Source organism: Bufo gargarizans, chromosome 6 (assembly GCF_014858855.1).
Source record: "Bufo gargarizans isolate SCDJY-AF-19 chromosome 6, ASM1485885v1, whole genome shotgun sequence".
NCBI lineage: Eukaryota > Metazoa > Chordata > Amphibia > Anura > Bufonidae > Bufo > Bufo gargarizans.
Window position 1 is genome coordinate 246627771 of NC_058085.1, and position 72089 is coordinate 246699859.

Here is a 72089-nt window from a genome sequence, read left to right on the forward strand (position 1 = left end):
GGGGGGGATCTGTGGACGGCGCTGTTATGGGGGGGATCTGTGGACGGCGCTGTTATGGGGGGGATCTGTGGACGGCGCTGTTATGGGGGGGGGATCTGTGGACGGCGCTGTTATGGGGGGGGGGATCTGTGGACGGCGCTGTTATGGGGGGGGATCTGTGGATGGCGCTGTTATGGGGGGGGATCTGTGGATGGCGCTGTTATGGGGGGGATCTGTGGGTGGCGCTGTTATGGAGGGGATCTGTGGGTGGCACTGTTATGGGCATAACAGTGCACAGATCCCCCTCCCCATACCAGCCCCGGCCCCGCTGCTCACAGCAGACTAATCCGGCAGTAACTTTTAGTCAGCGTCAGCGCATCTTTATTACCTTACAATGAAGCTCAGGTAACGGGCATAGCGGGCGCCGGCGTAACGTAACTCACTCGCGTGACGCACCTGCTCTGTCCACTTTATGAATGGAGGAGGCACGTCACATGAGTAAGTGACGTTACGCCGCCGTCCGCTCTGACTGTTACTGGAGCTTCATTGTAAGGTAAAATAAAGATGCCGTGATTTATGCCCGCCCGCATAGCAACAGATTGGCGATTATTCGATAACTGGATTCGTCGACAACGAATCCCGTTATCGAATATTATCTATTAAAGTCGATTAATTGTTGCAGCCCTAGTATGGAGAGAAGCCAAGGAGGTATGCATGCTGGGAGTTGTAGTTTCACCACAGCTGCAGTGCCGAAAGTAGCTGATCCCTGATCTAGAGTATGGAATTGCCGTCCCTTTTCTAGCCTGGGTTTCCCCAGGATGATGGTAGAATAATCTCTTGATGCCTGTGAAAATCTGAAACTCCCTTTGGGAGAAATGTTGGATTTAAGGCTGGGTTCAGACCTGAGCGTTTGGGATGGAGCGCGATTGTATGCGCGTTTACAATCGCGGCTCCGGAACAAGCGAACGCCCATTGTCGCGCTTTCCCGCTGAAGTCTATGTACGGGAACGCGCGACAAGACGCCCCAAAGAAGCTCCTGTTCTTGCCTGTTGAGCGTTTTACAGCGCGTAGGAACGCGTTATAAAACGCTCAGGTCTGAACCCAGCCTTAGGCCTCAATCACACAATTGTACTTTGTATCTATGTCCGATCTGCATTTTCTTGCAGTTAAACACATTCGTTTCTATGGGTCCGCCTAAAAAATAAATAAATACAGCACATGGATGTAATCCTTGGCTGTCTGCTTCTGTTATATTGAGATATGATTATTTGATGGAGAGTGCTTGGATCTCCCTCAAGCAAAGCTGAAGTGATTGAAGTAAGAAAGGCTGTTCTCGCACGGCACACAGTGAGTACATATATTGATAATTGCTGTGAAGACTATATGAACATATACAAGCAACATGGGTAAGAAGCTGTATATGCAGCTGGTTTCACACAAGCGCATGTCTCACTCCGGACTCGCAGCGCAGCACCCGTCCTGAACTCCCAGCGCTGCCAGGGTCACATAGCATTAAATTGATTGATGATGCTATGTAACCCTTAGAGGTCCAGAATGTATTGGATAACACTGACAGCATTATGACAGTGTTATCCAATACATTCTGGACCTCTAAGGGTTATATAAATGAATATAATGCTATCTGACCCTGGCAGCGCTGGGAGTTCAGGACGGGTGCTGCGCTGCGAGTCCGGAGCGTGACCCGCGCTTGTGTGAAACCAGCCTAAGGGGAAGAAATGTGCAGATACATGTTCTTTGTACCACTCTTGTAAAAGTAACTCCTGTTTTTGACACCTCCATTATGACATGAGAAACCCCATGAGACACATTTATCAAAACCCCTGTGCTAGAATAGTGCTGCCAAAAATTAGCAAATTTTTGTGCAAGCCCTCGTTGGTGCAAGTTTGTAAGCCACATTTGGAAAAAGAGTGGCTTATCGTCACAACATGTTTATTATAATTTATGCCAAACAACTGGATTCAATTATACAGAGCTTAAAGGGGTTATCAAATTTCTCAAACAGACCCCCCCCCCATGCTCCAGGCCCCTCACAGGTAATATACTTACCCCGCTCCCTGCCCTGCTTCTCCCTGTACATGGATGAAAACATCTGGTGTCGGGAGGGGGGCTGAGCAGATTGGATGCTAACCAAGCCCCCCACCACCCCGGATGTTTTCATCTGTGTACAGGGAGATGCTGCAGTGGTGGTGCAGGGACCAGGGGCCTGACACATGGGGGGCTGTTTGAGAAACTGGATAACCCCTTTAACAGACAGCTTGCTATGGCAGGCCTGGGAGCCTTGATTTCTTTGTGGGGGACTCTGACAGATGGAGACCCCTTCCTGTCTAAACCCTCAGATGCCACAGTTGCTACTCACTGTGGTATGTGAGGGGTTAAAAGACTAGGATTGACGTTATCCCCACTCCCAGTCATTACAGCTGGGTGTCAGCTTAATATGCAGCCATATGGAGCAGGCTCACCTCATGAGTCCTCTCCATACTTCACCTGCATGTATGTGCCATACATGTATGGCATTATGCGTTATGGTGTTAATCCTTCAAAAAAATGATAAAAGCTGTTAAACCCCTTTCCGACATGCACAGTACATGTACTGCACAGCAGGAAGAGAGTTCCTGACCCACACCGTACGTGTATGACGCACTGATCAAGTGGGAACAGAAGCTATGCTCCTTCGATCAGGGTAGGGGCTTGGCTGTTAGACAGCCAGGCCCCTGCTCTAACTGCTGGAAGTGGCGATCCTGATGCCAGTGGTTTAGCCCCTAAGATGAGGTAGCTAATGTTGAGTTTTGCATCTGAGGGGTTTGCAGATCTCAGCCCATCAGCTGACTGCGATGCAATCACTGGATTCTGATGGTTGCCATGGCCTTACAAAGGTTTCCAGGTCTGCCAGCTACGGAAGCCTATGAGGCCTAGCCACAAGCTGGGTCTCGTAGGGAACTGTCAGTGTGAGGCCTCATGCACACGACCGTTGTGTGCATCCGTGGCCGTTGTGCCGTTTTCCGTTTTTTTTCACGGACCCATTGACTTTCAATGGGTCCGTGGAAAAATCGGAAAATGCACCGTTTGGCAGCCGCATCCGTGAGCTGTGTTTCCTGGCCGTGAAAAAAATATGACCTGTCCTATTTTTTTCACGGCCAACGGTTCACGGACCCATTCAAGTCAATGGGTCCGTGAAAGAACACGGATGCACACAAGATTGGCATCCGTGTCCGTGATCCGTGGCCGTAGGTTAGTTTCATACAGACGGATCCGAAGATCCGTCTGCATAAAAGCTTTTTCAGAGCTGAGTTTTCACTTCGTGAAAACTCAGATCCGACAGTATATTCTAACACAGAGGCGTTCCCATGGTGATGGGACGCTTCTAGTTAGAATACACTACAAACTGTGTACAAGACTGCCCCCTGCTGCCTGGCAGCACCCGATCTCTTACAGGGGGATATGATAGTACAATTAACCCCATCATATCCCCCTGTAAGAGATCAGGGCTGCCAGGCAGCAGGGGGCAGACCCCCCCCCCTCCCCAGTTTGAATATCATTGTGCGGCCCCCCCCTCCCCTGTTGTTAACTGTTGGTGGCACAGTGCGCGCACCCCCCTCCCTCCCTCCCTCTATTGTTTTAATACATTGGGGCCAGTGTGCGCGCGCCCCCCAACCCCCCCTCCCTCCCTCTATTGTTTTAATACATTGGGGCCAGTGTGCGCGCGCCCCCCCAACCCCCCCTCCCTCCCTCTATTGTTTTAATACATTGGGGCCAGTGTGCGCACCCCCCCAACCCCCCCCCCTCCCTCCCTCTATTGTAATCATCATCGGTGGCAGCGGAGTAGAAGATTTTCATACTTACCTGGCTGCTGGCTGCTGCGATGTCTGCGTCCGGCCGGGAGCTCCTCCTACTGGTAAGTGACAGGTCTGTGCGGCGCATTGCTGTCACTTACCAGTAGGAGGAGCTCCCGGCCGGACGCAGACATCGCAGCAGCCAGCAGCCAGGTAAGTATGAAAATCTTCTACTCCGCTGCCACCGATGATGATTACAATGGGGGGAGGGAGGGGGGTGGGGGGGTGCGCACACTGGCCCCAATGTATTAAAACAATAGAGGGAGGGAGGGGGGGTTGGGGGGGCGCGCGCACACTGGCCCCAATGTATTAAAACAATAGAGGGAGGGAGGGAGGGGGGTTGGGGGGGCGCGCGCACACTGGCCCCAATGTATTAAAACAAGAGAGGGAGGGAGGGGGGGTTGGGGGGAGCGCGCACACTGGCCCCAATGTATTAAAACAATAGAGGGAGGGAGGGAGGGGGGTGCGCACACTGGCCACCAACGAGTTAACAACAGGGGAGGGGGGGCCCACTGGCCACCAATGAGTTAAAAACAGGGGGGGGGGTCTGCCCCCTGCTGCCTGGCAGCACCTGCCAGGCAGCAGGGGACAGTCATGTACACAGTTTTTTTGTATATTCTAACCTGAAGCGTCTCCATCACCATGGGAACGCCTCTGTGTTAGAATATACTGTCGGAAATGAGTTTCACGATGTAGCTCATATCCGACAGTATATTCTAACATAGAGGCGTTCCCATGGTGATGGGGACGCTACAAGTTAAAATATACCATCGGATTGGAGAAAACTCCAATCCGATGGTATAACAGAACTCCAGACTTTACATTGAAAGTCAATGGGGACGGATCCGTTTGAAATGGCACCATATTGTGTCAACATCAAACGGATCCGTCCCCATTGACTTGCATTGTAATTCAGGACGGATCCGTTTGGCTCCGCACGGCCAGGCGGACACCAAAATGACTTTTTTTTCATGTCCGTGGATCCTCCAAAAATCAAGGAAGACCCACGGACGGAAAAACGGTCACGGATCACGGACCAACGGAACCCCGTTTTGCGGACCGTGAAAAAAAAACGTCCGTGTGCATGAGGCCTGAAACTGACAGTGCTGATTTAGACGACGGTATGAATGGGTCGGCAATTTGGCTGCAAAAGATGTGGATGTCTGTGTTCTCTTGCAGCCTGTGCTATGATGGTAGAATTGACAACTTCTTTCACAATGTGACACTACACCATTTTGCACACCATTCATGATGTTGTGGGCCTACTCAAGGGCATCCACACTCAATACAGCAGGCAGCTGAGCTCATTGCACTCACTAGGGCATGTATTCTACATACTGATAGTAGGTACACACATCGGGTAGTGTGAGACCATGGTATGATTTGGCAGAGGAGAGGATTCATGGCAGCAGATGGTAAGGCTCATGTCTCACAGGGCAATGCGCTGGCAGATGAGGTGGCCAAGTGCAACCTCACAGGTTTGTCTAACTATTGGGAGATGCCATGTCTGGCACCTCCAACCCCTGAGATGTTGCAAATGCTTACTGATCTTCAGTGGTATTCCACTGAACAGGAACAGTAAGACTGGTGTTATCCAGTATTGCAGAAAAATCCTAAGACAGGATTATTCTGCAAAGCGGGGAAGCTATGCATTCCCCAACACAGTGCTTCCATCTTAATAGCACATTTCCACGGACTAGGACATAAATAGCATTGAGATACTCATGGGTAGGCCTTTCCCCACACCATGGGCAAGACGCCCCCTGGTAGTGCAGGAAGGGGACTTGGACCTGATCAGAGAGGGGTATGTTGCTAATCTGATCAAGGTCCTCAGTAACACTGAAGAAAAAGTTGCTTGCAAGTCTCCTTCTCTTTCACAGGAACCAACCCATCCATTCCGGGTAGGCGACCAGGTGATGATCAAGATCTTAAAGAAGGGAAAGGAACCAGGAAGCTTCACCTACGGACCACCCACCGAGGTAGTCGCGATCACCAGAACAGCAGTCCTCACTGAACAGTTGCCCACGTGGATCCACGCCACAAGGATTAAGTTGGTGAAGAAAAGAGAGGTACTAACAGGGGCAGACAGCCCTGACCTCCAACAAGGCCCAGAGGTACTAATGGAGGCAGACAGCCTTGACCTCGAAGAAGATACAGAAGGGGTTCTAACGGAGGCAGACAGCCTTGACCCCCAACGGGATGACGCAGTCAGGACATTCCTCGAGATGGCTGAGATACAGTGCCTTAATTCTTGCAATTTTGTATCTCCTACTTACTGTCCCACGACTGTGGAACAGACAGACATACTTGAAAACGGAATGCAGAGGGGAAGACAATCTGTGGAAGACAAAGGAGAACTTATAGCTGTACCTGGCCAAAACTCTGAACTTCTATTAACCTACACAAAGGCTGTTCTGTCAACTAGACAGCTACAATTTCTATTTGTACAACATCCAGAATAGACCAAAACAAACAAGTGGAAGTAATGTATCAAAATGTCATTTATTAATAAAAATACAACATATGGGGAGACGACAGGATGGTATACGGAGAAGCACAGGGCCAATAGCACCAAAGAACTACCAGGATATCTGTGCAATGTAAAGCACAGCTAAGTACAGCCAATAAATCAAGGTGTGAGGCTCAAGGATAACCAGGACAGTGTGACACAAAGAGGTCGCCCTCATAAGGCTATGTACACGAAATACAAAAAGACCATGCCTGGTAACCCGTGAGCAATCACCCACATACCAAAATGCCTAGGCGCCTGGACTAACAGATATAATAAACAATCCCAGGTAAAAATCTGTATCTAAATCACAAAGATAACATGCGCCTAGATCAGAGGGACCCACTATAGATATATAGGGGTGCCCTATAAGGAATGTGGGGCTGTACTAATAGCAGAACATACCTGAAGACATGGTAGTAAAGTGGATGTCAGACCCTGAGCGCGAGACCTCGACGCGCGTTTCACCTCAACGGCTTCGTCAGGAGGTCAACTCTGAACTTAACTGATTTCTGTCTCCGAACCACTTTATATGCATCTAACATTTTGGAGACATGTCTGGTAGCAGTCCCCACCCCAGTAGATGTATGGACTGGGCTCCTACGTTCCCAATGGAATGACACAGACTTGGAGGGTCACGATGTTAGGATATATAAATCCTTATCATGCTTGCTATAACTGTCATACATATGAGACTCTGCAAAGTAATATGATAGAAATAATTACAGGTCTTGTTATAGTGGCAGAAATATGTTATAATTTCACCTGTGATGAGACATTATTGCCTCCCTGCATACAAGCAAAAATGCAGAACAAGAGTAAGCCAACTATTTGTGATGGAGATCTAGGTAGTTGTAAAAAGATAGTAACAGGAAAAAATATGCAATGTAATATTACCAAAACAGTACCATCCCTAGATAAACATGTACCTCTACCAACAGGATGGGTATTGGCCTGTGGAAATTCTAGTTACACATACATACCGGCCAATATTACAGAGGGACCCTGTACAATAGCTAGGTTGACATTAGCAATGATATCACTATTCCCAGCAATGCAGACATGACACACGTGAGACACTTCCCTACAACTACCGGAAAATTGTGAATCTCCTCTCTAGAGCAGAATATATGGGTACCAGGGTTGGCCATATATAACCACAGGACAATATCAAAACTTGCCTGTTTTATGGTAAAACAAATAAATGTCACTAGTGCAATTCTGCAAGATATGCTGTTGGATATACAATCATATAAAAAAGCTATCTTGCAGAATAGGGCAACTAGTGACTATTTATTGCTTCAACATGGTATAGGATACTCAGCATTCGCAGGGATGTGTTGTTTCAATTTATCAGATCACTCCAGTGGAATAAAAGATGGAATAGGCCAATTAGAAGAGATGATAAAACATATAAAACAAAATGTTGATCAAGGTTGGTTGGAATGGCTTTTTGGCTGGATACCTGACTTTGGTCAAATAAGGTATGTTTTAGGAGTGGTACTCGCTGTGATTGCTGCAATAGTGTGTCTCTGCTGTTGTCTACAATGTGTGCCCTCCCTTTTTGCCGTATGTAAAAATGTGGCCGAAAGAGGGGTACACTCAACATTCCTCTATTCTCCAGTAGAAGTAGAAGAGGTAAACACAACCTCAACAAAGCCTGAGGATTATACTCCTGAAGGGTATATCGAATACCTAAAGGCTTATAAGTAAACCAAGGGAGAACAGAGAAAGAACCATATAGTATAAGATATATAAGGTTCTAAAGAGGGGATTGATGGGATATAGGTAACTCCATTTTGTCTTTCTAAGTAAACGTGTATTATGGATTACATCTGACCAGTATATCTGTTTCAAGATCTCCCTTCCCCCTTTGGAATGTGAGAAACTTCCTGAGCGGTTTCAAGATACCCAAACATTCCTAAAGTTTGAACAGTTTCACCTTATAGGGTCATCATGGTTTTAAATGCATGGTAGCCTGTGTGTCCATACCTGATTGGTCAAATGCTGTTACTATGAGTCATCTATTATGTTAATGCAGAGCTCATGTGTATACATACTATAGGTTGAAATAAATGCTAACATATGATTGTATGTAAAGAAAGTTCAACCCCTCCTATATCAACTGTTGCCCCCCCCCCTGCAATTAAACTAGAGTGAATTGGAACAAGGCACATGTCTGGTCTTCATTCTTATTCACCCTCCTGGTACCATTACAAGACTTAATCCAAGCTTACTACCGAGATCATTTACAGAGACACAATAAGGTAAAGGGGTCCGTATATTGCCCTACAAGAACCATTTGGCCCATCTAGTCTGCCCAATATAATGTTATTGTAACAATTAATATATTTAGACAGAATACACATCACACAGAAGTAAAGGCTTCACTATCTTTGTTATCTGAATATAAATTCCACAGTGTGAGAATTGTCTAGATCAGGCATGCTCAACCTGCGGCCCTCCAGCTGTTTTGCAACAGCTGTAGGGCCATAGGTTGAGCATGCCTGGTCGAGATGTTCCTCAAAATATGTATTCATGTATTAAAGTTTGTCTCTTAGCTCTGAGAGAAGGACTCCATGGATGCAGCAAGTGATAATTACATCTACAGTTTGGTATTTGCTAATGAGCAGAAAGTCTGTGATATCTATGGACACTTATAATCAACCTTAGTTTTGTATAAGAAAATCAATAAGATATATGTATTGGGTTATATTGTTACGTCTTTTTAAGGACATTTATATATCTGTTATCATATATGTTTTAGGGATGTATATATTCCTATAATATATTCAAAACAGCTTAAGCATGGGCTTTGTTAATAAGTATCTGTGAAGGTGTGTTACTGTTGGTGTAGCAGAGGAGGCACGGATATTTCTGTGAGAAAACAACAAAGTTTATTCATATTATTATCAGTCTTATAAGTCAACAATGTGTGAAACATTCAAAAGGCGTCTACGAGTCTGTCTCTAATTGGTAAGAAGTGTCCAAATTAATCAGTTAGCTTTGATTTAAGCTTCCAAATACCTGGTGTGTGTAGTGAAGATGAAGTCAGATTTACATAGTTAACTCTTTAGGGCATGATGCGTGTGACTTATACAACAGTGCCACCTAGGTAGGTAACACTACACCAGTAGCAGAAGTGCATTCTGGGTAGTGTTACGATGTCACACCCCTTATTAATGTACACACCTAACGGACATTGATTGGAAAGTACCAAACTAGGAAGGTGTGTTCATCTGATAAGTTTTTGGTTAGGAAACCACATGCAGGAAAAAAAATAAGGAAAAATAACAAAGAAAGAAAGGGAGATCCCAGGAAAAGATCTGGATTATCGGGTAAACTCTTCAGAGCAGACTTCCCTGAGACTCTGCACATCACTTGACCCTTGGGTAATGTATATTTTGCTTCATGTAGTATTGGTATAGATTAATTGGCTTGATACTTAGTCAAACCCCGCTTATTGTGGACGGATAGTGTTAGTACCACATCAATATCAGCGGCTTTAGTGAAAATGCATATAGCTGAATACAAAATCTGATATTGATAACAAGAGGGCTTCTGTGTTGGGAATATTTATATTTCCTAGTTTTATATCAAGCTGATAATTTATAAGTTTCATTGCAATACTAATGCAACCTGAGATTAGTCATCGTTTTGGGCAGAGCAAGGGCTTGTATCTCTCATTTTCATTAGTGAGTTTCTGTGCATAATCAATTGAGATATACAGTCATGTGAAAAAATTAGGACACCCTTTGAAAGCATGTGGTTTTTTGTAACATTTTTAATAAAAGGTTATTTCATCTCCGTTTCAACAATACAGAGAGATTAAAGTAATCCAACTAAACAAAGAAAACTGAAGAAAAGTCTTTTCAAGATCTTCTGTAAATGTCATTCTACAAAAATGCCTATTCTAACTGAGGAAAAAGATAGGACACCCTTGCCCCTAATAGCGAGTGTTACCTCCTTTGGCTGAAATAACTGCAGTGAGACGGTTTTTGTAGCCATCTACCAGTCTTCGACATCGGTCTGAGGAAATTTTACCCCACTCCTCAATGCAGAACTTTTTCAGCTGTGAGATGTTTGAGGGGTTTCTTGCACGTACAGCCCTTTTCAAGTCACCCCACAGCATCTCAATGGGATTCAAATCTGGACTTTGACTTGGCCATTCCAGGACTCTCCATTTCTTCTTTTTCAGCCAATCTTTGGTTGATTTACTAGTATGTTTTGGGTCATTGTCATGTTGCATGGTCCAGTTCCGCTTCAGCTTTAATTTTCTAACTGATGGTCTCACATGTTCTTCAAGCACCTTCTGATACACAGTAGAATTCATCGTGGATTCTATGATGGTGAGCTGACCAGGTCCTGCTGCAGCAAAGCAGCCCCAAACCATGACACTTCCACCTCCATGCTTCACAGTTGGTATGAGGTTCTTTTCTTGGAATGCTGTGTTTGGTTTACGCCAAACATGTCCTCTGCTGTTGTGTCCAAATAATTCAATTTTGGACTCATCTGTCCAAAGAACATTATTCCAGAAGTCCTGGTCTTTGTCAACTTTATCTCTGGCAAATGTCAGTCTGGCCTCGATGTTTCTCTTGGAAAGCAAAGGTTTCCTCCTTGCACACCTCCCATGCAAGTTAAACTTGTACAGTCTCATTCTGATTGTAGAGGCATGTACTTCTACATCAACAGTAGCCAGAGCCTGCTGTAGTTCTCGAGATGACACTTTAGGGTTTTTGGAGACCTCTTTTAGCATCTTGCGGTCTGCTCTTGGGGTGAACTTGCTGGGGCGACCAGTCCTGGGCATGTTGGCAGTTGTTTTGAAAGCCCTCCACTTGTAGACTATCTTCCGGACAGTGGAATGGCTGATTTCAAAATCTTTTGAGATCTTTTTAAATCCCTTCCCAGACTCATAGGCTGCTACAATCTTTTTTCTGAAGTCCTCTGACAGCTCTTTTGCTCTCACCATGGTGCTCACTCTCACTTCAACAGTCAGGAGCACACCAAACTAAATGTCTGAGGTTTAAATAGGGCAAGCCTCATTCAACATGCAGAGTAACGATCTACTAATTATGTGCACCTGGTGTGATATACCTGTGTGAGATCTGAGCCAATTTAAGAGGGAATACATGTGAGGGTGTCCTATCTTTTTCCTCAGTTAGAATAGGCATTTTTGTAGAATGACATTTACAGAAGATCTTGAAAAGACTTTTCTTCAGTTTTCTTTGTTTAGTTGGATTACTTTAATCTCTCTGTATTGTTGAAACGGAGATGAAATAACCTTTTATTAAAAATGTTACAAAAAACCACATGCTTTCAAAGGGTGTCCTAATTTTTTCACATGACTGTATATATATCAGTACAGACCAAAAGTTTGGATACACCTTCTCATTCAAAGAGTTTTCTTTATTTTCATGACTATGAAAATTGTAGATTCACACTGAAGGCATCAAAACTATGAATTAACACATGTGGAATTATATGCGTAACAAAAAAGTGTGAAACAACTGAAAATATGTCATATTCTAGGTTCTTCAAAGTAGCCACCCTTTGCTTTGATTACTGCTTTGCACGCTCTTGGCATTCTCTTGATGAGCTTCAAGAGGTAGTCACCTGAAATGGTCTTCCAACAGTCTTGAAGGAGTTCCCAGAGATGCTTAGCACTTCTTGGCCCTTTTGCCTTCACTCTGCGGCCCAGCTCACCCCAAACCATCTCGATTGGGTTCAGGTCCGGTGACTGTGGAGGCCAGGTCATCTGGCGCAGCACCCCATCACTCTCCTTCATGGTCAAATAGCCCTTACACAGCCTGAAGGTGTGTTTGGGGTCATTGTCCTGTTGAAAAATAAATGATGGTCCAACAAAACGCAAACCGGATGGAATAGCATGCCGCTGCAAGATGCTGTGGTAGCTATGCTGGTTCAGTATGCCTTCAATTTTGAATAAATCCCCAACAGTGTCACCATCACACCTCCTCCTCCATGCTTCACGGTGGGAACCAGGCATGTAGAGTCCATCCGTTCACCTTTTCTGCGTTGCACAAAGACACAGTGGTTGGAACCAAAGATCTCAAATTTGGACTCGTCAGACCAAAGCACAAATTTCCACTGGTCTAATGTCCATTCCTTGTGTTCTTTAGCCCAAACAAGTCTCTTCTGCTTGTTGCCTGTCCTTTAGCATTGATTTCCTAGCAGATATTCTACCATGAAGGCCTGATTCACACAGTCTCCTCTTAACAGTTGTTCTAGAGATGTGTCTGCTGCTAGAATTCTGTGTGGCATTGACCTGGTCTCTAATCTGAGCTGCTGTTAACCTGCGATTTCTGAGGCTTGTGACTCGGATGAACTTATCCTCAGCAGCAGAGGTGACTCTTGGTCTTCCTTTCCTGAGGCGGTCCGCATGTGAGCCAGTTTCTTTGTAGCGCTTGATGGTTTTTGTGACTGCACTTGGGGACACTTTCAAAGTTTTCCCAATTTTTCGGACTGACTGACCTTCATTTCTTAAAGTAATGAAGGCCACTAGTTTTTCTTTACTTAGCTGCTTTTTCTTGCCATAATACAAATTCTAACAGTCTACTCAGTAGGACTATCAGCTGTGTATCCACCTGACTTCTCCCCAACACAACTGATGGTCCCAACCCCATTTATAAGGCAAGAAATCCTACTTATTAAACCTGACAGGGCACACCTATGAAGTGAAAACCATTTCAGTTGACTACCTCTTGAAGCTCATCAAGAGAATGCCAAGAGTGTGCAAAGCTGTAATCAAAGCAAAAGGTGGCTACTTTAAAGAACCTAGAATGACATATTTTCAGTTGTTTCACACTTTTTTGTTATGTTTATAATTCCATGTGTTAATTCATAGTTTTGATGCCTTCAGTGTCCAAACTTTTGGTCTGTACTGTGTATGTGTGTGTGTGTGTGTGTGTGTGTGTGTATATATATACAGGTCCTTCTCAAATAATTAGCATAGTGTGATAAAAATTTATTATTTTCTGTAATGTACTGATAAACATTAGACTTTCATATATTTTAGATTCATTACACACCAACTGAAGTAGTTCAAGCCTTTTATTGTTTTAATATTGATGATTTTGGCATACAGCTCATGAAAACCCAAATTTCCTATCTCAAAAAATTAGCATATTTCATCCGACCAATAAAAGAAAAGTGTTTTTAATACAAAAAAAGTCAACCTTCAAATAATTATGTTCAGTTCTGCACTCAATACTTGGTCCGGAATCCTTTTGCAGAAATGACTGCTTCAATGCGGCGTGGCGGCATGGAGGCAATCAGCCTGTGGCACTGCTGAGGTATTATGGAGGCCCAGAATGCTTTGATAGCGGCCTTAAGCTCATCCAGAGTGTTGGGTTTTGCGTCTCTCAACTTTCTCTTCCCAATATCCCACAGATTCTCTATGGGGTTAGGTCAGGAGAGTTGGCAGGCCAATAGAGCACAGTGATACCATGGTCAGTAAACCATTTACCAGTGGTTTTGGCACTGTGAGCAGGTGCCAGGTCGTGCTGAAAAATGAAATCTTCATCTCCATAAAGCTTTTCAGCAGATGGAAGCATGAAGTGCTCCAAAATCTCCTGATAGCTAGTTGCATTGACCCTGCCCTTGATAAAACACAGTGGACCAACACCAGCAGCTGACATGGCACCCCAGACCATCACTGTCTGTGGGTACTTGACACTGGACTTCAGGCATTTTGGCATTTCCCTCTCCCCAGTCTTCCTCCAGACTCTGGCACCCTGATTTCCGAATGACATGCAAAATTTGCTTTCATCCGAAAAAAGTACTTTGGACCACTGAGCAACAGTCCAGTGCTGCTTCTCTGTAGCCCAGGTCAGGCGCTTCTGCCGCGGTTTCTGGTTCAAAAGTGGCTTGACCTGGGGAATGCGGCACCTGTAGCCCATTTCCTGCACACGCCTGTGGATGTTTCTACTCCAGACTCAGTCCACTGCTTCCGCAGGTCCCCCAAGGTCTGGAATCGGTCCTTCTCCACAATCTTCCTCAGGGTCCGTTCACCTCTTCTCGTTGTGCAGCGTTTTCTGCCACACTTTTTCCTTCCCACAGACTTCCCACTGAGGTGCCTTGATACAGCACTCTGGGAACAGCCTATTCGTTCAGAAATTTCTTTCTGTGTCTTACCCTCTTGCTTGAGGGTGTCAATGATGGCCTTCTGGACAGCAGTCAGGTCGGCAGTCTTACCCATGATTGCGGTTTTGAGTAATGAACCAGGCTGGGAGTTTTTAAAAGCCTCAGGAATCTTTTGCAGGTGTTTAGAGTTAATTAGTTGATTCAGATGATTAGGTTAATAGCTCGTTTAGAGAACCTTTTCATGATATGCTAATTTTTTGAGATAGGAATTTTGGGTTTTCATGAGCTGTATGCCAAAATCATCAATATTAAAACAATAAAAGGCTTGAACTACTTCAGTTGGTGTGTAATGAATCTAAAATATATGAAAGTCTAATGTTTATCAGTACATTACAGAAAATAATGAACTTTATCACAATATGCTATTTTTTTTAGAAGGACCTGTATATATATATATATATATATATATAATCTCATAATTTTAAGCAGCATTGCATTCTTGTACTGGTTGAATAATAGACTGTGTGACTCTGGTCTTGGTGTTAAATTTGTGTTCTAGTGGTAGATTTTGGGTACTACAGTTTCTATCATTGGTTTTATACTCGTTGTTATGGATTGTATTTTAAATTATTGTATAATAAACCATTTCTATTTTTGTATAGACACTTGTACTCTGTTTTACTGATTGCACAAAATAATTAGGTTCTCGATTGAATTCTTGGAGGTGTATATATGTCCACCTTGCAGATCAATATTATTTGCATAATTTTTATTTGATCTGTAATATATATATATATATATATATATATATATATATATATATATATATATATATAGAATAAATGAAATCCGCAGCACATCCAAGTAGTGAAGAAGTAAAAGAAGCTTTAATCACCAAGCATGCGACGTTTCAATCCTCTCAATGGGATTTTTCTCAAGCAGTGACATAGTGGGCAGTGCATAGTACATATTTAAACACATTGACATAATCAAACAATCAATGAGTAAATTACAATATTCCTTGGTCTATATATATATATATATATATATATATAGCATTTGCTTTATATACCCGATGCTATTCCGCATGGTCCCAGGTTATAAGTGGTGTACCCCAAGGTTCAGTGCTGGGCCCTTTATTATTTTATTTATTCATGATATTGAGGACTGGATTAATAGCACCACATCTAATTTTGCAGATGACACTAAGCTGTGTAGAACTGTACAGTCTATGGAAGATGTCCACACACTACAAGCTGACTTGAACACTCTGAGTGATTGGGCATCAACTTGGCAAATGAGGTTCAATGTGGACAAATGTAAAGTTATGCATCTTGGTAGTAATAATCTCTGTGCTTCATATTTCCTAGGTGATGTAGCACTGGTAGAGTCACTTATAGAGAAGGATTTGGGTGTCCTTGTGGCTGGTAGATTAAATTACAGCATACAATGTCAATCAGCTGCTTCTAAGACCACCAGGATATTGTCATGCATTAAACGAGGCATGGACTCGCGGGGCAGGGATGTAATATTACCACTTTACAAAGCATTGGTGCGGCCTCATCTGGAATATGCAGTCCAGTTCTGGGCACCAGTACATAGAAAGGATGCCCTGGAACTGGAAAAAGTACAGAGGAGAGTGACTAAAATGATAAGGGGCATGGAGGGTATTAGTTATGAAGAAAGATTAAAAGAATTTAATTTATTTAGTCTTGAGAAAAGACGTCTAAGGGGGGGGGGGGGGGGGTGGGGGACATTATTAACCTATACAAGTATATAAATAGGCCATACAAAAAAATATGGCGAAAAACTGTTCCATGTAAAATGTGCTCAAAAGACAAGGGGGAACTGCCTCCGACTGGAGAGGAAAAACTTCAGTCTCAAGAAGCGTCAAGGCTTCTTTACTGTGAATCTGTGGAATAGACTTCCTCAGGACGTGGTCACAGCAGGAACAGTGGACAGTTTCAAAAAGGGTTTAGATTAATTCTTAAAAGTAAAAAACCTTAAAGGGGTATTTCCATCTTAATGATCACTGTTAAATCTGTTAATGATTTGACAGTAATCATTTTTCAACTGTCTCTTCTCCCGGCTGGCCGCGTGCAGTCCTGAAAGCGCACGCCGAGCCCACGCATGCGCTATGGTGATTTCTTCCTGGCCAGTATAGTATACTTGCCAGGAAGAAGTCACCAGGGCGCATGCACGGTGGCGTGCGCGTTTAGTCCAGCGTGCGGCCCGGCCGGGAGAAGACTTCAATCAAGATGGAGCCCGCCCCCTGCTGAAACCAGGAAGTGGACAGTGCGCCGGGAGCAGGTAAGTATGAAACTGCGTGGTGAGAATACCCCTTTAATACTTATAACGTGTAGAAATCTGGGATTCGCGTCCCCACCTATCCCTTGGTTGAACTTGATGGATGTATGTCTTTTTTTCAACCGCATTATCTATGTAACTATGATTAACACACCGCTGGACTCAGTTCCTCTGCCACTACTTTATGCTGTCCTCTGTGAGTCAAGCATAAAATTAATAACTGGGTCCCTTTAAGACGTATACCATACTTGATCAACATAAAGGTGTTTTTACTACAGATTTTGATAGTGTTTTTTTTAATAGTGGAGTTAGGCTACTTTCACACTAGTGGCAGCCTTCTCTGGCGGGTGAACGGCCTGCCGGATCCGTGCTGCTGCTAGTACATGCATGAATATTATTAAATATTATGGGGGCGGGCCGGAGTTCTGGTGGCAGCACGGCAAACATGCCAAGAGGCGGAGGGAATAAAACTAAGACATATTTAAAAAAAACTCCCGCTGCACTGTCTACCATTCTAGTCCCCTGCCACTCTAGCCCCCGCATGAATGGCACATAACTGTTGGGGACAGCGACTGGCCGCAGCGTCACGTGAACAATGAACGGAACATGACCACCGCAGGCCCAGTAGAGACCAGACCACACCGGCAGGGTATGTAAAAGATGAATAAGGTTTTTTTTACTTTATTTTACACCTTAGCCTCCTCTCTGCCAATTAAAAAAATATATATAAATCTCAAAAAACCCTGAGTGTGGTAAATGCATGTCATCAAAACCAGCCCTCAAGGTCCATCAGTGGATCCACAAGAGCAAGAAGTACATTATGTGTTGAGATTGTGGACAGAGTTCCTCTTCAAGCTTCATCTTTTCAGGATGCATATACAACAGACCAGAGAGAAGCCATTTTCATGCAGTCATGCATCAGAGACGTCATAAAGGAAATGCTTTGTTTTTGTCTTCCGAGTGTTGAAAATGTATTGTCCAGAAGGAGCACCTACAGCAGGACCTGAACATTCATAAAGAAGAGAACCTGCCCAGAGGTTGATGTTTGCATCTGATCAGGGTTATGTAAGGGGACTATTGCACTTTTTGCTACATTTCTTTTGCTTTATTACAAAAAAGTGTCAGCGAGTGGTTACTTTAAAGCGGTTGTCCCCCTCCCCAAGTCATTGGACCTGTGGAGGGAAATATCCTTATCTGTCCCCTTCTGCTGGGTTCTGGCTCCTTCACTCACCTGCTGCTACTGCCACACTTTGGTCTCTGCTTGTAAATCTCCTGTTTGATAGAGGTCACATGACCAGCCACTGTCCTCATACAGTGAAGGAGATTGCTGCATGTAAATGTAGCGGTCTCCTTCACTGAGCGAGCAGATAACTGTTGGGAAGGAGTAATTCCTTCTCGACAATCGGCTGCAGGATTGTCCCATCTAAATCCAGCTTTATAGTTTGGCAGAATGTACAACTTTAGATGTTCTGCTTTGTACAGTGAAAGCAACATAAAGTTGTGGGCCACCATGCATGTCCAATACTGTATATGTACTTTAATCTTCTCCACTTCTTCATAAGTTGATGTTCCATGGCCATCTACTCATAACCAGGATATTATACAGCAAAAACATGCAATAGGAATAGAATAACAAAAGAAATAAATAAAAAATTAAGTCAAGAAACAGTTGTGTAGGACAAATCAGTGAAGAAGTGGATATTTTTATATTCGAGTCTTATTAAGATACTATTTAATATAGGCTGGATAGTGTGTGACATTGATGCATGGATGTCAGTCTGATGACCACCTTTAATGCAACAATTTATATTTACCTACTTATACATAAAAAATATAAAATGGAATAATAAACTAGTGTTTGGTGGCATCACTTGAACACAGGAATATTATCTGCTAAATTGTACTCCGCTATCTCTGGCAGTCCCATAGAGACGCTTCACCTGCTACTCCATTCATTTCAGGGAGCCCCGCAGGGTACAGTGTCCTCGTTCTAGTGATTAGTGGGGGGATCTCAGTGGTTGAACCCCTACCAATCTAATAGTTATCCTCTATCCTGTGGATAGGGGATAGCTTGTCACAACTGAAATACCCCTTTAAATGGAATTTCAAAGATTTATTATTATCTATTCAGAGGAGACCCCACAACTAGGACCCCTACCAATTCCAAGAATGGGAGATCTTGTGACCTTTGTTCCTCATCATTTCAATGGACCAGCAGTTGAGCATGTGTGCTGCCACTCCATTTGAACTCTATAATGTTATACTGACAGGGAACAGGAGACATGGGACCCCCATACTCATAATGGGGGGGGGGGGGGACGGGGACCCAGCACTTGGGCTCCCCAGTGATCAGACATGTATAGGCGCAGATGTCCATTCTGGGAAAAGCCCATCAAAAGCGGCATTGAGGCACATGATAAAAATATAGGGGTGTATTTACCAAATATTGTGTGCCAAAAACTAGTGCATCTGCACATTAATTAGGTTTTAGACCCTCTTAGCACCTTGCTAGACACTTCTTAACAGTGTGCCTGAAACGGACCAGATTAATGGTGGATTCCAGTTCACTGGACAAAATGCTGGTGTGATGAAGTTTCTAACCTCTGGCAAGATGCACCAAATCTATTATACCACTCTACTAAATGTGGCCTATCTTCAGACTGCCTTGTCTCAGTTTACATGGTTTAAATATTAGACTGCATTAGTAAATCTGCCTTAAAATTTCTACTACTTCAAAAGTAACTAGTAACAAGGCACATGAAATATTGGCAGATTTATGAACTATACAAAAGAAGTGCTGTCTCCATTGCTCTTGAGAACCAATCACAGCACACCTTTCATTTTTCAAGTGCAGTATAGGAAATAAAAGCTGTAGTGTGATTGATTGCTATGGGCAACAGACACAAGTTTTTATTTATTTATTTTTTAGATAATTTCATAAAGGTTCTCCACTGTGTACAGTTTTGTTAGTAGAACTTGAACGAGCTTCAAGGTGGGAAACCAAAGTAGTAAATAGAAGGAGCTAGATCAGTAATGCACAACCTTTTTGGCCCCAGGGCCAGACTGAACCAATCCCAATGGCTACAGTAATCCTTATGAGCATCTAAAAGTATACGCCATGTGCTGGTCCTCCTTCAGGACTCCCACCTAATCAGGACAATGGAGGTCTCCTTCTCCTATGTTTCCACTTCAGAAAGTGACTCTCTCCATTTAAGTTTAGGTGAGTTGCTGAAATAGTGTTTCATTATTCCCAAAAACGACACTGAATGGCCACCGCTCCACTTCAGCTACTCTTTACTGGAGTGGTATACAGGGATTAGAAGATCTCCATTCTGCTAATATATGCGGGTCTCAGAAACGGCCACACAGTGCATCATTAGTACCTGCCCTAAGGGCCACTCCTCTGATTCTCAGAGAGACTGCACATTTGCAGCCACTAAACAGAGACATGCATGTGTGAAACCAGGTGGTTAGCAGGACGCATGTGGCTCCCAGGCCACAGGGTGCACACCCCTGAACTAGATGGACTGTTTTTTTTCCCATCCTGTGATAAAGGAGCATAATAACCAGGGATGAATTATAGAAGACTGTCCATTACAAACTTGGGTTTATTGTTCCATTCTTCATTTTCCAGATCTATTAACAAGTTATCCAGTCGCCACCATATTTAAGTGTACCTGTAGTTATGTTTTCTTCATGGCAGCAGTACATGTGAATATAAACCAGAGTGGCATCTTCCTTACCTTCCAGCAGCCCGTGGTTCCCTTCCCTGTCCACAGGTTCAGGAACATCTTCAGTCAGTAAAACGTTGGTCTTCCATAACTGAAGGAAAGGGTGGGTAGAGGAGGAATGTGCTGCAGTTTTTCTGCTTTAGCCTATGTGTGATTCATTCTGTGAGAAGGGATGGGGACACCATGGAGGGAGGTTGCTGATTGGTCAGAGAACACAGGAGGACAGCTCTCCAGCGCCACACCAGTTATAAAATGACCACTCGGCCAATCACTGACTAAGGTGGATGACTGCTGTGGTCAAAGATTGGCTGAGCAGGCATTTCTAGCATATCAAGAGGACACCAGGAAACGGAGACCACCAGAAGACCAAGTAAAGAACAGAATGGCAGTAGTAGGGATCAGTGAGGTAAGTACTGTTTATTGTTTTTCAACCCGTTCTTTCCCTTTTCTTAGAATTATTTATCCTCCAGGACCACCCCCTTTTAATCATTATCATAGCGCTAGCTGACTAATTACTATTAAAACAGGAGACCATAATTTGATTGGGGTGGGGCTTTGACAACCTCATTTTCACCTGTAACACTTGAGTTAAATGACAACATTCTTGATGTAATGACATTGACCAAATCAAATCCTGTCACGTTTTCATCTGGTTTATTTACATTTGTCCCTTTAACGTCAATGTTTGTAAATAAGGTTTACATTTTATTGCTTTTTATTTATTTTTTACATTCCTCAAATGAACATATAAAGACGGCATAAAAAACAATAATACTAAAAAGTTAATAAAACTACTTAACTTTCAGCCAGAGTCTATAAAACATTTTTTTTTTTCATCCACGGCATTGATAGTTTTATAACTTCATTAGAAATTGATTAAAAACATATTTTATTTAAATAATTTAATATAAACTAGCTAATGTACCAAATGTTAAAATAATGTGCCACTCAGACTCACCTCACATGGTCCCAACACAAGAAAGCTGGTACTTTCGAAGGCTTAAAAACGACTTGTTTCTTTTTTGTGGATTTTTACATGTCTATTAAAATGGCTCTTACTTCCAAAGCATTTCCCACATTTGGTGCAAGAATAAGGCCTTTCTCCTGTGTGAATGCGGTTGTGGGTCGTCAAGTTAGATTTTTTAGTAAAACACTTCCCACAATGGAAGCAAACGTAGGGACGTTCTCCTGTATGTATCCGCTGATGAGTGACCAGAGTTGAATTATGTGCAAACCGCTTTCCACAGACAGAACATGCATACGGTCTCTCTCCTGTGTGGATTCTCTGGTGGGTCATGAGATGTGTGTAATACACAAAACTCTTCCCACAGTATGAACAGTTAAAAGGTACTTCTGAATTACTAATCCGATGATGGGTGAAAAGAGTTGAAGGTTCTGAAAAACATTTTCCGTACTTGTACAATGTGTACTGGTCTGCTGGGATTTTTTCAGACTTAACAAGCTTAGAATTGAAAAATAACTGGTTGCTGTAGTCACCATAATCATGTGTCTTTCCGTGTATGCTTATGTATTCAATAAATTCTGTACCATTAATATCCTGAGGAGAGGTATAATCAAATTGTGCATTGCTAGAGGGTATTGTAAGACTTTCTTCTCCCCAGAAGACTGGTTCCTCCTTAATACGAATGAATGGATGATGTTGTGTATTATCTATGGCTGTATAAATGTTGGGGTCTGTGAGGTCTCCACCGTCACATGAAACTGGTTCCTCCTTTATATGAGGAGCTGGATATTGTTGTTTAGGATCTGGGGGAGTATAAATGGTTGCGAGGTTTCCTCTATCAGAGGTGTCTGGTTCCTCCTCAATAAGAATAGAAGGGTAGTGATGACTATGATCTGTGGATGTATAAATGTCTGTATCTGTGATGTTGTCATCACATGAAATTGGTTCCTCCTCAATATGAATAGAAGAATATAGTTGTGTATGATCTGTAGGTGTAATGAACTCAAGGTCTGTGATACTTCCACAAGAGGCTGTTTCCTCCCTAACACGAGGAGATGGGTACTGTTGTCTAAGATCTGTCTGTGTATAAATCTTAGCATCTGTGGTATCACCTTCATCACAGGAGACCGGTTCCTCTTTAATATGAGTCAGTGGATAGTTTGTATAATCTGTGGGTTTATAGGTTTTGTAGTCTGTGAGAATTGCTCCATCACATGAGTTTGTCTTCTCCTCAATATCAGGAGAAGGACATTGTGGATATGACAAGTGACGTGTGCAAGTAGATGTACATTTTGTATTTCTGGAAATGTCTGTGTCAGATACAGTCTTCCCTTCATTCCCTGGTTCTTCATGGTGACTAGTTCTCTTCTTGCTTTTTTTAACCGGCCATAAGTGTCCCGCTTCCAGTTCATTGTCAGTTTTACTTTTAGGATCATTTCTACTATCCAGTGAGCTAGGAGTAACACAAGATATTCTTGGTGTTTCCCTGTTGACAGATTTATCTGATGGACAAAGTACAATTTGATTAGATCACCTACTGAGGCCCTCAAACATGGGCGTTTTAATTTTTATTAACTGTATTCCAATTGTAAGCTACGAGGAGGCTAAAGACCAAACTATGAATCAGTATGTACAAGTTTCTGAATATTTAACAGGCTATCACTGTTTTAAACAGCTACAATAAAAACTTTCAATCATAGTAGATAAAATCAAAACTAGCCTTGACACCATTGCCAATGGCAAGAAAAGGAAATATATGAAATCAATTAAGAAGGGTGTAGAATAAATTATGACAGATAGCCTTTGGAGGGGGTCACCCCAAATCAGCTATGCCTGTGTTGAATGCCACAAAGGCCTGTTTTCCCTTGTAACTGAGGTTCCTTTGGTAAAAATACAAATAAAATAAAGAAATAGAAAAACATAAATGCCCACATCAACGGAAACTACTGCCATAGTTGCCCTGTACACATGAAACAACACATACACAACTAACACAAAAAATAAGCCATTTCAATCATTTATTTTGGTGTCCATTTGAATATTTTAAAAAATAAGGGATTATAGTTTAAAAAAAAAAAATATCTAAAAACATTAATAAAAAGCCATACAAATTAGGACCATTAAACTACATCTGCTAAATTACAAAAAAAGTGTCTGGTCATTAAAATGGTTTTGCAAGATTTAAATAGGTCACCAGTACCTGATCGGTGGAGGTCTGATACCCGGGACCCCCACTGATCAGCTGTTTGAGAAGGCACCGGCGCTCCTGTGCTCACCAAACACAGTGATGTACATTGTATAACTGATGATGAACGTGTCGTAACTTGGCCCTAGCAAAACGGTGGCGGCAACGAGGTTTACTCATGTGACCACTTACTTTCCAGCCCATGGTTATATCCTTTTCTGCACAGACAGAAGCTGAACCGATTTAGCGCCTGCACACAAAATGATGCTGCCATTGATGACAAAGTGGTCATGTGAATATACCATGTCACCGCTACCTAAATCTATACAAATGTGGTATCGCTGTAATCGTACTGACCTATACAATGAAGGGAACAGATCAGTTACCACATAGGGAATGTAAAATGAAAGCCATAAAACTGGCAGAATATTGCCATTAGAAAGTACAACCTGTCCTACAAAAACAAGCCCTCATATGGCAACGTGAATGGAACATAAAACAAGCTATGGCTCTGGGAAGGGTGGAAGTAAATAACAGAAACACAAAAACGGAAAAAGGCCAGCTCCTGAAAGGGTTAATTATGTGATCACTTGTATAATACACTGCAATACTTCTGTCGCTACTGATCACTGCATCAAGGGGTTATAGAGCCTGAGGTCGGATGCTATCAAGCACCTGCATATCTTAGGATGCACTGCCAGTGGCGTACTGCCAATATAGGCAGACCACGCCGTTGCTATGGGGCCCGCGGCACAGGGGGGCCCGGACCGCATGAAAGGCCCCGCCCCTACGTAGTTAATAGAGGCGGCCCATGGCCCACCCACTTGTGTTCTTCCTTCGGCCCGCACCCAGCGTATCCTTTCCGCTCACGTGCTGCCCGCAAGGGAGATAAGGAAGTCGCTGGCCTGGGTCTGCACTGAGCCAGGAGATCAGAAGTGGAGGACAGGAGGAGGAGTCCTGCCACCAATGAAAGCGCAGCTTTATTTCCCACGTGGTAAGACACGTCAGACTGGTCCAGATGCTAAATCTGTCCACTGGACTGCACTGGTCTAGTCTAGCATGACTGTGACAGGTGAGTGAGGTGTGTGCGTCATCCCAGAGGTGTGTGGGAACGTTTAGGCTACTAGGGACACTAAAGTGGATCATTTCAATTACTGGGGGCACAATACAGGGCATTTAAGCTACTGGGGACCCTATAAGGGGCCTTATAATTAGGGGCGGCACTCTCAGAGAATAATTTGTATTAATTATAATTTGGAGACCACTGTTACTATAGGGGGCTGTCTATAATGCACTATTTCTACAGTATAGTATTTGGAGGCATTGGGCAGCACAACAGCCACTGTATTGACTGCCTCCAATGTCTCTGGATGTTTTCATCTGCGTGACGGGATGGAGGCAGTGGCGGCTGTGCAGGCATCAGGAGCAATGCAGGTGACTGGGAATGAGGTAAGTAAGGTGCCTGGGCATTTTTGGGGGTATTATAGGGGTTAGATAACCCCTTTAACTCCTTGATGCTGATGCATTCCCTCTGCTTTTGCCCCCCTCCCCACACTGCACTCCTGAGTCCTCTATGAGCCTACAGGGATCCCCCCAGCACATCAGTCACCTTGGGGGGTGGGGGTGAATGCATCAGCAGCAAGGAGTTAAAGGGGCTATCTAACCCCTATAATACCTCCCAAAATGCCAAGGCACCTTACTTACCTCATTACCCGGGACCCGCGTTGCTCCTGATGCCCGCATGGCCGCCCCTGCCTCCCTCCTGTCACACAGAGGAAGACATCCAGAGACATGGGGAGCAGTCAATAGCTGACTACGATGGGAATCAGCCTCTCTAGCATCGTGGGTGACACTAGGGAGGCTCATTTCCGACGCGGCCTGCTATTGGTTGAACCCCCCCCACTGGGCATAAGTATTATCTGCATGTGGTGCCTGGGCATTTTGGGGGCATAATAGGGGTTAGATAGCCCCTTTAACCCTTAGGATACCAGAGTTTTCTTTTTTCTTCTCTATCTTCCTTGAGCCATAACTTTTTTATTTTTCCATTTACATAGTTGTATGAGGGCTAATATGGCATACAATGTAGTGTGAAGCTGGCAAAAAAAATTCCAATTTCTCCACCGTTTTATGTTTTATTTTTTCCTACGGCATTCCCTTTGCGGCAAAACTGACCTGTGCCCTACCGTATGTATACATTTCTTTATTGGCAAATGGGGGAGGGGCCAGGACAGGAGGATGGGCCAGGGATGGGTAGTGGGTGGGGTTAGGGGGCTCAATTCAGATTCACTGCCATTAGGTTTTGTTAACCACTTCCAATTCTGGAATAGAAAACAGCCTCGTCATATAGCCCCAGAGATATATATGACATGTAATGCCCCCACCCAATTTCCTTCTCCGCTGTCCAGAGAGATATAGTTATATATTTCTGTGAATTTAGAAGTAGAGATGAATAAATGGAAGGTATCTGGGCTGCTTCATGCTTCAGTAAGTGATCACTACACCAGCACTAAGCATGGCAGTCCACCACTGAATTCAGGAGAAAATGGACAAGAAGGATAAACAGCAGGGGGCTCTACTAGAGAGGAAAATGTAATGCACATATAAAAAAAAAAAAAACTGAACAATATTTTTATTGCATGTATATTGCAATACTTCATTTAAAATGGTCTTTTCATTGCATAGAAACCCCTTTAATTGTACAAGACCTGCTCTGTATTACCCATAGATATGCACATCTTTCTTATGATCAGGGATGATCTGGTAATACAACTGGCAACCTCAATTGCCAATGCTCAATAAATGGTCACTAACTTTTCACACATCAATAGTGCAATCAGCCATAAGAAACTTTGTAATATATCTTATCAGAGTGAAATATCTAGTTTTCATATTATCAGCTGTTTATCTCTCGTCTCCCTTCCTAAATGCTTTTTAGTTTAGTTTGCTCATATGAAGTTTATATCTCAGTCCAAGTGCTTTGTTCATATCACTACAGGTCAGTACTTCTCTGTAATGTCCTCCATGATCCTGGAGCTGCTTCTGAGTGAATAAGAGAATATTAGGAAGCGGGGTCTTCTCTACTTTCTGTGTGCAGTGGATGGCAGATAGCCACCAGATCTGGGAAAACTGTAAACTAGACATTCAGCGTGCACAAACTGCTAAAATATGCCAGATACAAGTGTTATTTCTCATGTACCTCAAAGTTTGTTGAAAGGTAAGGTACGCTTTAATCATCACTTACCAGGTGATAATGTGGGGTGTTGGTCATTCTTTATGATATCTTTGTAGAGATCCTTGTGTCCGTCTAAATACTCCCATTCCTCCATGGACAAGTAGACAGTGACATCTTCGCATCTTACAGGAACCTGACACACAATGATACAGCATTCATCTGGATACATTAAATTGTCTAATTTATTAAAACTAACAGTAAGGATGGCTTTGTTGCCCATAGTAACCAATCAGTGCTCAGCTTATATTTTTCCAGAGCAGTTTAAGAAATGAAGGTTGAGCTCTGATTGGTTGCTACAGACAGTCTTACGGTTTGTCAGTTCTGATGACCTAAATGCACTATCCCTTGTGCTAGTGTATAATATCCCAGCGGCGCTCACCTCTCCAGTCAGCAGCTCAATGATCTTGTTGGTGAGATCTAGGATCTTCTGATCCTTGTTCTTCTCATGTATCAGTGAGTGAGATTTTTTTGTGACTGGGCTTTGATTTCTGCTCCTCCTTTCACACTCACCAGATGTTTTCTTCACGGGAGCATAATCCTACGTATTGAAAGATAATGTGCAGTCAAAATACTTTTTGTAAATGATGTCCTTTCCTTAACAGTCGTCTTGATATATGTGATGTATGGGTTATGTTCACCAGAGGGGGCTTACAAGTTGCAGCATGGTGCTGTTTTTTTGGCCGCAGACCTTTTCGGTCTGCAAATTGTGGATTTCCAAAACACAGATGATGCCTGTGTGCGTTCTGCATTTTGTGTAACGATATGTCCTCCCCTCTATAGAACTGCCTATTCTTGTTTACAAAACCGACAATAGGATATGTTCTATTTTTTGTGGGGCCGCGGAACAGACATTCAGATGCGGACAGCACACTGTGGGGCCTGTGGGAGGAGGGGGCCCCGAGTGGATGGAAGGCCCCACCCTCTGATTATACTACCACAACAACAGCTGCTGCTTGAGTCCCTACCTGGGGCTCCAGTGGGCCCATGCCTTTCCTGTGTTCAGTGCCCCTGTCCCCTTACAAACTTTGTAAATCCGGCAGCCGGGACAGGAACATACACAGACAGTCCTCAATGGAAGCTGAAGAGAGAGTTCTCTCCCCTCCGTCAGCTGAGCGCTGAACTAGCCAATCAGTATTAAGCAGTGCTAAGAGCCTGCTGCTGATTGGCTAGCCAAGTGCAGCTGACAGATAGAGAAGCCAGCAGGCAGGAGTGAGAACTTCTCCTGCTCCCATGTGTGTCACCACGCTGACCCTGCCTCGGTGAAGGCCGACTGCCGGACTGGACGCACGACCAGAGATTGAGTGAGTAACACGCTGCATTACGTTAATAAAACAAGTTCAGTAGCAAGCAGAGTTCATTGTAGGGCCCCCCCCCGCCATGAACGCTGTTTGCTGCTGTGTATATAGATGACATTGTGCCCTAGGCAGAGCTCATGGCAGGGAGGGGGTTCTGCTTGGGGGGGGGATACGATTTCCTAATTGAATAAAAAATAAATAAAAATTCAAGGCATTTACATACTACTCCATTCCTTAATATATCAGGATTTGTGTATTAAAATCTTGATAGAAATATACATTTGTATTATTTTTAAATATTTATAATTTAGAAATTAATTGTAACCAGTTGCAAAACGCTCTATAATATATGTGTGTGTGTATATATTAGTGGAACCTAAACAATATACGCACGCACGCTGTCCTCAAAATAATTATAATTATCAACAGTATATAAATATATATATTTAGCGCCAATACAGAGGGGTGCATTATATGTACTAAAGAGGGGGCCATTGTATATATACTATAGGACCATTATATATACTATACAGGGGGCACTACAACCGGGCTTTATAAAATACTGGGGCCACTATAGGAGGCACTATAACTTCTTCCCACTAGGGGCTTTAAAGGGGTGCCTTGTTATTGCTGGTGGCACTATAGGGGTTTTTATTTCTACTAGGGGCCCTATGGGAGAATTATTAATATGAGGGTTATTGTTATTAAGCACAATATGGAGGTCATTACTAATAAGGGGGTTGCTTTTGGGGATACTGTAGGAGGCACTATTAATATTCAGGGCAGTATAAGAGCACTATTATGGGGGACTGTCTTTATGGCAGTATAATTTAAATAGTATTTGGGGTCCTTGGGAAGCACAGAGTCCACAGTATTGGGGGTGGCAGCAGGATGACAATGTTGGGGCATAAGAGGGTGAAGGATGATAGAAAAGTGAGGAACCTCTGATGTCTGTGTGCTGAATTCTGTAGAGACAGCAAGAACATATTATATTTGCAGGGAGGGAGGGGCCCAAAACTGAGTTTTGCTATGGGGCCCCCATGATTTCAATGTATGCCCCTGACTTCAAGTCTCCTCGTGATCTCCATTCTTACAGAGATTCAGCTCAAGATCACACTTAAACTGTATTCAGGATCATAATCCCTGACAACCAGAGAGGAGGATGAGGCAGCTCTTTATCTCAGTGTTGTGAAGTAATGTGTGCTGCTGTGTGATTAGGACGGGTTTTATGTGTGCTAATAGGATGGCGGCCATTTATTTCTCTTAATGATTGCTCCCCAGGCAAAATGAGCCATTATAAGTAATGAAAGGTAATAGGGAATATATTTATAATAAAGTAATATGTAAGTATTTTTATTTTCTTAAAGGATTTGTCCGGGTCCCGGACATACCTCCATTTTCACCCAGGCAGCACCTCATGATGCTCTCTTTTGCCTCCGATGCTCTCCTAAATTGCGCAGGGCAAAGGCATTTTCAGGAGTCCCGGTGACGTACGGGGTTCTCCATGGGGCTGCCAGGAAGCCCGTTGACGTCACCGGCACTGATTGGCGGGCTTTAGCTCTGCCCTAGCCAGTAAATGGCTAGGGCAGCTCTAAAGCACGCCCATTAGAGCCGGTGACGTCACCGAACACACTGCTGGGCGGAAGAGCGCGTGCCCTGCGTGATCTAGCGCAGGGCAAGAGAGCGCATTGGAGCATGAGATGCTCCGATGCTACCATCAGGGGGGCTGTCTGGGTGAAAATATGGGTATGAGAAGAATCCAGGGGAATGAATGCAAGAGATGAACTGACCTGATTAGATATGTCCTGGGTCATAAATTGACGCTCGCTTCTTACAGTTTATGTCGCTATTTAAGGCGGCTGTTGTTCCTCATATATTTTTGATACCTAATCGTTCGGGAAACTCGTATTCTTGAGCTTTTGGGAAGTTCAGTAGTTCTAAGTATTGTTTGAAGAATGTATGGACACCCATGTCGGATGTGTTCAACCATGTCACTGCAGGGGGGATTGTTGTTGTCGGCCCTCTTCCTTTTCTCAGCTCTCTATAGAGTGAGGGAGAAGAGAATGGGCTATACTATGTGTTTTATGCCTTTTTTCACTACCCTCATCTGGACTTTAAAGTCCAATGTCTGGATAATTCCTGTTTCTACTTTGTATATGTGTGTGTCTTGTGTGTTCCCTTATATCCTCGTGTTACATGTGTCATACTACCTGTTTAGTGTATCTAACATTACTGCTGTTGATTTATTCCGGACTTTCACTAGGGGAGACTGGGGTGTGATCTCCTGGAGGAAAGATACGTTCTGCCTAAATTGCAAGTATATGGCGCAGCCAGTATTTTTGCTATGGTTAAGTGTATGTCCTTGAACGTTAAGGGCCTGAACTCCAATGTAAAACGGAGACTGGCCTTAGCGGAATGTCGTGCTCAAAGAGCGGATATAGTCTTCCTCCAGGAGACACACTTTGATAGCACCGGAACGTTTAAGTTTGCTAGGGGTATGTTCCCAAAGGCCTACTCGGCTTCCAGTGGGCAAAAGAAAGCAGGGGTAGCGATCCTTTTATCTGCTAATTGTCCACTCCAAGTGACCAATCAGATCTCGGATCCTCTAGGGCGGTTCGTTATCTTGCAGGCCACTATGTATGGCACTCCTATAGTATTATGTAACCTATACGCTCCAAATACCAAGCAGATACCTTTTATTGCTAAGGTATTTACTAAACTATCCCAGTTACTACCGGCGGCACTCATTGTGGGCGGTGACTTTAATGTCTCTTTCTCCGAGGTGCATGATAGGCAGACCTTGTCAGGGAAGCCCCCCTCTAAAGAGCAGGCTAGGCTATCTCGTCTTTTTAGACGTTTGGTGAGACGATTTGGGCTATTCGACCTTTGGAGAGTAAACTATCCTACAGCTAGAATGTATACATTCTACTCACACCCTCACAGTATGCATACTCGTATTGATTATTTCTTAGGTAATGTCCCAATTATGCGTTTAATGGTTGACGCTGATATAGGCTCTATCTCATGGTCAGACCATGCCCCAATTTTTTTAAAGTTAAATTCGGACCACCCAATCACTAAGATCTGTCACTGGCGGTTGAATGAAAGCCTGCTTTCTAACCCAGTGTCCAAACAGGAGCTACGAGAGGGTCTGTCAGAATATTTCTGTATCAATCAGCAATCAGTCTCCAATGTGTCCACCTTATGGGAGGCGCACAAAGCTGTCTTCAGGGGTAGCTGTATAGCCATTGGATCTAAATTAAAAAGGGACAGGAACTTGCAATATTGTAGTATTAAAAAGGACTTGGAAAACCTAGAGGGTCAGCTGGGATCCCGTGGTTCTCGCCATCTTTTGAGACGTATAGTTCTGTTGAGAGCCAAGCTGAGAGATCTGGCGTTAGTAAAGACAGACAAATTGCTCTTGTACTCCAGACAGAGATATTATGCCTGGGGGAATAAGTCGCACACACTTCTGGCGAAACAACTACGGGATTCCACTTTTGTGAACGTCCCAACGGCCATGAGACAGGCTGATGGCTCTGTTACATATGACCCCAATAAAATAATGGTACTGTTCCAAGAATATTATGAAAAGTTGTATTCTCTTCCTCTACAGGGAACAAGGGATCCTGTACTGCAGCGGGATCAGTTCTCTACTTTTCTTGAAAAATGCAGGCTACCCAAACTATCCGGTGACCTAGCAGCTACCCTTAATACTCAAATTACGGGCGAGGAAATAACAGAAGTAATTAATAAGTTGCCAAACCGTAAGTCCCCCGGACCAGATGGTCTATCGTATCTATACTATAAGACGTATATAGATATTCTGCTCCCGCATATGGTTAAAGTCTTTAACTCCTTCTTGGAGGGTTCCTCTATACCTGACACGATGCTGCAATCTTTTATTACTCTTATACCTAAGCCAAACAAGGATCATATGGATTGTGCGAACTATCGTCCTATTGCCCTCCTTAATTCAGATCTAAAAATATTTACAAAGCTACTGGCGAATAGGCTTGTTAGTCTGCTCCCGAGCTTGATACATAAAGATCAGGTTGGCTTTGTATTGCATCGCCAAGGAGGGGATAACACAAGGAGGACTATAGATCTGATAGAAGTCCTTAATAAGAGGAAACAGCAAGCATTGGTTTTAGGCCTAGATGCAGAAAAGGCCTTTGATCGCCTGAGTTGGCCGTTCATGTTCTCTACGCTGCAGTGTTTTGGTATAGGGGGGCCCTTCCTGAATGCTGTACGAGCCCTCTACACCTGTCCTTCGGCTTACGTAAAAATGACGCATGCTCAGTCAAAGCGGATACCTATCCACAACGGCACGAGGCAGGGGTGCCCGCTATCGCCATTACTCTTTGTACTATGCATAGAACCGCTGGCAGCGCTAATTAGAGCCCATCCGGACATTCAAGGGGTAGATGTGAATAGAGTAGATTTTAAGTTATCACTCTTTGCGGATGACATTCTTCTAACGCTAACAAATTTACATATATCACTGCCAAATCTATTTCGGGTTATAGAGGATTATGGTAAGCTGTCTGGATATAAGATAAATAGATCAAAAACAGAAGCATTGCCTATTAATATCCCCCCAGACGTTTTGAGCGATTTACAAAGCAACTTTCAGTTTAAATGGAACGATATCGCCCTTAATTATTTGGGAGTGAAACTTACAAAAACATATGGTACCCTATATACCCATAATTTTGTCCCACTCTTCCAGGAACTTAATAGACTTATGGCTAAATGGATGCCCTTACCTATTTCTTTGTTGGGGCGTATCGCAGCGGTCAAAATGACTATATTACCCAAGCTATTATATGTGATGGAGAATATCCCAGTCTTGATACCTAAAAAGGAGTTAAGAGCGTTACAGTCTTCCATCCTTCGATTTGTCTGGAATGGGAAGAGACATAGAATTGCATGTAGCACCCTAACTGCTCTTAAAACGCAAGGGGGCTTGGGGCTTCCCGATATAGTGAAATATTACTGGGCGACGCATTTGCGTCGGATCCCGGCGTGGTCCTCTCTTCAGGCATTTTCTAGATGGATGGAGATTGAAAAGCTTTGGCTAGCCCCTATACATCCTAATGCTCTCCTGTGGACCCCTATGCCAAGTGATTGCTCTGTTCAGTTATTGGGCCCTATGTCACATACATATTCCATTTGGAAATGTTGTAAAAGCAAGTTCCCATTGGTTTCTGACAGACCCTCTCTGACTTCATTCCTTTTTAATCCTGGGTTCAAGATAGGGATGCAGGGTATGCTCTTTAAACCATGGTTCTCTAACAAGCTATTTAGATTTGCTGACATAGTAGACTATAGAACTCTAGAGATTTTATCTTTTGATTCGCTTAAGGAGAAATATAACCTTCCGGAGTCCTCTAGATGGCAGCACTTACAAATAAAACATTTCCTTAGATCTATGTTCCGAGATACAAAAGTTTCCATTCCGACACAGTTTGAAAAATTATGCAAACTCTCGACCTCTACTAGGGGTCTTATATCGGATATCTATGTTCTCCTCTCATCCCCAGAGCCGCCTCAGGTCCTACGACATGCGTATATGTCCAAATGGGAGAGATATCTTGAGAGAGACATCTCGCCAAGTGAGTGGCAACTTATCTGGAGGAGAGCTGCAATGTCGTCCACCTGTGTGTCTTACAGAGAGAATTCCTACAAGATATTAATGTTTTGGTATCATACCCCCCAGATGCTTAGACATTTGAACCCTATGGTTTCTGGTAATTGTTGGAGGTGTGATTCAGGACAGGGATCTTTATTTCACATTTTTTGGGATTGCTCATTCATCTTTCCATTGTGGAAGGAAGTCCAGAGCCTTTTATTGCAGCTTCTTAATGTTAGGTTTTCACTGGACCCCTATATGTTTTTACTGAACATGCCTCCAATGGTCCTAAAGAAACCGGTGCTCCATTTGGCACTTCATGTATTGTCAGCGGCAAAACGCCTTATTGCCCAGTTTTGGAAGAGACAGGACATACCTACTAAATTAGATCTGATTGCTAGTGTTGCGGAAATTAGAAGAATGGAGTATCTGACAGCAATTATTAATAACTCAGTAGATAAGTTTAATAAGGTATGGCAACCTTGGGACTCGTTCTTTGATAAGAGCGACTAATATTCTCTTCCCCCTCTTGGTGTGTTTATCCTTTTGTGTCTTGTCCCGTCTACTCTCCCTTTTCGTCTCTATAAGTGTGTACTATCATTTTGTAGAGTGAGATTCGCCTATACGGCTTCGGGGGCCTATTATGGCTTGTTATGATTGGATATGTGAAGCTGCATTTGTATTCTCACTTCGGTTATCTCATCCATTTAAAATTCTAGATAGTTAATTGTTCACATGAGAAATTGTGAAAATGCACTTTTACTATTGTACTTTTTCTCTAATAAAAAGACAATTATACAAAAAAAGAAAATATGGGTATGTCCGGGTTCAGCTTTAAATTCCCGGAGAACCCTGGAGAGTATTGCCGTAATCCCCTACCTCTCCAGTCAGCAGGTAGATAATCTCCAAGGTAAGGTTTAATATCCTTTCATTATCCATCTTTAGTCCGGCTCCTGGAAATGATAGCAATGATTTTATACTCTAAAATGTTTCCTTGACATTGTCAGTTTCTACATGACCCATCTTTAATTCATCGGAACCTGAAAAACAAAACAGGAGGGGAATGTTCACATTACAATTTCTGTGAGAAGGAAGATTCTAACTAGTTGATGGACGTACTATTCATAGTGAGATGTATTTGTGTGGTCCCTCCATAGAGAAAAAAGGAGTCTGTGAAGTATGTTTTGCCATAAATTAGGTGCAGCATCCGGCACCCCGTGCGTCTATACCGATAACTACACCAGTCCCTGGCTCACGCAGATTTTAGTGTTCTTCTGGCGCATAGGATAATAAATGTGGCCAATCCCGTCCCCACCACACTCCTTTTTTTTCGAGAAAGTGGTAAGGCAGATGGAGAAACAACACTTGCGCAAAACTTTTGCGCAAGTGCTGTTGAAACAGTCACAATCCGGCAGTTTGCAACTATTTCATGCCATAAAAGTGCCATATCGTCATAATAAATCTGCCTCCATGTCTTTATGGATGCTGCTTCATGCATTGAGGCACAGTCATGCTGGAAGAAGAAACTCTGAAGAGGTCTGTTAAAAAAAAACCTTTAAAATCGGACTTGTATTTTCCACACCACAAAGCACATGGGAACATGCTTCAAAATCTGCACCCAAAAAAAGTTGTGTGAGCATACCCTTTTCGCACATACCACTGACTTGGGTGGATCTAGCAAATCAGAAATTTCACACACTGCATCCATGGATAGTATAGGTAATATAGGGATTGTACACTGTATAGAAGGACCGTATAGGTAATATAGGGATCCTACACTGTATATAAAGACAGTATAGGGATCGTACAGGTAATAAAGGGATCATACACTGTATATAAAAACAGTATAGGGATTGTACACTGTATATAAAGACAATATAGGGATCATACATTGTATGCAGCACTTTTGTGTCCGGTAAAAAGACATATACCATCATAGTCGGTGGTGTTCAGCTTCTTCCCTGTGGGGTGACAGGAGAAGGTGGGAGCAGGGTCACTAGTGGGGTGACAGGAGGAGGGGGAGCAGGGTTACTAGTGGGGTGACAGGAGGAGGGTGGAGCAGGGTTACTAGTGGGGTGACAGGAGGAGGGGGGAGCAGGGTCACTAGTGGGGTGACAGGAGGAGGGGGGAGCAGGGTCACTAGTGGGGTGACAGGAGGAGGGGTAAGCAGGGTCACTAGATGGGTGACAGGAGGAGGGGGAAGCAGGGTCATTAGTGGGGTGACAGGAGGAGGGGGAAGCAGGGTCATTAGTGGGGTGACAGGAGGAGGGGGGAGCAGGGTCACTAGTGGGGTGACAGGAGGAGGGGGGAGCAGGGTCACTAGTGGGGTGACAGGAGGAGGGGTAAGCAGGGTCACTAGTGAGGTGACAGGAGGAGCAGGGTCACTAGTGGGGTGACAGGAGGAGGGGGGAGCAGGGTTACTAGTGGGGTGACAGGAGGAGGGGGGAGCAGGGTTACTAGTGGGGGTGACAGGAGGAGGTGGGAGCTGGGTCATTAGTGGGGTGACAGGAGGAGGGGGAAGCAGGGTCACTAGTAGGGTGACAGGAGGAGGGGGGGAGCAGGGTCACTAGTGGGGTGACAGGAGCAGGGGGGAGCAGGGTCACTATTGAGGTGACAGGAGGAGGGGGAAGCAGGGTCACTAGTGGGGTGACAGGAGGAGGGGGAAGCAGGGTCACTAGTGGGGTGACAGGAGGAGGTGGGAGCTGGGTCATTAGTGGGGTGACAGGAGGAGGGGGAAGCAGGGTCACTAGTAGGGTGACAGGAGGAGGGGGGAAGCAGGGTCACTAGTGGGGTGACAGGAGCAGGGGGGAGAAGGGTCACTAGTGAGGTGACAGGAGGAGGGGGAGCAGGGTCACTAGTGGGGTGACAGGTGGAGGTGGGAGCAGGGATACTAGTAGGGTGACAAGAGGAGGTGGGAGCAGGGTCACTAGTGGGGTGACAGGAGGAGGGGAAGCAGGGTCACTAGTGAGGTGACAGGAGGAGCGGGAGCAGTATCACTAGTGGGGTGACAGGAGGAGGGGGAGCAGGGTCACTAGTGGGGTGACAGGAGGGGGGAGCAGAGTCACTAGTGGGGTGACAGGAGGAGGGGGAAGCAGGGTCACTAGTGAGGTGACAGGAGGAGGGGGAAGCTGGGTCACTAGTGAGGTGACAGGAGGAGCAGGGTCACTAGTGAGGTGACAGGAGGAGCAGGGTCACTAGTGTGGTGACAGGAGGAGGGGGGAGCAGGGTTTCTAGTGGGGTGACAGGAGGAGGGGGGAGCAGGGTCACTAGTGGGGGTGACAGGAGGAGGTGGGAGCTGGGTCACTAGTGAGGTGACAGGAGGAGGGGGAGCAGGGTCACTAGTGGGGTGACAGGAGCAGGGGGAAGCAGGGTCACTAGTGGGGTGACAGGAGGAGGGGGAGCAGGGTCACTAGTGAGGTGACAGGAGGAGGGGGAAGCTGGGTCACTAGTGAGGTGACAGGAGGAGCAGGGTCACTAGTGAGGTGACAGGAGGAGCAGGGTCACTAGTGTGGTGACAGGAGGAGGGGGGAGCAGGGTTTCTAGTGGGGTGACAGGAGGAGGGGGGAGCAGGGTCACTAGTGGGGGTGACAGGAGGAGGTGGGAGCTGGGTCACTAGTGAGGTGACAGGAGGAGGGGGAGCAGGGTCACTAGTGGGGTGACAGGAGCAGGGGGAAGCAGGGTCACTAGTGGGGTGACAGGAGGAGGGGGAGCAGGGTCACTAGTGAGGTGACAGGAGGAGGGGGAAGCTGGGTCACTAGTGGGGTGACAGGAGGAGGGGGAGCAGGGTCACTAGTGAGGTGACAGGAGGAGGGGGAAGCAGGGTCACTAGTGGGGTGACAGGAGGAGGGGGGAGCAGGGTCACTAGTGGGGTGACAGGAGGAGGGGGGAGCAGGGTCACTAGTGGGGTGACAGGAGGAGCAGGGTCCACTAGTGAGGTGACAGGAGGAGCAGGGTCACTAGTGAGGTGACAGGAGGAGCAGGGTCACTAGTGTGGTGACAGGAGGAGGGGGAGCAGGGTTACTAGTGGGGTGACAGGAGGAGGGGGGAGCAGGGTCACTAGTGGGGGTGACAGGAGGAGGTGGGAGCAGGGTCACTAGTGAGGTGACAGGAGGAGGGGGAGCAGGGTCACTAGTGGGGTGACAGGAGCAGGGGGAAGCAGGGTCACTAGTGGGGTGACAGGAGGAGGGGGAGCAGGGTCACTAGTGAGGTGACAGGAGGAGGGGGAAGCAGGGTCACTAGTGGGGTGACAGGAGGAGGGGGGAAGCAGGGTCACTAGTGGGGTGACAGGAGCAGGGGGGAGCAGGGTCACTAGTGAGGTGACAGGAGGAGGGGGAGCAGGGTCACTAGTAGGGTGACAGGTAGAGGTGGGAGCAGGGATACTAGTGGGGTGACAGGAGGAGGTGGGAGCAGGGTCACTAGTGGGGTGACAGGAGGAGGGGAAGCAGGGTCACTAGTGAGGTGACAGGAGGAGGGGGGAGCAGGGTCACTAGTGAGGTGACAGGAGGAGGGGGAAGCAGGGTTACTAGTGGGGTGACAGGAGGAGGGGGGAGCAGGGTCACTAGTGAGGTGACAGGAGGAGGGGGAAGCTGGGTCACTAGTGGGGTGACAGGAGGAGGGGGAGCAGGGTCACTAGTGAGGTGACAGGAGGAGGGGGGAGCAGGGTCACCGGGGACCAGTCACATGAGGTGCTCATGCCGCTCTACAGAGCACTAGTGAGACCTCATTTGGAGTATTGTGCTCAGTACTGGAGACCATATCTCCAGAAGGATATTGATACTTTGGAGAGAGTTCAGAGAAGAGCTACTAAACTGGTACATGGATTGCAGGATAAAACTTACCAGGAAAGGTTAAAGGACCTTAACATGTATAGCTTGGAAGAAAGACGAGACAGAGGGGATATGATAGAAACTTTTAAATACATAAAGGGAATCAACAAGGTAAAAGAGGAGAGAATATTTAAAAGAAGAAAAACTGCTACAAGAGGACATAGTTTTAAATTAGAGGGGCAAAGGTTTAAAAGTAATATCAGTAAGTATTACTTTACTGAGAGAGTAGTGGATGCATGGAATAGCCTTCCTGCAGAAGTGGTAGCTGCACATACAGTGGAGGAGTTTAAGCATGCATGGGATAGGCATAAGGCCATCCTTCATATGAGATAGGGACAGGGGCTATTCATAGTATTTAGTATATTGGGCAGACTAGATGGGCAAAATGGTTCTTATCTGCCGACACATTCTATGCTTCTATGAGTCCATGGCTCCTTACCTCTCCAGCAGCCCTGTCATGTTTCCCAAGGTCCTCAGCCACCAACCAATAACAAAGCTCCTTGCTGTAAGGAGCTTTGCTATTAGTTATTTCAGGCAAAGACATCATCACTGCGCTAAATGGGCTGATGAATGTGGGGGGAAATTCTAAGGCGTATTGGTACGCCTTAGACTTTTTCCAGGAAGTCACACGGACCGCATGACACATCGCGGGCCGGATTTGGCCTGTGGTCCGTAGGTTGGGCATCACTGCTCTAAACTATTGCTAAACAACTGACACCATCAACGCCATCCGTCTCATGTGGTAAGGCGGCGGCATCGGAGCTAGTGTAGCCATCCTAGTGCCGACGCCTCACCACACGAGGCAAATGGCATTGTATATGTTGGTTGTTTGTGCTCTGGATACCCGCAGCTCCTGATGAGCCTATATGGCGAAACGTGTAGAGCGTATGTTAAGGTAGAGCTATACATACACAGTTACATCAATGTTTTAAAGAGGGCGCAACGGCCGCTATTGTTACTGAAGCCAGAGAATATGGTGTATGAGTGTGAATAGGGGATTGGGACATATGCACCTGAAATGGGATACTACTAGGCCATTTGTTAATGGTGCCTGTTAAATAGCCCATACCCTATGCTCGAACTTTGGATACTCCAGTAGCATCTACAGTTGATTTTTGTATCCATAGTAGCGACTGATTAGTCATCTGGCCAATAGCGCTACAGTGGACCAGTTACATTAAATATTATTCAGTCTGCTACATTGTATATATAAGATGATGATCAACTGTAGATAGCTAAACATTTTAGTTATCTGGGGTCCGATCAATTACTACTAGGGGAACACCTGGGGGTTGTTTGATTGAATACCTTGGCAGTGATAAATACCCCCTTCGGTGCCTCAGTTATTAATGTATTTTTGACATTTTTGGGTTGATATAGAGTTACTCCTTCCCACTTTGAGTTTTATCAAGATACCTAATAAAGATTTTTTGTTTTATTTTATTTTTCAATGTTCCTTGAGGCAGTGATAAGTATATAGGGATCATACATTGCATTTAAGTACAGATAGGGACTGTACACTATATAAAAGGACAGCATAGCTAATATAGGGATTGTACACTGTATATAAGGACAGTATAGGTAACACAGGGACAGCACAGGGAATATAAGGGGTCATTCATGTTATATAATATTGAGATAGGGTGACCACATTTCCAAACTGCCATTCAGGGACACCCGCCCCGGCCCCCCCGCACCCATGTCCACTCCCCAAAAAATATGATTTTTGATACTTTTTTTTGCCTAATTTTCCGTTTTCAGTGGATGGCAGCGTGGTAAAGTTCTGATCACATGTGCGGTCCGCTCTGCTGGTCACAGGTTATACTAGGTGTGAACATAGCCTTATCCAGGAAAGGGGGATATTTTTTTCGCAAGTTTTTACTAGTTTGGGGGAAAGTTTGGTTTTCCCTTTCACTGCAGCCCAGTAATACAGAGCAGACAATATACTATAAAGTGTCTCCTGCTAGTAGTATATAATACAATCACTTCCATAAACCTCCACTCCACTTGTAATTGTAATCTATGGCTCATCCCTATACCCCTAATATCTATCACAACATGAATGGATAGTAGAGTGAAACGTGACCGGCATACATAAGAAGTTAAGAACGTATGTCATCATCATCCCGCCAGCCAGTTACCTCAGCACAGCTCACTGCTCACATCACTGTGCCGCCTACCCGCAGCTTCATCTCCTCTCAGACTCAGAGTCCTGACGTCATCAGCCGGCGACCTAGGCTAGTGGCGCCGTGAAGTGACGTCACGCTGGGAAGCGGATCACCTCACCGCCCGAAGGTTTCTGTCCGGGTAGGTGATGATTGGACAATGGACTGTAATGTGTGGTGGTCCTGGAGCCTCAGAGCAATTAGCAGAGGTCGGCGGCTGTGGCTCAGGTCATTCCGGGACACTAAATTGTCCCGGAATGAGGGTGACCGGGACCCGGGACAGACTCTCCAAATGCGGGACTGTCCCGGGCAATCCGGGACACGTGGTCACCCTATATTGAGATCATACGATGAATACAAAAATAGTATAAGTAATTATACAGTGTATATAACAGTATGTGTAATATTAGGATCACACTATATATAATGAAAGCACACGGGTAGTATAGGAAGTATGGGGGCATTTGCTGTATAAAAGGACAATACAGATAATAATGGGAGCATCCATTGTATATAAGGATAGTATAAGTCAGACTGAGCTAATACACCACCTTTACAAGGGTGGTATAGGTAATATATGGACCATACACTGTATATTATATGTAAAATTAAGATAATACATTACATAAACTGAAAGCACATTTATTTGGGGGTCTATATACTGTATATAAGGACAGTGTAAATAATGCTGGGGCATACACAATGTTCATAAGGCCATACAATATAGGCGATGTACATTGTCTAGAAAGACACTATGGCTCTTAGGAACACCCCAGGTCTAATAAATCGAGACTCACCACAGATTCTGCCCTCTGCTTCTCATGAACCTGACCCGGAAGATGTTTACCGGAAATACACAGCTTGCGTTCCACGACACTTCCTGGATGTGCGTTCCACGCGTGTAGCGGATAAACTCCATACAGGAAACGAACTCCTGAAGTCACTGGGTCACGTGACTCTGAATCGGCAGCGCGAATAGAAGGGTTGGAACTCAGAAGCTGGAGAGCACAGGCTGTGTGCAGAGCAGGTCACGGACTCTCATAGAGGGGGGAGAGAGTGATGTGGGGGGTTCTGTGTGAGACTGTATGCAGAGGTGAGGGCCATGTAATATCGTGTGCAAGGGGGGCTGTAATATTGTATGCAGGAAGGCATTGTATAAGGTAATGGCTAAATACTATATTCAGTAAGGACCTGCTGACGTCACAACGTCACGTGGCACTCCTATTGTGCAGGGGGGCTGAGTAATATTGTATGAAGGGGGTGGGGGGTTGCTGGGTAATTTTGTATGCGGCTGCTATCTGGGGAGACCACTTGTATGTGACATGTTTTACTGAATAGAACAGCTTTTCAGTATGTTCTCCTCACCTGATATTTATTCATATATAAAGTGAAAGCTGCCGGTTTTACTGTTTTTAATAAAAACTTATTGTTGAACCCCAAAAAATGTAAATTTCTCAATTTTTTGTTAATTTTTTTTATTAATTGGGATTCTTCTGTGTTCTAGGCGCTTGTAGCTGTGCATAGAGACGGGCGCAGACGGCTATAATCGTTAGTGTTGAGCGACGCGAGCTTCAGATGCTTCATCCAAATCTTTGTAATAATACTGTACGGAGATTAATCTCCACACAGTATTAGGCTCCTTTCACACCTGCGTTTAGGTGTCCGCTCGTGAGCTCCGTTTGAAGGGGCTCACAAGCGGCCCTGAACGCAGCCGTCTGGCCCTAATGCATTCTCAGTGGAGGCGGATCCACTGAGAATGCATCCGTCTGCCAGCGCTCAGTGAGCGGACACCCGAACGATGCAAGCAGCGTTCGGGTGTCCGCCTGGCCGTGCGGAGGCGAGCGGATCCGTTCCGACTCATAATGGAAGTCAATGGGGACGGATCCGCTTGAAGATGACACCATATGGCTCAATCATCAAGCGGATCCATCCCCCATTGACTTTCAATGTAAAGTCTGAACGGATCCGCTCAGGCTACTTTCACACTTAGAAATTTTTCTAAGTTATAATGCAGACGGATCCGTTCTGAACGGAGCCACCGTCTGCATTAATATGAGCGGATCCATTCAGAATGGATCCGCTCGAACGCTAGTGTGAAAGTAGCCTTAGAGTGTACGTGCTCAGAGGAGCCGACGTTAGTTATTCACGAAGTTGCGCGATACTTCGGAAGAAGAGACGAATCACTGTACAGTGTTATTCCGAAGTTTTGAACAAAGCGACTTCGGATGAAGCCTCCAAGGCTCGCTTCCCTCAACACAGACAATGGCCTAACAGACACGCACATTACACCTCCCTGCTGATCCGTGAGGACACCCTGTACAATGCTTTAACCCCTTCCTGACCACCCAACATAAATACACCTTGGTGGGTGGGTATTTAAATATGGCGACCGATCGTGAGTACCGTAGCTGCTGTTTTAAACAGCAGACACCTGGGGCTAATGTATGTGATTTACGATAACCCCTCAGGTGCCTTGGTGAAATGTGACCATGCATCGGCTCCCCCTTGGTGCTCCTCAATGAGCGACGGCTGCAACAGCTGTCTTCCTATGAAGACCCTACCTATGCATTGGAGACTATTGGGGGAGCAATAAAGTGTACAAAATATATAAGTCCAAGGCACAACCAACTGTAATATAAATCTGGACTGCCAACGGTAAAGACGCAACCAGCCGTGCACAAATGTAGCAAAAGGAAAAGCTGCAGCACATCCGATGTGGTGAAAGAGAAAAGTGGTCTTTATTCACCCGTACGACGTTTCAGTCCACTTCCTGGGACTGTTATCAAGCAATGGATACACAGTCTCAGTACATAATTTATAGGGTCTCCATAGATTTACATAATTAATGATCACGTTACATGATTTCATATAATCGCCATAAAAAAACTACAAAGTGCATAAGCTCTCATAAAATTCCTAATAAAGTGCAATGTGCCAAAGTGCTCACATGTAATTAGAGTTGAGCGGACACCTGGATGTTCGGCCGAACTTCCCGGAAATGTTCGGGTTCGGGATCCGAACCCGATCCGAACTTCGTCCCGAACCCGAACCCCATTGAAGTCAATGGGGACCCGAACTTTTCGGCACTAAAAAGGCTGTAAAACAGCCCAGGAAAGGGCTAGAGGGCTGCAAAAGGCAGCAACATGTAGGTAAATCCCCTGCAAACAAATGTGGATAAGGAAATTAATTAAAATAAAAATTAACCAAAATCAATTGGAGAGAGGTCCCATAGCAGAGAATCTGGCTTCACGTCACCCACCACTGGAACAGTCCATTCTCAGATATTTAGGCCCCGGCACCCAAGCAGAGGAGAGAGGTGCCGTAACAGAGAATCTGTCTTCATGTCAGCAGAGAATCAGTCTGCATGTCATAGCAGAGAATCAGTCTGCATGTCATAGCAGAGAATCAGGCTTCACGTCAGCCACCACTGCATCAGTCCATTTTCATAAATTTAGGCCCAGCACCCAGGCAGAGGAGAGAGGTCCCGTAACAGACAATCAGTCTTCATATCATAGCAGAGAATCAGTCTTCATATCATAGCAGAGAATCAGGCTTCACGTCAGCCACCAATGCAACAGTCCATTGTCAGATATTTAGGCCTAGCACCCAGGCAGAGGAGAGAGGTCCCGTAACAGACAATCTGTCTTCATGTCCGCAGAGAATCAGTCTTCATATCATAGCAGAGAATCAGGCTTCACGTCACCCACCACTGCAACAGTCCATTTTCATAAATTTAGGCCCAGCACCCAGGCAGAGGAGAGAGGTCCCGTAACAGACAATCTGGCTTCATGTCGGCAGAGAATCAGTCTGCATGTCCTAGCAGAGAATCAGGCTTCACGTCACCCACCACTGTAACAGTCCATTTTCATAAATTTAGGCCAAGCACCCAGGCAGAGGAGAGAGGTTCCGTAACACAGAATCTGGCTTCATGTCATCAGAGAATCAGTCTTCATATCATAGCAGAGAATCAGGCTTCACGTCACCCACCACTGCAACAGTCCATTGTCAGATATTTAGGCCCAGCACCCAGGCAGAGGAGAGAGGTCCCGTAACAGACAATCTGGCTTCATGTCAGCAGAGAATCAGTCTGCATGTCCTAGCAGAGAATCAGGCTTCACGTCAGCCACCACTGCAACAGTCCATTTTCATAAATTTAGGCCCAGCACCCAGGCAGAGGAGAGAGGTCCCGTAACAGACAACCTGGCTTCATGTCGACAGAGAATCAGTCTGCATGTCCTAGCAGAGAATCAGGCTTCACGTCACCCACCACTGTAACAGTCCATTTTCATAAATTTAGGCCCAGCACCCAGGCAGAGGAGAGAGGTCCCGTAACAGACAATCTGGCTTCATGTCAGCAGAGAATCAGTCTTCATATCATAGCAGAGAATCAGGCTTCACGTCACCCACCACTGCAACAGTCCATTTTCATAAATTTAGGCCCAGCACCCAGGCAGAGGAGAGAGGTCCCGTAACAGACAATCTGGCTTCATGTCGGCAGAGAATCAGTCTGCATGTCCTAGCAGAGAATCAGGCTTCACGTCACCCACCACTGTAACAGTCCATTTTCATAAATTTAGACCAAGCACCCAGGCAGAGGAGAGAGGTTCCGTAATACAGAATCTGGCTTCATGTCAGCAGAGAATCAGTCTTCATATCATAGCAGAGAATCAGGCTTCACGTCACCTACCACTGCAACAGTCCATTGTCAGATATTTAGGCCCAGCACCCAGGCAGAGGATAGAGGTCCCGTAAAAGACAATCTGGCTTCATGTCAGCAGAGAATCCGTCTGCATGTCCTAGCAGAGAATCAGGCTTCACGTCAGCCACCACTGCAACAGTCCATTGTCAGATATTTAGGCCCAGCACCCAGGCAGAGGAGAGAGGTCCCGTAACAACAATCTGGCTTCATGTCAGCAGAGAATCAGTCTTCATATCATAGCAGAGAATCAGGCTTCACGTCAGCCACCAATGCAACAGTCCATTGTCAGATATTTAGGCCCAGCACCCAGGCAGAGGAGAGAGGTCCCCTAACAGACAATCTGGCTTCATGTCAGCAGAGAATCAGTCTTCATATCATAGCAGAGAATCAGGCTTCACGTCACCCACCACTGTAACAGTCCATTTTCATAAATTTAGGCCAAGCACCCAGGCAGAGGAGAGAGGTCCCGTAACAGACAATCTGGCTTCATGTCAGCAGAGAATCAGTCTTCATATCATAGCAGAGAATCAGGCTTCACGTCAGCCACCAATGCAACAGTCCATTGTCAGATATTTAGGCCCAGCACCCAGGCAGAGGAGAGAGGTCCCGTAACAGACAATCTGGCTTCATGTCAGCAGAGAATCAGTCTTCATATCATAGCAGAGAATCAGGCTTCACGTCACCCACCACTGTAACAGTCCATTTTCATAAATTTAGGCCAAGCACCCAGGCAGAGGAGAGAGGTCCCGTAACAGACAATCTGGCTTCATGTCAGCAGAGAATCAGTCTTCATATCATAGCAGAGAATCAGGCTTCACGTCAGCCACCAATGCAACAGTCCATTGTCAGATATTTAGGCCCAGCACCCAGGCAGAGGAGAGAGGTCCCGTAACAGACAATCTGGCTTCATGTCAGCAGAGAATCAGTCTTCATATCATAGCAGAGAATCAGGCTTCACGTCACCCACCACTGCAACAGTCCATTTTCATAAATTTAGGCCCAGCACCCAGGCAGAGGAGAGAGGTCCCGTAACAGACAATCTGGCTTCATGTCGGCAGAGAATCAGTCTGCATGTCCTAGCAGAGAATCAGGCTTCACGTCACCCACCACTGTAACAGTCCATTTTCATAAATTTAGGCCAAGCACCCAGGCAGAGGAGAGAGGTCCCATAACAGACAATCTGGCTTCATGTCGGCAGAGAATCAGTCTGCATGTCCTAGCAGAGAATCAGGCTTCACGTCACCCACCACTGCAACAGTCCATTTTCATAAATTTAGGCCCAGCACCCAGGCAGAGGAGAGAGGTCCCGTAACAGACAATCTGGCTTCATGTCAGCAGAGAATCAGTCTGCATGTCCTAGCAGAGAATCAGGCTTCACGTCACCCACCATTGCAACAGTCCATTGTCAGATATTTAGGCCCAGCACCCAGGCAGAGGAGAGAGGTCCCGTAACAGACAATCTGGCTTCATGTCAGCAGAGAATCAGTCTTCATATCATAGCAGAGAATCAGGCTTCACGTCACCCACCACTGCAACAGTCCATTTTCATAAATTTAGGCCCAGCACCCAGGCAGAGGAGAGAGGTCCCGTAACAGACAATCTGGCTTCATGTCAGGCAGAGAATCAGTCTGCATGTCCTAGCAGAGAATCAGGCTTCACGTCACCCACCACTGTAACAGTCCATTTTCATAAATTTAGGCCAAGCACCCAGGCAGAGGAGAGAGGTTCCGTAACACAGAATCTGGCTTCATGTCAGCAGAGAATCAGTCTTCATATCATAGCAGAGAATCAGGCTTCACGTCACCCACCACTGCAACAGTCCATTGTCAGATATTTAGGCCCAGCACCCAGGCAGAGGAGAGAGGTCCCGTAACAGACAATCTGGCTTCATGTCAGCAGAGAATCTGTCTTCATATCATAGCAGAGAATCAGGCTTCACGTCAGCCACCAATGCAACAGTCCATTGTCAGATATTTAGGCCCAGCACCCAGGCAGAGGAGAGAGGTCCCGTAACAGACAATCTGGCTTCATGTATGCAGAGAATCAGTCTGCATGTCATAGCAGAGAATCAGGCTTCACGTCACCCACCACTGCAACAGTCCATTTTCATAAATTTAGGCCCAGCACCCAGGCAGAGGAGAGAGGTCCCGTAACAGAGGATCTGGCTTCATGTCAGCAGAGAATCAGTCTGCATGTCCTAGCAGAGAATCAGGCTTCACGTCAGCCACCACTGCAACAGTCCATTGGCATATATTTAAGCCCTGGCAGAGGAGAGTGGTCCCGTAACAGAGAATCTGGCTTCATGTCAGCAGAGAATTAGTCTGCATGTCATAGCAGAGAATCAGGCTTCACGTCACCCAACATTGGAACAGTCCATTGGCATATATTTAGGCCCCGGCACCCAGACAGAGGAGAGGTTCATTCAACTTTGGGTAGCCTCGCAATATAATGGTAAAATGAAAATAAAAATAGGATTGAATGAGGAAGTGCCCTGGAGTACAATAATATATGGTTAAGGGGAGGTAGTTAATGTCTAATCTGGACAAGGGACGGACAGGTCCTGTGGGATCCATGCCTGGTTCATTTTTATGAACGTCAGCTTGTCCACATTGGCTGTAGACAGGCGGCTGCGTTTGTCTGTAATGACGCCCCCTGCCGTGCTGAATACACGTTCAGACAAAACGCTGGCCGCCGGGCAGGCCAGCACCTCCAAGGCATAAAAGGCTAGCTCTGGCCACGTGGACAATTTAGAGACCCAGAAGTTGAATGGGGCCGAACCATCAGTCAGTACGTGGAGGGGTGTGCACACGTACTGTTCCACCATGTTAGTGAAATGTTGCCTCCTGCTAACACGTTGCGTATCAGGTGGTGGTGCAGTTAGCTGTGGCGTGTTGACAAAACTTTTCCACATCTCTGCCATGCTAACCCTGCCCTCAGAGGAGCTGGCCGTGACACAGCTGCCTTGGCGACCTCTTGCTCCTCCTCTGCCTTGGCCTTGGGCTTCCACTTGTTCCCCTGTGACATTTGGGAATGCTCTAAGTAGCGCGTCTACCAACGTGCGCTTGTACTCGCGCATCTTCCTATCACGCTCCAGTGCAGGAAGTAAGGTAGGGCACATTGTCTTTGTAGCGTGGATCCAGCAGGGTGGCAACCCAGTAGTCCGCACACGTTAAAATGTGGGCAACTCTGCTGTCGTTGCGCAGGCACTGCAGCATGTAGTCGCTCATGTGTGCCAGGCTGCCCAGGGGTAAGGACAAGCTGTCCTCTGTGGGAGGCGTATCGTCATCGTCCTGCCTTTCCCCCCAGCCACGCACCAGTGATGGGCCCGAGCTGCGTTGGGTGCCACCCCGCTGTGACCATGCTTCATCCTCATCCTCCTCCACCTCCTCCTCATCCTCGTCCTCCAGTAGTGGGCCCTGGCTGGCCACATTTGTACCTGGCCTCTGCTGTTGCAAAAAACCTCCCTCTGAGTCACTTCGAAGAGACTGGCCTGAAAGTGCTAAAAATGACCCCTCTTCCTCCTCCTCCTCCTGGGCCACCTCCTCTTCCATCATCGCCCTAAGTGTTTTCTCAAGGAGACATAGAAGTGGTATTGTAACGTTGATAACGGCGTCATCGCCACTGGCCATGTTGGTGGAGTACTCGAAACAGCGCAACAGGGCACACAGGTCTCACATGGAGGCCCAGTCATTGGTGGTGAAGTGGTGCTGTTCCACAGTGCGACTGACCCGTGCGTGCTGCAGCTGAAACTCCACTATGGCCTGCTGCTGCTCACACAGTCTGTCCAGCATGTGCAAGGTGGAGTTCCACCTGGTGGGCACGTCGCATATGAGGCGGTGAGCGGGAAAGCCGAAGTTACGCTGTAGCGCAGACAGATGAGCAGCGGCAGGATGTGAACGCCGGAAGCGCGAACAGACGGCCCGCACTTTATGCAGCAGCTCTGACATGTCGGGGTAGTTGTGAATGAACTTCTGCACCACCAAATTCAGCACATGCGCCAGGCAAGGGATGTGCGTCAAACCGGCTAGTCCCAGAGCTGCAACGAGATTTCGCCCATTATCGCACACCACCAGGCCGGGCTTGAGGCTCACCGGCAGCAACCACTCGTCGGTCTGTTGTTCTATACCCCGCCACAACTCCTGTTCGGTGTGGGGCCTGTCCCCCAAACATATGAGTTTCAGAATGGCCTGCTGACGTTTACCCCGGGCTGTGCTGAAGTTGGTGGTGAAGGTGTGTGGCTGACTGGATGAGCAGGTGGAAGAAGAGGAGGAGGAAGCCGAGAAGGAGGAGGTGGCAACAGGAGGCAAAGAATGTTGCCCTGCGATCCTTGGCGGCGGAAGGACGTGCGCTAAACAGCTCTCCGCCTGGGGCCCAGCTGCCACTACATTTACCCAGTGTGCAGTTAGGGAGATATAGCGTCCCTGGCCGTGCTTACTGGTCCACGTATCTGTGGTTAGGTGGACCTTGCTACAGATGGCGTTGCGCAGTGCACACTTGATTTTATCGGATACTTGGTTGTGCAGGGAAGGCACGGCTCTCTTGGAGAAGTAGTGGCGGCTGGGAACAACATACTGTGGGACAGCAAGTGACATGAGCTGTTTGAAGCTGTCTGTGTCCACCAGCCTAAATGACAGCATTTCATAGGCCAGTAGTTTAGAAATGCTGGCATTCAGGGCCAGGGATCGAGGGTGGCTAGGTGGGAATTTACGCTTTCTCTCAAATGTTTGTGAGATGGAGAGCTGAACGCTGCCATGTGACATGGTTGAGACGCTTGGTGACGGAGGTGGTGGTGGTGTTGGTGGTACATCCCCTGTTTGCTGGTGCCAACGTTCCTCCAGAGGCGGAGGAAGAGGCAGAGGCGGCAGCAGCAGAAGAGGCCGAGGCGGCAGCAGCAGAAGAGGTAGCAGGGGGAGTCTGAGCGACTTCCTTGTTTTTAAGGTGTTTACTCCACTGCAGTTCATGCTTTGCATGCAGGTGCCTGGTCATGCAGGTTGTGCTAAGGTTCAGAACGTTAATGCCTCGCTTCAGGCTCTGATGGCACAGCGTGCAAACCACTCGGGTCTTGTCGTCAGCACATTGTTTGAAGAAGTGCCATGCCAGGGAACTCCTTGAAGCTGCCTTTGGGGTGCTCGGTCCAAGATGGCGGCGGTCAGTAGCAGGCGGAGTCTCTTGGCGGCGGGTGTTCTGCTTTTGCCCACTGCTCCCTCTTTTGCTACGCTGTTGGCTCGGTCTCACCACTGCCTCTTCCTCTGAACTGTGAAAGTCAGTGGCACGACCTTCATTCCATGTGGGGTCTAGGACCTCATCGTCCCCTGCATCGTCTTCCACCCAGTCTTGATCCCTGACCTCCTGTTCAGTCTGCACACTGCAGAAAGACGGAGCAGTTGGCACCTGTGTTTCGTCATCATCAGAGACATGCTGAGGTGGTATTCCCATGTCCTCATCATCAGGAAACATAAGTGGTTGTGCGTCAGTGCATTCTATGTCTTTCACCGCTGGGAAGGGCTAGGTGGATGCCCTTGGGAAACCCTGCCAGCGGAGTCTTCAAACAGCATAAGAGACTGCTGCATAACTTGAGGCTGAGACAGTTTCCCTGGTATGCATGGGGGTGATGTGACTGATGGGGTTGGTTTTCAGGCGCCATCTGTGTGCTTTCTGCAGAAGACTGGGTGGGAGATAATGTGAACGTGCTGGATCCACTGTCGGCCACCCAATTGACTAATGCCTGTACCTGCTCAGGCCTTACCATCCTTAGAACGGCATTGGGCCCCACCATATATCGCTGTAAATTCTGGCGGCTACTGGGACCTGAGGTAGTTGGTACACTAGGACGTGTGGATGTGGCAGAACGGCCACGTCCTCTCCCAGCACCAGAGGGTCCACTAACACCACCACGACCATGTCCACGTCCGCGTCCCTTACTAGATGTTTTCCTCATTGTTATCGTTCACCACAACAACAAAAATATTATTTGGCCCAATGTATTGTATTCAAATTCAGCTGAATATAAATTTGAGGCCTAGTATTTAGGCGCTGGGTGACAGGTATAGATTTACTGACAGAATTAGACTTGGAAATGCACAGTAGCGTGTGTGTGAAGTTATTCTGAATGACCCTATGTGCACCTTGAATATTATATACCCTTTTAGGGATAGATTTAAAATAGCTCTGATACAGCAGAAACCACTAAATTAGGAAATTGCTAAATTGGGAATTGTATTTCAACCCAGAACAAAAAATGTGCTTTGACGGACACTAAATAACTTGCCCAGCCAGAACAGTACACCAGTAACGACAGATTTAGCGGGATATAAATTTGAGGCCTAGTATTTAGGCGCTGGGTGACAGGTATAGATTTACTGACAGAATTAGACTTGGAAATGCACAGTAGCGTGTGTGTGAAGTTATTCTGAATGACCCTATGTGCACCTTGAATATTATATACCCTTTTAGGGATAGATTTAAAATAGCGCTGATACAGCAGAAACCACTAAATTAGGAAATTGCTAAATTGGGAATTGTATTTCAACCCAGAACAAAAAATGTGCTTTGACGGACACTAAATAACTTGCCCAGCCAGAACAGTACACCAGTAACGATAGATTTAGCGGGATATAAATTTGAGGCCTAGTATTTAGGCGCTGGGTGACAGGTATAGATTTACTGACAGAATTAGACTGGGATATGGCCAAAAAATGACCACACTATTGCTGGTTAAATGCACTTGGTGTGACAGCTTGACCAACCACACTACTGAGGGTTAAATGCACTTGGTGACGGGCACAGCTTGCCCCTGATGTAGTATATGGCCAAAAAATAAACAGACTATTGCTGGTTAAATGCACTGGTGTGACAGCTTGACCAACCACACTACTGAGGGTTAAATGCACTTGGTGACGGGCGCAGCTTGCCCCTGATGTAGTATATGGCCAAAAAATAAATAGACTATTGCTGGTTAAATGCACTTGGTGTGACAGCTTCACCCTGATGTAGGCTTTAGCCAAAAAACAACCACACCATTGAGGGTTAAATGCACTTGGTGACGGGCGCAGCTTGCCCCTGATGTAGTATATGGCCAAAAAATAAACAGACTATTGCTGGTTAAATGCACTTGGTGTGACAGCTTCACCCTGATGTAGGCTTTAGCCAAAAAACAACCACACCATTGAGGGTTAAATGCACTTGGTCGCAGCTTGTGCTGGCGCACCACAAGACACAAAATGGCCGCCGATCACCCCAGAAAAAAGTGACTGACAAACGGTCTGGGCAGCCTGAAAACAGTGAGCAATTGAGTATCAGCAGCTCAATGACCCACAGCTGCAGATCGATCAATAATCAAGTCCTTTGGAGGAGTAAGGCCCCATGCACACGGCCGTGTTTCACGGCCGTGTGCGGGCCGTGGAACCGCGGCCTGGATCCCTCCTGAGAGCAGGAGCGCACGGCGTCACTGGTTGCTATGACGGTGTGCGCTCCCTGCTTCCGCCGCAATACAGTAATACACTGGTATGATCTATACCAGTGTATTACTGTACTGTGCCGGCAGCAGGGAGCGCACGGCGTCATAGCAACCAGTGACGCCGTGCGCTCCTGCTCTCAGGAGGGATCCAGGCCGCGGTTCCACGGCCCGCACACGGCTGTGAAACACGGCCATGTGCATGGGGCCTTAATCTGCCTAATCTCGCCCTACTGTCGCAGCCGCAACCTCTCCCTATGCTAATCCGAGCAGAGTGACGGGCGGCGCTATGTGACTCCAGCTTAAATAGAGGCTGGGTCACATGGTGCTCTGGCTAATCACAGCCATGCCAATAGTAGGCATGGCTGTGATGGCCTCTTGGGGCAAGTAGTATGACGCTTGTTGATTGGCTGCTTTGCAGCCTTTCAAAAAGCGCCAAGAAAGCGTCACAAAAGCGCCAAGAAAGCGACGAACACCGAACCCGAACCCGGACTTTTATGAAAATGTCCGGGTTCGGGTCCGTGTCACGGACACCCCAAAATTCGGTACGAACCCGAACTATACAGTTCGAGTTCGCTCATCCCTACATGTAATATCTAATTATCTATAAACATCAACATAACTCTGCTTCATGTTTCTTTAATAATTTTATACGGTCGCCACCTGTTCTGGGAAGAGGAACTTAATCTATTATCATAAATTTGAGATCACGTCAGATAATGTCTTATGCTATATATAGTTACAAACCGGTTTCCAAAAAAGTTGGGACACTATACAAATCGTGAATAAAAACTGAATGCAATGATGTGGAGGTGCCAACTTCTAATATTTTATTCAGAATAGAACATAAATCACGGAACAAAAGTTTAAACTGAGAAAATGTACCATTTTAAGGGAAAAATGTGTTGAATCAGAATTTCATGGTGTCAACAAATACCCAAAAAGTTGGGACAAGGCCATTTTCACCACTGTGTGGCATCTCCCCTTCTTCTTACAACACTCAACAGACGTCTGGGGACCGAGGAGACCAGTTTCTCAAGTTTAGAAATAGGAATGCTCTCCGATTCTTGTCTAATACAGGCCTCTAACTGTTCAATCGTCTTGGGCCTTCTTTGTTGCACCTTCCTCTTTATGATGAGCCAAATGTTCTCTATAGGTGAAAGTTTTGGACTGCAGACTGGCCATTTCTGTACCCGGATCCTTCTCCTACGCAGCCATGATGTTGTGATTGATGCAGAATGTGGTCTGGCATTATCTTGTTGAAAAATGCAGGGTCTTCCCTGAAAGAGATGACGTCTGGATGGGAGCATATGTTGTTCTAGAACCTGAATATATTTTTCTGCATTGATGGTGCCTTTCCAGACATGCAAGCTGCCCATGCCACACACACTCATGCAACCCCATACCATCAGAGATACAGGCTTCTGAACTGAGCGTTGATAACAACTTGGGTTGTCCTTGTCCTCTTTGGTCCGGATGACATGGCGTCCCAGATTTCCAAAAAGAACTTCGAATCGTGACTCGTCTGACCACAGAACAGTCTTCCATTTTGCCACACTCCATTTTAAATGATCCCTGGCCCAGTGAAAACGCCTGAGCTTGTTGATCTTGCTTAGAAATGGCTTCTTCTTTGCACTGTAGAGTTTCAGCTGGCAACGGCGGATGGCACGGTAGATTGTGTTCACTGACAATGGTTTCTGGAAGTATTCCTGAGCCCATTCTGTGATTTCCTTTACAGTAGCATTCCTGTTTGTTGTGCAGTGTCGTTTAAGGGCCCGGAGATCACGGGCATCCAGTATGGTTTTACGGCCTTGACCCTTACGCACAGTGATTGTTCCAGATTCTCTGAATCTTCGGATGATGTTATGCACAGTTGATGATGATAGATGCAAAGTCTTTGCAATTTTTCGCTGGGTAACACCTTTCTGATATTGCTCCACTATCTTTCTGCGCAACATTGTGGGAATTGGTGATCCTCTACCCATCTTGGCTTCTGAGAGACACTGCCACTCTGAGAAGCTCTTTTTATACCCAATCATGTTGCCAATTGACCTAATTAGTGTTAATTGGTCTTCCAGCTCTTCGTTATGCTCAAATTTACTTTTCCCAGCCTCTTATTACTACTTGTCCCAACTTTTTGGGGATTTGTTGACACCGTGAAAATTTGAATCAACGTATTTTTCCTTTAAAATGATACATTTACTCGGATTAAACGTTTGATCTGTCATCTACGTTCTATTACAAATAAAATATTGACATTTGCCATCTCCACATCATTGCATTTAGTTTTTATTCACAATTTGTTTAGTGTCCCAACTTTTTTGGAATCCGGTTTGTACAACAGCAAGCGATCAAAAAGGCGTTTGCCCACCAAAATAGTACCAATCTAACAGTCACCTCATTGCACAAAGAATGAGCCCCTACCTGAGACAATTACACAAAAAAAAACAAAAAACTGTGGCTCAGAATATGGAGACACTAAAACATCATTTTTTTTGGTTTGAAAAAAGCTGTTATTGTGTAAAACTTACATAAATAGAAAAAAAAAGTATACATATTTGGTATCGCCGCGTTCGTATCGACCGGCTCTATAAAAATATCACATGACCTAACCTCTCAGATGAACACCGCAAAAAAATATAAAAACTGTGCTAAATAAACCATTTTTTGTCACCTTACCTCACAAAAAGTGTAATAGCAAGCGATCAAAAAGTCATATGCCAATCAAACCTTTATCTCATCCCACAAAAAATGAGACCCTACCTAAGACAATCGCCCAAAAACAGAAAAAACTATGGCTCTCAGAATATGGAGACACTAAAACATGATTTTGTTTAAAAAATTATATTATTGTGTAAAACTTACATAAATAAAAAAAAAAGTATACATATTAGGTATCGCCGCATCCGTGACAACCTGGTCTATAAAAATATCACATGCTCTAACCTGTCAGATGAATGTTGTAAATAACAAAAAATAAAAACGGTGCCAAAACAGCTATTGTTATCTTGCCTCACAAAAAGTGTAAACTAGAGCAACCAAAAATCATATGTACCCTAAACTAGTACCTACAATACTGCCACCCTATCCCGTAGTTTCTAAAATGGGGCCACTTTTTTGGAGTTTCTACTCTAGGGGTGCATCAGGGGGGCTTCAAATGGGACATGATGTCAAGAAAACCAGTCCTGCAAAATCTGCCTTCCAAAAACCGTATGGCATTCCTTTCCTTCTGCGCCCTGCCGTGTGCCCGTACAGCTGTTTACGACCACATATGGGGTGTTTCTATAAACTACAGAATCAGGGCCATAAATATTGAGTTTTGTTTGGCTGTTAACCCTTGCTTTGTTACTCGGAAAAATTGATTAAAATGGAAGATTTGCCCAAAAATTTAAATTCTGAAATTTCACCTCCATTTGTCAATAACTCTTGTGGAACACCTAAAGGGTTAACAACGTTTGTAAAATCAGTTTTGAATACCTTGAGGGGTGTAGTTTCTTAGATGGGGTCACTTTTATAGAGTTTCTACTCCAAGGGTGCATCAGGGGGGCTTCAAATGGGACATGGTGTAAAAAAAAAAACAGTCCAGCAAAACCTGCCTTCCAAAAACCGTATGGCATTCCTTTCCTTCTGCACCCTGCCGTGTGCCCATACAGCGGTTTACGACCACATATGGGGTGTTTCTGTGAACTACAGAATCAGGGCCATAAATAGTGAGTTTGGTTTGGCTGTTAACCTTTGCTTTGTAACTGGAAAAAAAATATTAAAATGGAAAATCTGCCAAAAAATTGAAATTGTATCTCTATTTTCCATTAATTCTTGTGGAACACCTAAAGGGTTAACAAAGTTTGTAAATAGTTTTGAATACCTTAAGGGGTGTAGTTTCTAAAATGGGGTCATTTTTGGGTGGTTTCTATTATGTAAGCCTCGCAAAGTGACTTCAGACCTGAACTGGTCCGTAAAAATAGGTTTTTTGAAAATTTCGGAAAAATTTGAAGATTTGCTTCTAAACTTCTAAGCCTTGTAACATCCCCAAAAAATAAAATATCATTCCCAAAATGATCCAAACATGAAGTAGACATATGGGGAATGTAAAGTAATAACTATTTTTGGAGGTATTACTATGTATTATAGAAGTAGAGAAATTGAAACTTGGAAATTTGCAAATTTTTAAAAAATTTTGTTTGGTAAGGTATTTTTTTATAAATAAAAATGATTTTTTTTTTACTTCATTTTACCAGTGTCATGAAGTATAATATGTGAGGAAAAAACAATCTCAGAATGGCCTGGATAAGTCAAAGTGTTTTAAAGTTATCAGCACTTAAAATGACACTGGTCAGATTTGCAAAAAATGGCCTGGTCCTTAAAGGGATTCTGTCACCTCCCCTCAGCCAAAAAACGATTTAAAAGCAGCCATGCAGCACAGCTTACCTGGATTAGGCTGTGCTCTTTTATCTTGAAATCCGTCCAGCAGTTAGTGCAAAAAACGACTTTGATCGATATGTAAATGTGTCCTGAAGGTGCCCAGAGGGGCGTTTTTTTCTTCTTAGTGAGCCCAGTACCGCCCCTCTTTCAGTGCCCAGCCCGCCTTCCTTGTACTTTCTAACCGCCGCCCCCAGCCTGCCACAGCCTCTCCTGCCTCTCCTCCCCCTCCCTCACGCCGAACGAAGTCTCGCACAGGCGCAGTACCCACTGAGGGCTGCGCCTGTGCGATCATCAGGAGACTGAGGGCGGCAGCTTCATCTTCGTCACTGGGCATGCGCCGAGCCCAGTGACGTCCGATATTAGCTCTTTCCCTCAGTCAGCCTGGTAGGAAGCGCAGAGGATTGCCGATCGGCTGCTGCACCCTGCGCTTTCTCCAGTCTGCCTGCCACAGTGAAGACGGCCAGCGATTTCTTTCCCCACCCTCCCTTCAGGAAAGAAATAAGTATTTGTTGGGGCGAATTAGGTATTATTATATTAAGTAAAGGCAGGCAGACTGGAGAAAGCGCAGGGTGCAGCAGCCGATCGGCAATCCTCTGCGCTTCCTACCAGGCTGACTGAGGGAAAGAGCTAATATCGGACGTCACTGGGCTCGGCGCATGCCCAGTGACGAAGATGAAGCTGCCGCCCTCAGTCTCCTGATGATCGCACAGGCGCAGCCCTCAGTGGGTACTGCGCCTGTGCGAGACTTCGTTCGGCGTGAGGGAGGGGGAGGAGAGGCAGGAGAGGCTGTGGCAGGCTGGGGGCGGCGGTTAGAAAGTACAAGGAAGGCGGGCTGGGCACTGAAAGAGGGGCGGTACTGGGCTCACTAAGAAGAAAAAAACGCCCCTCTGGGCACCTTCAGGACACATTTACATATCGATCAAAGTCGTTTTTTGCACTAACTGCTGGACGGATTTCAAGATAAAAGAGCACAGCTTAATCCAGGTAAGCTGTGCTGCATGGCTGCTTTTAAATCGTTTTTTGGCTGAGGGGAGGTGACAGAATCCCTTTAAGGTGAAATAGGGCTGAGTCCTTAAGGGGTTAAGTAATAGTGTGCAGGTATTATTTGTATGGTAGTATGATTGTATATGTGCAGGTAGTAGCCTTATCATGTCATTTTTGTTCTCCAGTTTGTGTCTAAAGATATCTTGGATTGCCAAGGAAAAAGAAAAAAATCAAGTTGGCAATGGGGTCGCCCATCTACTTTCTCTCCTACAAAGGATAAGTGGTAGGGTGGGTGAACAAGCATTCGGTAGTCTTAAAGGATTATTCTCATCTCAGCTTTTCATGTCAAAGATTGTAATAAACACAGAAAGTGACAGATAGGGGTGCACAGACTTATAGAAATAGCCCATAAAAGTAAATGGGAGGTGCACAAACATCGTAGCACAGCAAGCTGTTTCCAAAGCCATTTCCGTAATTCTGCCTACCACTGGCCAGTGCTAACTGTGGTTATTCCCATCTCTGCTATGAAAGACTGAGATGGGAATAACCCTTTAACCTCAAATGAGCGACATGTAATGGTCAGAGCTAACACATGGAAGGAACCACATTATAAAATACCTTAAGGGAAATGTGTCACCAAAAATTATATTAGCCAGTTTAAACCAGATAGTAACATCTTTTTTTCTGTTTTTATTTTCTGATCACAGATTTATTTAATTTCCGGAACGATATTTTGGGGGCTGCCATCTTGCCTGAGCTGTGCTTAGCAGCATTTACACAGCATTAAATAATTGCTTTGCAGCAGCCACTTGGGCCATAGACACAATGACAGGAGGGGACCCTATTGCCTTCTATGGGAGAGTTTTCTAGGCCTGACCTATGCAGAGGTGGAAAGAATAGATAAGCTCTGACAATCACATATTGTGAATAGTGGATCTTGTCTTATCTATACACAGAGGGGATATCATTACAGGCTGGATTCGAATGAGTTAACTTCAGTAAAATGATCTGTACAGACCAAAAAGTGGCACCAATTATTATAGTGCAAAAACTGCAGGATTTTTTGTTTTAGTTTAAAGGGATTCTGTCACCTCGTTTATAGCCCATAGAGCTGCGGACATGCACGGCTAAATCGCTGCTAGCATGTCCGCAATATACCTGTTCCATAGCGCTGTGTGCTTTTATTGTGTTTAAAAAATGATTTTATAGATATGTAAATTAGCCTGATAAGGAGCCCAAGGGGCTGTACTAACCTTCTTGGAGCCCAGCCACGCCCCCCTGTGAAGGAGCCCAGCATCGCCTGCATCCTCCGAATCTCCTCCTTGCTCACAAAGTTAGATCACCGTAAACTTGTGATGCGCGAGCTCGCGCATGCGCAGTTCCTTCCCTGAGGCTGATGCCAGCACAGGGAAGGAACACTATGCTGGCACTGCGCATGCGTGAGCGTCGACAGGGACAGGTATATTGCGGACATGCTAGCAGCGATCTAGCCGTGCTTGTCCGCAGCTCTATAGGCTAAAATGAGGTGACAGAATCCCTTTAAATATAAAAAGTGACATGGAAAATTAAAAATATCTAAAATTTAAAATATGTTAAACATTAAAAAGTTATTTAAACAGCAGATCATTTTCTGATGACACATTCCTTTTAAGTTTTTCTAGTGGAGGCAATGGCATGATTTCAGTTAAGGAACTCTAATCAATGTTCGATAAAAAAAATAAAAAAATAAAAAGTTTTAACCCCTTAAGGACATAGGACGTACCGGTACGCCCTATTTCCCGAGTCCTTAAGGACCAAGGACGTACCGGTACGTCCTGACTTTAAAATCGGCATTCCGGCGCCGCAGGGGTTAATTTGAACAGGATGCCGGCTGAAATCATTCAGCCGGCATCCTGTTAAAACGCCAGGGGGGGTCATGTGACCCCCCCGTGTCGGCGATCGCAGCAAACCGCAGGTCAATTCAGACCTGCGGTTTGCTGCGCTTTTTGCAGTTTCTGATCCCCGCGGTCCCTGACCGCGGGGATCAGAAACTTTAGAGTGTCTAAAATCAATATAGTACACCCCCCCCCTGCACCCCTGCATGATTTGATGGCAGCGGGTGGTGCAGGGGGGGTGTCGCAGGCGGTGGGGGCGTTGCGGGAGGCGGGCGGTGCGGCAGGCGGGATCGCGATCCCCCGCCCGCCTCCCATTGAATAATCGTTGGTGTACAGTGGGTATACCAGGGTGCCAGCACATTGCTGGCACCCTGGTATAAACGGCTGACATCGTTGATGCGATGTCAGCCGTTTAACCCTTTCCATACAGCGGTCCGTACGGACCGCTGTATGGAAAAGGTTAACAGTAAAAGGGAGCTCCCTCCCTCTCCGATCGGGGGGCTGCTGTGCCTTTGCAGCCCCCCGATGGGAGAGGGAGAGAGCCCCCAGACAGCCCCCCCAGAGCCCCGTCCTTACCCTTCCCCGTCTGCGCAGTTCTGACCATAACTGAGCAGACGGGGAAGGTTCCCATGACAACAGGACGCCTGCTCAGGCGTCCTGCTGTCCATGGTGCTGAACAGATCTATGCTGAAAGCATAGATCTGTTCAGTGTAAGTAAAATACAGTTACAGATACCTATATAGGTTCTGTACTGTATTTTACAGACATCAGACCCACTGGATCTTCAAGAACCAAGTGGGTCTGGGTCAAAAAAAAAAAAAAATAAGTGAAAAAAGTTAAGATAAAAAAAAAAAACATTTATCACTGAATAAAAATTAAAAAAATAAAATAAACTACACATATTAGGTATCGCCGCGTCCGTAACGACCTGATCTATAAAACGGTCATGTTACTTTCCCCGCACAGTGAACGCCATAAAAATAAAAAAATAAAAACTATGAGAAAATTGAAATTTTGCCCACCTTACTTCCCAAAAAAGGTAATAAAAGTGATCAAAAAAGTCGCATGTACGCCAAAATAGTACCAATCAAACCGTCATCTCATCCCGCAAAAAATTTGACCCTACTCAAGATAATCGCCCAAAAACTGAAAAAACTATGGCTCTTAGACTATGGAAACACTAAAACATCATTTTTTTTGTTTCAAAAATAAAATCATTGTGTAAAACCTACATAAATAAAAATAAAGTATACATATTAGGTATTGCCGCGTCCGTATCGACCGGCTCTATATAAATATCATATGACCTAACCCCTCAGGTGACCACCATAAAAAATAAAAATAATAAATTGTGCAAAAAAAGCAATTTTTTGCCATCTTACGTCACAAAAAGTGTAATAGCAAGCGATCAAAAAGTCATATGCACCCCAAAATAGTGCCAATCAAACTGTCATCTCATCCCGCAAAAAATTAGACCCTACTCAAGATAATCGCCCAAAAACTGAAAAAACTATGGCTCTCAGACTATGGAGACACTAAACAATTTTTTGGTTTTAAAAATGAAGTTATTGTATAAAACTTACATAAATAAAAAAAATTGTATACATATTAGGTATCGCTGCGTCCGTGACAACCTGCTCTATAAAATTACCACGTGATCTAACCTGTCAGATGAATGTTGTAAATAACAAAAAAAAAAAACGTGCCAAAAAAGCTATTTCTTGTTACCTTGCCGCACAAAAAGTGTAATATAGAGCAACCAAAAATCATATCTACCCTGAACTAGTACCAACAATACTGCCACCCTATTCCGTACTTTCTAAAATGGGGTCACTTTTTTGGAGTTTCTACTCTAGGGGTGCATCAGGGGGGCTTCAAATAGGACATGGTGTCAAAAAAACCAGTCCAGCAAAATCTGCCTTCCAAAAACCGTATGGCATTCCTTTCCTTCTGCTCCCTGCCGTGTGCCCGTACAGCGGTCTACAACCACATATGAGGCTGTTTCTGTAAACTACAGAATCAGGGCCATAAATAATGAGTTTTGTTTGGCTGTTAACCCTTGCTTTGTAACTGGAAAAAAAATATTAAAATGGAAAATCTGCCAAAAAAGTTAAATTTTGAAATTGTATCTCTATTTTCCATTAAATCTTGTGCAACACCTAAAGGGTTAACAAAGTTTGTAAAATCAGTTTGAATACCTTGAGGGGTGTAGTTTCTTAGATGGGGTAACTTTTATGGAGTTTCTACTCTAGGGGTGCATCAGGGGGCTTCAAATGGGACATGGTGTCAAAAAACCAGTCCAGCAAAATCTGCCTTCCAAAAACCGTATGGCATTCCTTTCCTTCTGCGCCCTGCCGTGTGCCCGTACAGCGGTCTACAGCCACATATGAGGTGTTTCTGTAAACTACAGAATCAGGGCCATAAATAATGAGTTTTGTTTGGCTGTTAACCCTTGCTTTGTAACTGGAAAAAAAATATTAAAATGGAAAATCTGCCAAAAAAGTGAAATTTTGAAATTGTATCTCTATTTTCCATTAAATCTTGTGCAACACCTAAAGGGTTAACAAAGTTTGTAAAATCAGTTTGAATACCTTGAGGGGTGTAGTTTCTTAGATGGGGTAACTTTTATGGAGTTTCTACTCTAGGGGTGCATCAGGGGGCTTCAAATGGGACATGGTGTCAAAAAACCAGTCCAGCAAAATCTGCCTTCCAAAAACCGTATGGCATTCCTTTCCTTCTGCGCCCTGCCGTGTGCCCGTACAGCGGTCTACAGCCACATATGAGGTGTTTCTGTAAACTACAGAATCAGGGCCATAAATAATGAGTTTTGTTTGGCTGTTAACCCTTGCTTTGTAACTGGAAAAAAAATATTAAAATGGAAAATCTGCCAAAAAAGTGAAATTTTGAAATTGTATCTCTATTTTCCATTAAATCTTGTGCAACACCTAAAGGGTTAACAAAGTTTGTAAAATCAGTTTTGAATACCTTGAGGGGTGTAGTTTCTTAGATGGGGTCACTTTTATGGAGTTTCTACTCTAGGGGTGCATCAGGGGGCTTCAAATGGGACATGGTGTCAAAAAAACTGTCCAGCAAAATCTGGCTTCCAAAAACCATACAGCGTACCTTTCACTCTATGCCCCGCTGTGTGGCCGTACAGTAGTTTACGGCCACATATGGGGTGTTTCTGTAAACGGCAGAGTCAGGGCAATAAAGATACAGTCTTGTTTGGCTGTTAACCCTTGCTTTGTTAGTGGAAAAAATGGGTTAAAATTGAAAATTAGGCAAAAAAATGAAATTCTCAAATTTCATCCCCATTTGCCAATAACTCTTGTGCAACACCTAAAGGGTTAACGAAGTTTGTAAAATCAGTTTTGAATACCTTGAGGGGTGTAGTTTCTTAGATGGGGTCACTTTTATGGAATTTCTACTCTAGGGGTGCATCAGGGGGCTTCAAATGGGACATGGTGTCAAAAAAAACTGTCCAGCAAAATCTGGCTTCCAAAAACCATCCGGCGCAGCTTTCACTCTACGCCCCGCTGTGTGGCCGTACAGTAGTTTACGGCCACATATGGGGTGTTTCTGTAAACGGCAGAGTCAGGGCAATAAAGATACAGTCTTTTTTGGCTGTTAACCCTTGCTTTGTTAGTGGAAAAAATGGGTTAAAATTGAAAATTAGGCAAAAAAATGAAATTCTCAAATTTCATCCCCATTTGCCAATAACTCTTGTGCAACACCTAAAGGGTTAACAGAGTTTGTAAAATCAGTTTTGAATACCTTGAGGGGTGTAGTTTATAGAATGGGGTCATTTTTGGGCGGTTTCTATTATGTAAGCCTTGCAAAGTGACTTCAGAGCTGTAGTGGTCCCTAAAAATTGGGTTTTTGTAAATTTCTGAAAAATTTCAAGATTTGCTTCTAAACTTCTAAGCCTTGTAACATCCCCAAAAAATAAAATATCATTCCCAAAATAATTCAAACATGAAGTAGACATATGGGGAATGTAAAGTCATCACAATTTTTGGGGGTATTACTATGTATTACAGAAGTAGAGAAACTGAAACTTTGAAATTTGCTAATTTTTCCAAATTTTTGGTAAATTAGGTATTTTATTATGCAAAAAAATTAATTTTTTTGACTTTATTTTACCAGTGTCATGAAGTACAATATGTGACGAAAAAACAATCTCAGAATGGCCTGTATAAGTAAAAGCGTTTTAAAGTTATCAGCACTTAAAGTGACACTGGTCAGATTTGCAAAAAATGGCCTGGTCCTTAAGGTGAAAATGAGCCTGGTCCTTAAGGGGTTAAAGCATATTGTTTACAGTAGCCACTATTCATTGGGATGATGCGTTTTTTATGTGAGATCAATCCAGAGATGTGATTAAATGATATTCCACAAAGTATGCATTTATAGGGCTTTTCTCCTGTATGTATCCTTGTGTGAGCTACAAGATTGGAATTACAGCTAAAGCATTTCCCACACTCCACGCATTCATATGGCTTCTCTCCAGTGTGGCTTCGATAATGTATGTTTTATTTATAATTGGGACATACCCTGGGTAAGGTTTATTAAATAATTTATTTACAGATGCCTATGCAGGCGTTGAACCTATCTTGCCCCAGGTGAAACTTAATACTTCACTTTTATTATTACTTGAGTTAAAAACGTGTACTTGATAACTTTATTTTAATTTTACTTAATGAACCAAAAAGGAAAAAAGTTAAAAATACAGTAACCACTCCACTGTATAGTCAAAAATTAATCAGTGGATCAAGAGGGAGAGCACATGCACTAGCTCTCACCCCTGTCACTTTACGGGCAGTATGCTGCCTTCATGCCGTTTGCAGCGCCACTATCAACTAGGCCAGTGATAGGCAAACTGCGGCTCTCCAGCTGTTGCAAAACTACAACTCCCACCATGCCCTGCTGTAGGCTGAAAGCTGTAGGCAGTCTTTGCATGCTGGGAGTTGTAGTTCTGCAACAGCTGGAGAGCCGCAGTTTGCCTATCATTGAACTAGGCTAAGTTGTGGGGACCTGGAGCAGTCATCCCACTATGAACACAGGACATTGAACATCCCGTGTGCTATCAAATCTGTATCTATCCCTTTGATAGTAGACACTGCGATCGGAACATTCGCGGTTTTGATACCGTGTTTAACTGCTGAACTAATCTAGCATTGATAAGTAGGCCAGCTGGACTACTTCTAGCTAACCAACAGTGGAGTGAATCGCTGAGTTAAAAACTAAATCTGCCCCCGACATGTTTCACCAGATAATGATGTATGTTTAGGCTTTTCTTGCACATAAAATGTTTCCCACATTCAGCACATTGGAAAGGCAAATCGCCATCATGGATCTTCTTATGTCTTAAAAGTTCAGAGTTCACATTCAGAACAAGCAAAGGGTCTCTCCCCTGTGTGATTCTTCTGATGGTTCACCAGAGCGCTTCTATCTTTGTATCTCTTTCCACACTTAAGACAATTGTAAGGCTTCTCTCCTGTGTGAGATCTCTGATGTGAAAGAAGTTGTGCATTGCGAAGAAAGGCCTTTCCACACTCAGAACACACACATTTCTTTACTCCACCATGAATTTTCTTGTGGAAAAAACACAAAAATCTCTGTATAGGAAATTAGTCCCCTCAAGCGCTGCACATCCTAGGACAATGTGGGAAAAAGTCAGTTGAATGAGGTAATAAGGAAAAAGGATTGCGCTGCAAGAGAAGATTCTTTAGATGTTCCTTTTCTCTCTTTTCTTTTCTTACAATCGGAAAAATCTTCAGTTAGATGGACCACAATCAATAATAAATTCTCAACGGTTGCATGGAAACCTAAAAGTAGCAACAACAAAAAACGCACTATGGTGTAGTATATACTGAACACCTATCGCATCAGGTGCATGCGATATACTCACAAAACTCGCTCGTGATGCGCATAGAAAAAGACCGGTGCGTCTTCAACCAAGGAGCTCTAGTTGTAAAACAGTCAGGGAACAGGAGCCCTTGATTCAGGAGATCTTTGTCAGAACCACGATCCCACCAGCAGAGCGTCGTTTCGTGGTATCACCCGTCTCACACTTCCATAGGACTCAAAGAGGGAGGAAGGTGCAGAAATGGTGAAGTACGTACGAGTGGTTGTAGATAAAAATGGTTTATTGTACTTACAAAAATACAAGGATAAAATCGTATTTAAGAACAGTCTTAGTTGCCCGACCCGGGTTTCGCCATAATGCTTCGTCTGGGGCGTTGATTGCTAATTGGGAACTGCAGGATTTAAAATCACAAGGATACCTCCCTTCTTGTCTATGTCTCGGTGACCTATGAACCTTTTTTGCACATTTCATAATACTCCATAAAATAAGAGGGGGAAAAAAAGAAACCATATAGTTCCAGCCACACATGTAATTAACTAAATCGGATATTCTCATAAAAACTTTCTAGCAGAGATATATAGTGTGTCAATTACAGAGCCTCTAACTCCTCCTATTTATTCAAATACTAGCTCCTACCTTTATACCTAGACTATGCAGGCATTGACATCACATTCTATGTTTGACCCCTGAGGTTGAATCCTGTTTAACAAAGTACATCCACTCTACCTCCCTCCTATTTAAAATCGCAACAAAATCTCCACTTACGGGGGTATGGACTATCTCGATTCCAGTAAAACGCAAGCCCCTAGGATTTTTTGGGTGATGGATTTTGAAATGTAAAGAGACGCTATGCGTCTCGAGTCCCTTTTTTATATTGCAAATGTGCTCCTGAACTCGGGTTTTAAGGCTGCGTGTGGTCCTACCCACATATTGGAGGCCACAAGGGCACTCCAATAGATAGATAACACCCACATTGTTGCAGGAAATGTTGCCTCTTATTTTAAAAGTTTCTCCATTTCTTTTATTGGATTGGATGGTGTCCACAAACATAGCTCGATCCTTTTGTATGCGGTTTCTGCAGGGTATGCAGAAACTGCACCATGTGAATTTTCCCTTATTAGTGACTATGCGTTTTTTATTAGTCGCAAAGCTGGCACTATGGACTAATCTATTAGTCAAATTGCTTGCTCTTTTGAAGACTACAGGGGGTTTGTCTGGAATCACCTTACTAAGGACAGGATCATTCTTTAATATATGCCAATTTTTATTAATAATATTTTTAATATGGCCCACTTTGGAGTTGTACTGGGTCAAAAAACTAAACCTAAAATCATTTTTTTGCTGATCTGTCTTTTTCTTTACCGTGAGCTTGTTGCCATCACGTTGATCTTCTATCTCTTTTCTGCAATGGTCCAAAAATTCTTCCTCATACCCTTTTTCTAAAAATCTCTCTTTGATCATCTGACCCTGTTCCCTAAAATCTTCTGTTTTGGTGCAATTTTTAGAAATGCGCTGAAACTGACTTTTCGGTATTTCTTAAGCCAAGAAGGATGATGGCAGCTATTAAGTCCAATGTAGGTATTCACATCTACAGTTTTGAAAAAGGTCTTGGTTTTCAACCTGTTATCCTCCATGAAAATGACCAGATCAAGGAAATCCACAGAAATCAAACTGATGTGGCTAGTGAACTTTAGATTGAACTGGTTCACATTGATGTCCGCTATGAAGGATTCTAGACCCTCCTTCTCGCCAAGCCAGATGAGAAGGCAATCGTCGATATATCTTTGCCAAACTATTAGTTGGCCTCCCTCTAAATTCTTATGCAGGACTGTGTCAATTCTCTCTCTCTCCCACAAGGTCTAAAAAAAAAAAAAGATTTTAGGTTTAGTTTTTTGACCCAGTACAACTCCAAAGTAGGCCATATTAAAATATTTGGTACTATTTTGGTGGGCAAATGCCTTTTTGATCGCTTGCTGTTGTACTTTTTGTGATGTAAGGTGACAAAATTTTTTTTTTATTTAGCACAGTTTATATTTACTTGAAACTTTTAATTTTTTGGGGGAAACTTTTTTTTTCAACTTTTTTTTTTGTCCCACTTTGGGGTTATATTTTTTTACAATGCATGCCAATACTTCTGTATTGGAGTGCATTGGCTCCATGAGTAATACTGTGTGTATTACTCATACAGCTTCCTGCCTGTGAGATCCAGGGGGCTGGATCTCACAGGCTGGTCACCGAAAGGCAGCGCAGATGCCTCAGGAAGGCATCGCGCGGCCTTCAATGCCATCGGGTCCCCCCTACAGCCCCACGGGGACCCGATGGCACCGCCACTGCATGTAAAAGACGCAAACCGCAGGTCTGAATTGACCTGCGGTTTGCGACGATCGCCGACATGGGGGGTTCACGGGAGCAGGCACCTTGTTCCGATCACCGCCCGCCGGGCGGCGGTGATCACAAATGCACATGCCTTACCGGTACGTCATGTGTCCGGAACAGGTTGAAGGGGCAGTCACTGTGAAAGTCACTGTTAAAGGGGCGGCCATTGTGAAAGTCACTGTTAAAGGGGCGGCCACTGTGAAAGGGGAGCTCACTGTGAAAGTCACTGTTAAAGGGTTGGTCACTGTTAAAGGGGCGGTCACTGTAAAAGTCACTGTTAAAGGAGCAGTCACTGTGAAAGTCACTGTTAAAGGGGCGGGGCGGCTATTGTGAAAGTCACTGTTAAATGGGCGGCCACTGTGAAAATCACTGTTAAAGGGGCAGTCACTGTTAAAGGGGAGGTCACTGTGAAAATCACTGTTTAATGGGCAGTCACTGTTAAAGGGGCGGTCATTGTGAAAGTCACTGTTAAAGAGGCGGTCACTGTGAAAGTCACTTTTAAAGGGGGCGGGCACTGTGGAGGTCTCTGTTAAAGGGGGGGCACTGTGTAAGTCACTGTTAAAGGGGCGGCCACTATAAAGGTCACTGTTAAAGGGGTGGTCAATGCTAAAGGGATGGTCACTGTCAAAGGGGCGGGCACTGTAGAGGCCATTATTAAAGGGGCAGGCACTGTTAAAGGGGCGGGCACTCTGACGGTCATTGTTAAAGGGGGGGCACTGTGGAGGTCAATGTTAAAGGGGCGGCCACTGTGGAGGTCAATGTTAAAGTGGCAGTGTCACCGCCAGCTCTCTGAGAAGGTCTGGCAGACATTCTTCTGTACCTCTTGCATGATGTTCTTTGTTTTGGTTTCACATCACCTTTCCTTCTCCCAGCTGTCACCTATTCACACTAATTGCCTCCCTTTATATTCCCTCCCATACTGCCTCACTTTGCGGTTTATACTACTTCCTGGATTAAAGTGATCACTGCTGGAGACTTCTGTTACTGCTTGTTCAGATAAGTCCTTTCTTGTATTGTGTTTCTTTGCTGGCTTGATTCTAGGTGACCCTGACTCCCTCCGTATTAAGTGCAGGGAGCCGGTGGTCGTGTCTTCTCACTATTATAGGGTTTTCAGGTGTCACACAGTCTAGGTACGAAGGCATGCAATCGTCTACCTCTGAGACCCTTGTATGTGCTTAGCAGTCAGGGTGAGCTCTTAAGGTTTTACAGGGGTCACCTTTATGCTCCTTAGTTTGGGCTCAAGCCTACTTTTTGGGAATTGAGGTTGTGGATAACACAGGATCCACCGCAATAGGTGATATCACAGCATATCTACTCCTTCCTGATCTCTGCACAGGTCACAAAGCATGCCCAGAAAACTATCCTATAGAAGTCAGTCAGGTCTCCTCCTGTCCATTGTTTCTATGGCCCATGGTAACTGCTGTAAAGCATATCTCTAAATGCTATTAAGAACAGCTCAGGCAAGATGGCTGCCCACGTAATCATGTTGTGGAAATAAAAAAATAAAATAAATCTACATTCAGAAAATAATAGAAAATTCAGCATCTCACCGCTGCAGCCAATTACAGTGACTGGCTGCAGAGGTCACATACCACATTGAAAACAAACAGCGGGAGTATTCTAGCACCGCCACAAAATATTGTGCTCGGGATAAGAGGTGGGTATATGATTTTTATTTTTTATTTTAAGACATTGTAGAGGTAGTCTGAAATATTGTAATTATGGAGAGTCATTGCTATGGTAACATGTCTGAATGGAATCTACATATCCAGTATGGAAAAGAAAAAGGCTACATGTACACGAACGTTAAAAATGGTGGTGTGATGGGCGTTCATGTAATGGGGCTATTCACAATGACATTTTGGAAACAGCCAGTAAATAGCGGCCATTAAAAAATAGGACATGTTCTATTTTTGTCCATTTTCACGACCAGATAGACCCTATTAAAATCAATGGGACCGTTTTAACGGCCGCTTAGACTGGAGTGCACCAGTCTAATTACCATAAAAAAGGGGTACGCTAGTTCAATATGGCCGTTTAGGGGTTACAAAAATTTAAATAAAATAAATCACTAACCTTATCTACTTCCACACGCAGGCAGTCGCTCCTCTCTTGATTGTGAAGGACCTGCGCTCATCGTGATGATGTCACCAGACGATCATGCTGGGAGCGCTTGGTGACATCATCACACTTAGCGAAGGTGCTTCACATTCAAAAGAGGAGGCATGTGCATCTGCACATGCAAGTGGGTGAGGTCAGTGATTTTTTTCTACTAAAAAGGTGAGGACCACTATGGGGACATTGGGGGCCACTATGGAGGACAATATTACAATTGAGGTCCACTAATGTAAGTGAAAGTAATTCATCCATTTTTAAAGGCCATGAAAAACGGATGCAAAACTGATGCAAAAGGGCCATTAAAAATGGCCAGAGAATGGATCAAAAAATGTTTGGAAAATGGCAATGAAAACCTGACAGTCTGTCAGTTTTTATTCACTGTTGTGTGCAAGTAGCCTAAGGCCTCTTTCACACGGGCGTCGCGTGTGAGGGTCGGATAGGATGCTGGAAAATGCGCAATTTTTCTGCATGAGTGCAAAGCGTTTTAATGCGCTTTGCACACGCATGAGAAAAATCTGCATGTTTGATACCCAGACCCAAACAGGGACTTCTTCACAGAAGTTTGGGTTTGGGATCGGTGTTGTGTAGATTTAATTCTTTTCCCTTATTACATGGTTATAAGGGAAAATAATAGCATTCCTAATACAGAATGCTTAGTAAAATGTCCATTGAGTGGTTAAAAATAATAAACAAATTTAACTCACCACATCAACTTGGTCACGTAGCGGATCTCCTCTTCCTTCTTTCTTCAGGACCTGGGTAAAGGACCTTTGATGACGTCAATGCGCTCATCACATGGTCCATCACCATGGTGATGGATGCATGTGATGAGCGCATTGACATCATCAAAGGTCCTTTACCCAGGTCCTGAAGAAAGAAGAGGAGATCCACTATGCGACCAAGTAGATGGGGTGAGGTAAATTTGTTTATTATTTTTTAACCCCTCCATCCCTAATTTACTTTGCATTCTGTCATTCTGTATTAAGAATGCTATTATTTTCCCTTATAACCATTTATAAGGGAAAATAATATTGATCGGGTCCCCATCCTGATCGTCACCTAGCAACCATGCGTGAAAAATCGCACCGCATCCGCACTTGCTTGCGGATGCTTGCAATTTTCAGGCAGTCCCTTTCACTTCTATGGGGCCTGCGTTACATGAAAAACGCACAATATAGAACATGCTGCGATTTTCACACAACACACAAGTGATGCGTGAAAGTCACCGCTCATGTGCACAGCCCCATAGAAATGAATAGGTCGGGATTCAGTGCGGGTGAAATGCGTTCACCTGATGCATTGCACCCGCGCGGAAAGCTTGCACGTGTGAAAGAGGCCTAAATGTTTACACTGATTATCATATGAAAAGGTCTTTTAGTGGTACACCCCTGATTTACAGATGCTAATGCCTGCAGTGTCCTTTTATATTCCAGGTGTCCGGCGTCGGCTTATTTAGCTCTCCATTTTCAGAACACTTGCATGCTACCGTGTTTCCCTGAAAATAAGACATCTCCCGAA

General features: G+C 44.7%; 1 protein-coding gene across 1 annotated transcript; it reads right to left on the bottom strand.

The window, feature by feature from the left end:
* Positions 1–21114: 21114 nt before the first annotated feature.
* LOC122939821 (oocyte zinc finger protein XlCOF7.1-like) lies at positions 21115–41615 on the bottom strand. Its single transcript, XM_044295992.1, has 5 exons — positions 41577–41615; positions 34668–34828; positions 27238–27396; positions 26868–26991; positions 21115–22943 (listed from the first exon to the last, which is right to left on the bottom strand). The coding sequence occupies exons 2-5, from the start codon at positions 34725–34727 to the stop codon at positions 21478–21480; spliced, it is 1809 nt and encodes a 602-aa protein (XP_044151927.1). The 5' UTR covers positions 34728–34828; positions 41577–41615; the 3' UTR covers positions 21115–21477.
* Between the last annotated feature and the right edge of the window lie 30474 nt (positions 41616–72089).

Bases quoted from the DNA above. Each gene is read 5' to 3' on its own strand.
- LOC122939821 (XM_044295992.1), bottom strand. From the start codon at position 34,727: ATGGATAATGAAAGGATATTAAACCTTACCTTGGAGATTATCTACCTG. The intron at 26,992-27,237 runs GTGAGCGCCGCT...ATTGTGTGTCAG, and splicing joins TTGAGCTGCTGACTGGAGAG to GTTCCTGTAAGATGCGAAGA. The intron at 22,944-26,867 runs GTAAGTGATGAT...TTTGTCCATCAG, and splicing joins ACACCCCACATTATCACCTG to ATAAATCTGTCAACAGGGAA.